This window comes from Prosopis cineraria, unplaced genomic scaffold (assembly GCF_029017545.1).
Source record: "Prosopis cineraria cultivar Desert tree isolate PC_DT_omini unplaced genomic scaffold, ASM2901754v1 PC13, whole genome shotgun sequence".
Taxonomy (NCBI): Eukaryota; Viridiplantae; Streptophyta; class Magnoliopsida; order Fabales; family Fabaceae; genus Prosopis; species Prosopis cineraria.
Window position 1 is genome coordinate 638,240 of NW_026555344.1, and position 67,635 is coordinate 705,874.

General features: G+C 31.8%; 8 protein-coding genes across 19 annotated transcripts in view; 7 read left to right on the plus strand and 1 right to left on the minus strand.

Annotated features, from left to right (window-relative positions):
- The window catches only part of LOC129291515 (cell division protein FtsY homolog, chloroplastic), a 6,894-nt gene extending 2,749 nt beyond the window's left edge, over positions 1–4,145 (plus strand). Inside the window, exons 9-12 of the mRNA XM_054928919.1 lie at positions 1,792–1,860; positions 2,839–2,901; positions 3,068–3,206; positions 3,782–4,145. Coding sequence (XP_054784894.1) covers positions 1,792–1,860; positions 2,839–2,901; positions 3,068–3,181 — 246 coding nt within the window. The 3' untranslated portion in view covers positions 3,182–3,206; positions 3,782–4,145. The remainder of the gene's footprint in view (positions 1–1,791; positions 1,861–2,838; positions 2,902–3,067; positions 3,207–3,781) is intronic.
- Positions 4,146–6,288: 2,143 nt separating this feature from the next.
- On the minus strand, positions 6,289–7,890 carry LOC129291435 (uncharacterized). Its single transcript, XM_054928779.1, has 3 exons — positions 7,627–7,890; positions 7,180–7,325; positions 6,289–6,625 (listed from the first exon to the last, which is right to left on the minus strand). The coding sequence occupies exons 1-3, from the start codon at positions 7,805–7,807 to the stop codon at positions 6,482–6,484; spliced, it is 471 nt and encodes a 156-aa protein (XP_054784754.1). The 5' UTR covers positions 7,808–7,890; the 3' UTR covers positions 6,289–6,481.
- Positions 7,891–14,978: 7,088 nt separating this feature from the next.
- LOC129289759 (probable rhamnogalacturonate lyase B) lies at positions 14,979–20,064 on the plus strand. The gene is made up of 15 exons (XM_054926515.1): positions 14,979–15,131; positions 15,300–15,417; positions 15,956–16,114; positions 16,223–16,273; positions 16,405–16,524; positions 16,625–16,744; positions 17,376–17,511; positions 17,771–17,947; positions 18,190–18,345; positions 18,438–18,638; positions 18,834–18,975; positions 19,071–19,230; positions 19,323–19,439; positions 19,532–19,658; positions 19,755–20,064. Exons 2-15 carry the CDS (start codon positions 15,320–15,322, stop codon positions 19,992–19,994), a joined length of 2,004 nt encoding a protein of 667 aa, XP_054782490.1. The 5' UTR covers positions 14,979–15,131; positions 15,300–15,319; the 3' UTR covers positions 19,995–20,064.
- Positions 20,065–21,752: 1,688 nt separating this feature from the next.
- LOC129290890 (F-box/LRR-repeat protein At3g48880-like) lies at positions 21,753–22,926 on the plus strand. Its single transcript, XM_054927956.1, has 2 exons — positions 21,753–22,084; positions 22,368–22,926. The coding sequence occupies exons 1-2, from the start codon at positions 21,753–21,755 to the stop codon at positions 22,924–22,926; spliced, it is 891 nt and encodes a 296-aa protein (XP_054783931.1).
- Positions 22,927–30,496: 7,570 nt separating this feature from the next.
- On the plus strand, positions 30,497–32,095 carry LOC129290891 (F-box/LRR-repeat protein At3g48880-like). Its single transcript, XM_054927957.1, has 2 exons — positions 30,497–30,780; positions 31,531–32,095. The coding sequence occupies exons 1-2, from the start codon at positions 30,497–30,499 to the stop codon at positions 32,093–32,095; spliced, it is 849 nt and encodes a 282-aa protein (XP_054783932.1).
- A 6,644-nt stretch (positions 32,096–38,739) lies between these two features.
- LOC129291442 (uncharacterized) lies at positions 38,740–47,267 on the plus strand. 5 transcript variants are annotated; one of them, XM_054928791.1, is made up of 8 exons: positions 38,740–38,889; positions 40,486–40,736; positions 41,453–41,773; positions 41,878–41,971; positions 42,697–42,818; positions 43,043–43,174; positions 45,597–45,689; positions 46,974–47,267. In XM_054928791.1, exons 3-8 carry the CDS (start codon positions 41,453–41,455, stop codon positions 47,022–47,024), a joined length of 813 nt encoding a protein of 270 aa, XP_054784766.1. In that variant the 5' UTR covers positions 38,740–38,889; positions 40,486–40,736; the 3' UTR covers positions 47,025–47,267. The 5 variants fall into 5 exon arrangements, with proteins under 5 accessions (XP_054784766.1, XP_054784768.1, XP_054784769.1 ...); XM_054928793.1 differs by having other exon boundaries at positions 41,463–41,773; XM_054928794.1 differs by having other exon boundaries at positions 41,484–41,773.
- Positions 47,268–48,399: 1,132 nt separating this feature from the next.
- On the plus strand, positions 48,400–52,952 carry LOC129291502 (uncharacterized). Of its 7 annotated transcripts, none has more exons than XM_054928893.1 (6): positions 48,400–48,738; positions 49,075–49,234; positions 50,179–50,366; positions 50,699–50,822; positions 51,681–51,840; positions 52,527–52,952. In XM_054928893.1, exons 1-6 carry the CDS (start codon positions 48,514–48,516, stop codon positions 52,540–52,542), a joined length of 873 nt encoding a protein of 290 aa, XP_054784868.1. In that variant the 5' UTR covers positions 48,400–48,513; the 3' UTR covers positions 52,543–52,952. The 7 variants fall into 7 exon arrangements, with proteins under 7 accessions (XP_054784868.1, XP_054784866.1, XP_054784869.1 ...); XM_054928891.1 differs by having other exon boundaries at positions 48,403–48,738; positions 51,681–51,880; XM_054928894.1 differs by having other exon boundaries at positions 48,403–48,738; positions 51,750–51,840.
- A 3,211-nt stretch (positions 52,953–56,163) lies between these two features.
- LOC129290527 (uncharacterized) lies at positions 56,164–59,982 on the plus strand. 2 transcript variants are annotated; one of them, XM_054927313.1, is made up of 3 exons: positions 56,164–56,312; positions 56,404–56,644; positions 59,650–59,982. In XM_054927313.1, the coding sequence occupies exons 2-3, from the start codon at positions 56,459–56,461 to the stop codon at positions 59,725–59,727; spliced, it is 264 nt and encodes an 87-aa protein (XP_054783288.1). In that variant the 5' UTR covers positions 56,164–56,312; positions 56,404–56,458; the 3' UTR covers positions 59,728–59,982. The 2 variants fall into 2 exon arrangements, with proteins under 2 accessions (XP_054783288.1, XP_054783289.1); XM_054927314.1 differs by having other exon boundaries at positions 56,435–56,644.
- Positions 59,983–67,635: the final 7,653 nt, after the last annotated feature.

Consider the following 67,635-nt stretch of genomic DNA (forward strand, 5'->3'; position numbering starts at 1 on the left):
TATTGGTCCTTTGGTTTCTGGTAATTGGTAATTTTTGGGCAGCTAATTAGATCATACGTCTTATGTTTGGTTAGAAGGGAGGGGAGTAGAGGGAGGGATTTTAATGGAGGGGAGGGAGGGGAAGAAGGAGGGGGAGGGGAAGGAAGAGGGTAGGGAGGGGGAGAAATCCCTCCTAATCTCCCCAATTTGGAGGAGAGGGGAGGGGAGGGTCCCTTCCCTTCCAACCAAAAGGGGGTCAGTTCTAATCCATTGCTAGTATAATATGATTTGGGAATATAGAAATACAACAACAAGCTTTATCCTATTAGTTGTGGTTGGTTACATGGATTATATGATGCCATTGAGTTTTATCATTTATCAAGCTTTTAGGAATGTTGTTAATTAATAAATCTCAGTCAATAACTTCTATAAGTGTTATCTTTGGCCTTCATTTACCCCTCTTAACAAGGCTTAAAATTATTCGTTCCACTCTCCTCATTGGTGCTTTTTGTAATTTTCTTTGTACATGTTCAAACCATCTTAAATGATTTTCTACCATTTTTTCTCAATAGATGCTGCACTTACTTTTTCTTGTATGTACTCATTTTGAATTTTATCTTAACATGTATGTCTGCACATCTATTTCAACATTCTTATTTCTGCTTCTTTAACTTTATGCTCTTGTTGTCTTGTTAAAACTCAACATTCATTACCATATAACATAACTAGTCTTATAGCAATTTGATAAAATTTCCCTTTAAGTTTATTGAGCCCCTTATGATTATAAATAACTTCTTTAACTTTTTTCCAATTAAACCACTCAACTTGTAGCCCATGTGTAATATCCCTAACAATTTTCCCATCATGTTGAATAATAGCTCACAAGTGTCTAAAACTTTTTCATTTAAGGTGTAATTTGATCTCCTAATTTCACTTCCAAATTATCATTGACTAACCTCTTATTAAAATTATAATGCAAATATTCCATCTTACTCCCACTCAAGCAGAAATCTTTTGACTCTAATATCCTTATTCATAACTCAAGTTTATAGTTAATCTTTTCTCTTATCTCTGAATTAGAATTACATCATCCGCAAAAAGCATGCATTTGTGGATTTCCTCTTGAATATGCTTAGTCAAAACATTGAAAACTAGGTCAAATAAATAAGGATTCAAAGATAATCCTATATATAATTCAATTCTTATAGGAAAGTCATTTGTTTTATCATCAGACATTCTTATACTAGTTGTTGCCCACTCATACGTATTTTGTGTAGCTCTAATATAGGCAACCTGGATTTTCTTCTTTTTCAAGGTTTTCCAAAGTACTTTTCTCGGTATACGGTCATAAGTATTTTTCAAAGTAATGAAAACTATATGAAAATCTTTATCTTTACATTGATACTTTGTGAGATGTTCTTGTACTAGTTGATGTGGGAATGTGGAAGTAATATTATCCAATGTTCATAGCAATTGGGTAGAGATGAGTATTAGGGCTTTAGGATGACCCCTTGGCCTGTGATGTTGAAGAAGATATGGATATAGCAACTTCTGGAAGTCTGGCACCCATGTCATGCGTATGACATTTTAAATTGCGTTTAAACACTAGAATATCTCGTCATGTCATGGCGTTCATATCACATTGTGTTCCATATCCATGCCTGTATAATTGCTTTTCGTGGATGGCCTTTAAATTTGAAGCTATAGCTGTAGTCAAATCAAATCTATTGATCACTTTCAAATGTTCTGAATCACTACATGATAACTTTGTTTTGTTTAATTGTCATGATTGAGTTTTGACAATATTTGCAGGAGATTCTTCAAGTTCTGGATGGTACCACTGGTTTGAATATGTTACCACAAGCACGAGAGTTCAATGATGTATATCCACTTGTGCTTTCTCAATTGAATTTTGCCTGAATATTTCTGTTTTAAAGAGATTATTTTACATATTTGAAACCCTTTTGTCACCATATGGAGATCCATGTGGTTCACTTCTTTGGGATGGGTATATGATTTTTGAAGTTAAGGATCTGGATATCAGAGAACGCTTCTTATGCAATGTTTACTGCAATGATCAAAATAATCTAATGGTGCGTCTGGATTAATGAAGATTTTAATTTGGATTTGAATTTGAACTAAATCCCTCATTTGGATATACAAAAAACTATAAATTTGGATTGATTTAAATCAAAATCCATTTTTTATTACTATTCCTTTATAATTTCAAATCCTCTCTACATCCTAGTCATTTGAAATTTCAGTCATTTCAAGCATCTCATTCTCTTCATGTTTTCACTATCGATACCTTTATGTTTCTCGTATCTATTCTCATATTTCATTCTTATTTATCATCAATTAAAAGATAGAGATAAATTCATCATTTTCAATTTTCCATTTTTGTTTCAAATCTTGACTCATTTCTCTTTTTCATTTGAAGTTTTTTAGACTATCCAAACAAAAAATTTTAAATACATAGATTTTAAATATGAGATTTGAAATACAATATTTCAAATTTAAAATCCAAATTCACCAATCCAAACACTACCTAAATGATTTGAGTATGAAATTCCGGTGCTTAAGGATTGTAGCTGGAATATCAACCAGGAAACCATGAAATTTTACAGGTCTATTTGTAGGGGAATGCATGTTTAACTTCCTTCAAACTGCAGCCAAATGAATGTTCTGCCACTTGTATATGCTTTATTTTGAGGGTATGACGATGCTGGTTGTTTATTTTTCTTTGCCTTGATTGTTTCAACTATTCCTGCCAATGTGTCAAGATCTGATACGACTTTTATCTCTGGTTTTATTTAGCTTTAACGGTGATTGTTGCTTTTGACTCTGAATTTGATACAGGTTGTTGGGGTTACTGGTTTAATTTTGACCAAGCTAGATGGTTCTGCCAGAGGTGGCTGTGTGGTAATTTCTTGATATTTTATCTAAATGACATTTCTAATATGCATGGTTGTGGTTCGCAGTAAAGATTTATTACCTTAGTTAATCCATTAAAGTATTCCTTAATGGTATTATTTCTTCTTGTTGGAGTGATCATGGCGAGAAATATGATAGCTATTTCTGATGGCAGGTCAGTGTGGTTGATGAACTTGGAATCCCTGTGAAATTTGTGGGTGTTGGGGAAGGTGTTGAAGACCTTCAACCTTTTGATGCAGAGGCCTTTGTCAATGCTATATTTACGTAATTCAAATATAGGCCTATAGGGTCTGGTGCGTGCATCATATAACTAATTTGTGCTTTACATTATTGTTATTATTATTATATAGAAAATAATAGGGAAAATCACCATGAAGTTCCCCACAACCATTCAAAATACCTGAAGGTCCAATGAAATCCTTAAACAGCTATCAGGTTCCTAGGGACTTAAGGGAGAATAAAATTAAAATAATGATAACCAAGATGTCTATATTATAAGATGCCTTATTGACAACGTAGCAATAGCCGTTCACTATAGGGCAAAAGCTATTAACAAGTAAGGCATCTGCTAGTGACAATTGTAAAAGTGAAGAAGAGTGAATGACTATTGTCAAGTTAGCAACAAGACATCTTTTAACATGAGTTGATCATTGTCATCCGAATCTTATTCATCCCTAAGTCTGTAGGGACCTGACAGCTATTTATAGATTTCATGGGATCTTTGGGTATTTTAAATGGTTGTGGGAGACTTCATGATGATTTTCCCAATTCCTTTACTCTTTGAGAAATACTATCACAAAATTAAGAATAGTACCCTGCGGCACATGATTTTAAATGGAGTTTCTATTTTGTTCTTATGTTTTTGTAGGTTTGCATACAGTCTTGTGGGGTTATTGGTTGAACAAGTTGACTTTAAGGAGGGAAGAATGCAAAGGTGGCACGGGGCAGACAACATTTTAATTGTAGGACTGACCTGCCATGATATTTAGAGCCTGTATATTGAGATTCGAGAGGTATGAGATGCTCTTCATGCCTATGGCTGCAGTTACTTACAATGGGATTTAGAGATTAAGGGAAACATCCCCTTGATTGTAGTGTATATAGACTATTGAGGGAGACTGTAAAATGTAAACAGTAAACTCATGCTTCCTTGTTCATTGTTTGAAATTAAGAGGAACACCCCCTTTTATTGTAGCATTAATATGCTATTCTAATTTAGAACTATTTAATTATCACTTTTGTTGATATCAATTGTGCATGCCTAATTGTTTGACTGAAAAAAAGGGTATTTGAAAACAAGTGTAAAATCCTACTTGTTAAAAGAGTTGAGCTATTATCCTCAATATTATGAGAATTGAACTAGTCAATGAACCAGTTGAGGTATTAGATTATGATTTAATAGTTAGATTGGGGTTAGGTCATGATTGAATCATTTGTAATTAAATGAATATATTTAAATATTATAGAGAAGTATAAATTAGTTTTCTTATTGTTTTTTAAGTTTCAAAATCATTGTGGATATTTTTTGGGAGATGGTGATCGCATTTTTTTAAAGGAAAAAAAGAACTAAATTTGTTTGAAAAGATATGCGGATAAGTATTTGGATGAATATAAATGAACGATATGCTTACATGTAAAGAAACTAGTCATAATTCCGCGCATTGCAAGATTAGGCAAATTTAATAAGATGCAAATTGAAGTAACAACAATAAAGTTTGGAAATTTAAGACCGCAATTTGTTGCACCTGGATAGAAAGGTAATGTTTGATAAGAAATCCAAGCATTCGTTAACAAAAAATTAACTAAATATGCAGTTGAAAAAACAAAGTTACCAAAAAAAAAAAAAAATCTGTGAGCGAAAGTCTATTAAGGAAGCCAACATTGGTAGTTATACTAAGAAACTAAGTTCTGCTTAAAAATCAAGAATTTGTAGCTTGGAGCTGTTGGAAGATCTTATGGAAGACCACATTGCTAATTGTTGTTTGGGCCTCTTTATTATTTTTATGTATTAGTATTCTTAAACCATCCATACTTTTGACTCTAGAACATATAGCTAGTCAAGGGTGAAAATTACTCTTGACAGATAAAGGCTAACATTAGATAGTGATTGACCTTGATTTTTATTTATTGTTGTCATTATAAAAGAAAGTGATTGTGAATTGTCTTCTTTTCATGTGAAAAGATCATCTATTTTCAAAAGAATTTATATCCATTCTATGTGTAAGACCCTTTTGATTTGTGCTTGAACTATTTAATGCCACTGCTTCAATTATGCATTTACGTGTTGTACAAAGATTGGCATGCTTTTTGGTGATTGGAGATTGCCCAATTGGACGTATGGAGATCACTTGCTATGATCCTGAATCTCCCTATCCCCAATCGCACACGAAGCCTCTAGATCATTTTCACCTTTTGGTTTAACGTTGTCTGTGTCTCCGTTTGTCCTTCATGCAATTCTGTAATCTACAAGGGCTAACGTCTTTAACCAAAGAAAGTTGAAGGAGGGGATTTAAAAATAAAAAAAACAGAGGTACCAAATTAAAAATTGAGGAAAATCATTGGCACCAACTTTCTGGTTTTCCCTGTTGTTGTTTGCAAAAGTCCCACATCGCTTGAGTGCTGATGAGAGAGGGATGCTGATATCTATATAATGGAAAGGATGGATGAACTATGACCATGCTCTTCGATGAAAACTTGAATGAATTGTGAGCCTGTGGGGGAGTTTTGAAAGTTATTATATTTTATTTTAGGTACTTTATTTTCCCTAGGTTTATTTAATATTTTACACTTTAATTCACCAGTGTTTGACCAGTTCGTCCTTTTGATGTTGGTTTTTGTTTAATCTGGTAATTTGTGTGTTTCGAGCTGGATTACGTTCTAGTTTTTTGGTTAAACTAGTTCGATCGGCTGGTTTAGTCTAGTTTTCTTAACTTGATCATCCTACATGTCTGGCTTTCGAACCAATTCCCTCTTAAAAAAATAATTCAAAATTGAATAGAAATAAAAAAGAAGAGAAAATGAAGGAGGAGAAAGCCGTCAACAACCGGAAGTGGGTGTAGGAGCCAAAAAGAGAGGAAGAGAGAACTTAAGTACTGTAAGGTTTCCTAATTGATAAAGTCAAGGCTTCTAAACCAATCCTACTTAAAGTTACACAATAGTCTAAAATACTCTTGATTAACACTAGAGTTAATGGATTTCTCTTTCTATATACATAGTTTTACACTACATACAGTTAAACATCAAATGAGATGTAGCATTAAACATAACAAACAAGAATGAGAATCTTTCTTTCTTTCTTTCTTTCTTTCTTTCTTTTCTTTTCTTTTCTTTTCTTTTGTTTTTTTTTTTTGTGTGGAATAAGATGGCAAGCAAAGCTCGAGAAAATAAAGGAGCGAATAGAATTAGACCCTACTGCTCGTGTCTATCAAAGAAACGATGAGAGTTATCTCTAACTATGCCTAAGCAATTAGCAGGTACAAACGAAATCAAAATAGTGTCAATCAAAATAGCATCAAACATAACAAACAAGACTGAGAACCCATTCTAAGTTCAACAGAAACTTCAATGCTCATAACCTGGAAACTGGCAAGTTATAGAAGGAAGCACGAGCAGTATAAGTTAACTTCCCTGTTTTCTTTTGTTTAAACTCAAGTAAAACCACAGTCACGTTTCTCCCACTTTTTACCACTAAGCCATTGACTTGCAACTCCGTCTGCAAACAAATTTAAGCACGAGTATACATCGAGTATGAGAGTCTTCCCTAAGCAATAGTTAGGAAATATGGAGACTCACAAGCATGAACATAGTGACAATACAAACTTTGAAGTGCTTGTGTAACACGTGCAATTCTTTGTTTGGAGTGACTGTGCTTCAAAAGCAATAGTGGCTTATATTTCAAACTCTTTCAAGTTTAAAGAGCCACAATATCAATACGAGACTGTAAGGGATATGACTCGTCAGGCAAAGGCAACTAACCAACATGCATATTGAATCAATAACCATTCAAATTCAAAACCTTTCCTGTAGACTTGTGTTTTATCCACACTTGAAGCAATGGCTTTTGTGTAAAGGGCTAAAGCGTATAACAGAAACCGTTTTTAGACCTTTAGTTAACGACTCAAAGCTTCACTCTTGTTTCAGATCGAGTTTAGGCCAAGTTCCCCATGATAGTATGATGAAACATTATGAAGTATTGAACTCCGTAGTATGACTGATCTACAATACATGATAGGAGCGCAGATAACAATTCAATTCAAAAGAACTCACATTCTGCATGGCGCCAGATAGGCAAGCCAAGGAAATTTCCCCAAGGAAAATTTCCTTATCCTCAACCACAACAGTTCTAGCGCAATCAACGGACACCAATTCAACTACAGCCGCAAGAGCCCCACCATGAAGGGATTTGAAAAATTCTGCAATCCCAATGGAGAAAATGAAAGATCAAATCTTGCAGCTAAGATGAAAATAGCAAGAGTTAATAAACCCATCAGTTTCTTTCCCTCCAAGAGCTGTACATTAATTCGCTAAAATTTTAGGAATACTAGTAATTTTGCAATGCATTTGTTTTTGCAAGGACCTGTTAATATTGAATTCTGAAACACGAAACTTCCTCTCCAATTTTCTCAGCTACCAGTACCACATAGAACATTGAAAGCAATAGTACCCTAAAAAACAAAAAAAGAAAATGGAACAATAGGATAGAATAGGTTACACCAAGAGGAGGTTTGACGGTGAAGGTGCAAGTGATTTGTCCCCTTTGGATATGATCGACCTTGAGACAATTGCGAAGGATGTCGGAGTAGAAGTCGTAGGTATTGCAATTTTGAGGAACAGGCTTGGTGATTCCCATGGCTTTCAGGAAAGATAGCGTCGAAGAAACATACTGGGGTTCCATTTCCTTCGGGAAAAATGTTGAATTTTTGCAGAGCACAAGGTACCCTGGCCGAAGGACGCCAAAGATAAAGAGCAAGACCAGGTCCTTTTTTTTTTTTTGGACCAGAGACCCACGTCCATCTGCTTGTTAAAAAAAAGCATAAAATGAAATTAATTAAAAAATGATTAAAGTATAAGGGAGAATAAATAAACCATATTTATAAAAAAATAATTTACTTTATAAAATTAAAAATCATAATTCATAAAATTTCTAAAAATTATAATGATTTATGTGTTAGTGATATATAATATTGAGTTTTGTCATATTTAATATGAAAGGGAGGTGATTTAATTTATTTTCATTTTAATTTTTTAAATCATTCCATTCCCATTCATTTTACTAAACTCAACCTTTGTTAGTTGTTTTTTTCTTTATTCTCTTCCTGTTGTTGTTATTTTCAAAGAAAAAAAAGCTACTTTTCTTGGCTTTTCAAAATTCAACCATTAAATTATTTTATAAGCAAGCAATTTAAATCGGTTTGTAGGTTGGCTATTTAACTACCAACCCTTTTAATTTTTCTCAATTTATATAAAAGTTAGTAATTTAATCTAACTTATTTTTCACCCAATCTATAGAAGCCAATTCATGTTAATCGGGTGGGCCTATATTTTTATCTCCATTTATTGTTGTCTATTTGTTATTTAAGAAGAAAAAAAAATTCACATCTCTTGGCCAGCCAAAACTTAGCCATTTGAGGTAAGGCATTTTATAAGCAAGCAAGTTATCAGACAAAACGCAGAAATTATAAAGGCCACCATTTACAAAGACAAGCTTGGTGTCCCCCTGTTGTGGCAGAATTAATTGGTATTATACAAGGACTTAGCTTGTGTTGGGAGTAAAATTTCGTCAAAGTGGAAGTCTTTTTAGATTGTTTTGAAGTCATTAACTTAATCACCTAGGATTGTGATATCAATTATCCTTTTAGGGATCTTGTCCTGCAGGTTAGATCCTTCCTTTATAAGGGTGATTAAATTATTTTTTTTAACCATGTTTGTAGGGATTGTAATGGCGACGTGAACTCTTTAGCTAGATTATCTCACTTTTTGGACGTCAACTTTTATGTTTTTGATTATCATCCATGCTTAAATTTAGAGGCAGAAGATAATGAAAGAGGATAGATGGTGTTTTTTTTTTTTTTGTCTTCTTTTTGTTCCTTCCTGCTTCTTTCTTCGGTTGTATGTCTTTTACCTGGTTGATTAATGTATCTCAGTAGTATTAAAAAAAAAAAAGGACAAGCTCTGTTAATTGATCCGTGACACTAACTTGTGAGTTTCAGTAGAGGCTGTAAGCAAGCAAGTCATTAGGTAATGTTATCTATCACTGTTGAATCTACACACAACGAGTAGCTGCAAAATGGGCTGCAGGTCTATCAGCCTAATTAGTAGCAAGATTTGGGCCAAAAGAATATTAAAGACTGATCTGCGTACTACAGGCAGACTTTATCAAGACCACTTGATTGTAGTAGATTCAGCGTAAATGGTGCCTGCTGCAAGAATTTCATGATCTTTCTCTCCTGTGTGTTCAAGCCTTTTCTATTCTCTATTTTTTGTTTTTGGGAATGGATCAAAAACAAATACACTCCCGTCTACACGTACAATATACCTATCCCTCCTTTCACAGAGAAGAATGGCCCTTGTCTCAAAGGAAAAAGTAATACACTCACCAACCACACACATTTATCCCTTACCCGCATGAGAATAAAACTCACAACCTTCCTCTTTCAAGAGGTTGTGGGATGCTATTGAATTAAGAGTTCCTTGACAATGCATGTTCAAGCATTTTGAATTCTCCAGCCTCATTTTTTTTCTTTTTTCTTTTTTAAAAATTATTATCTAAAGATGGTATATTCATAAAAATTACTGTGGCGTTGTTTATACTGATTTAGTTATAAGGCGTTACATTCAGGCCAAAAAGAAATAAGGCACTTCATTCATATAATGTTGGTCTCATTTATACTTTATTACCACATATAGAGACAAGGTTGTTTAAGGGCTTGTTTGGTTTTGTAACTTTTTACTTTTGGGAAGTATTTTTCCATGTGTTTTTAGGATTAGATTGGATTGGTTGGTCCGATTGGTTGAACAAAGAACGGTTATAAGCTCGATCTAGTTGCAATGAAAAATTATTCATTCTAAGAATTGGTTAAGAATTGATTAAACCAATCTCAATCTGATCAAAACTAGTAGATAAACTGATTGAACCTTTCCTACTATTTTTTTAATTTTTCATTTTCTAAAATTTTAATTCATATTTTTAACTAAAATTTATGCATATTTATACCTAATAAGCACTGATAAGTGAAGAAAAATGAACAAAAATGCAAGAAATATGTATATAATATGTATATATGTATATATTTTAAATTTGTAAACAATAAATTATGAAATAAGTATATATGTTTTGGATTAAAATGATGAAATATTAATGGAAATTATATTATATTATATTATTTTATTTTTTAAATTTAAAAATTCATTTTTATATTATATATGAATATTTCATTTTATTTCAAGCATGTATTATTTAAAATATATTAATTTATTTATGACTAATTTATATCACAATTTGACCATTAAATTATGAACTGATATCTTATTTGATTTAATGAGTGGTTTAGTTTTTATAATATTAATAAAATATCTTCAAATCACAAGTATAATTGATACACATTTGAGACGTGGCTGAAAGTCTATCGAGCCAAGGTAACTTATGCTTACTTTTAAACTTGATCAAATGGACTTTTATTTTGCTAGTTGGCAAAACTAGTTGACGTGTACTCATTTAATTCTTTGGCAAATGTTTTTGTTTCCTTGGGAGCAAATGTTTTGATCTAACTTTCTCTTAGGGGAAATTACCATTTTTTTAAAAAAATGATTTGTATTTTATCATAAAAATAATTAAATTTTTATTATTTATTATAAATGTTTTCAAAATAAATTTTTTATATCATTTATATATTTTATTTAAAATTTTATCTTATTTAAAATTTTTATTACTTTTTTAAACATTTTTAATATATTATATTTATATAAAAAAATTACAAATCATCATCAATTAATATTTTTAGTAATTTTTCATTAAAAAATAAATTCCATTATATATAATCCAAATAGTTTTTAGTTTATCAAACTAACTTTTAAATAAATATATCTAAACACAAATTTTATTATAGTTGACTTTTATTAAATTAATTTTTGTTAAATAAATTTTGATAAACTGATTTGAACAATGTAAAATCAAACACGCACTGAATCTAAGAACAAAACAAATCATCTACGTAGGTCTTTTCTTAAGTGTTGATTGTTTTCAGCAACCGGTTGTTGCTACTACCTAGAATGTGCCCATGATTAACTATTCATGCAAATGTCCAGCTAGTCAGGGTTACTACTTAATTCTCTATTGCACAAGTTAGTTGAAGAGTTTGTTTTCTCCTAAATATAAGACCTCGGTTCATTTTGTCTCCCATATTTATCATTTCTCTCTAATCTATTTTTATTAGTGCTCTTTAATCTATCCTCATCCTCATTTCTATTACACTTCGGACATCTTATGTCGTGAAAATACTTTTTTAACTGTTGTTCGAAAATTGCTTTTTGCAGTTCTAGCAATAATTTTAATGCAGTTATGTCACTTTTTTTAATTTATAAAAAAATAATTAACTAACTCTTACATTTAGGTGAGAGGGAGTATAAAGACATGCATCATACATCTCATTGCCTTTATTTATTATTGTTATAGGATGGATGGACACCTAGGAGATTACTATGATGTAGTGCTTTATATTGATTTGGCACGGATTGCAATTATAGTTCACAACTTCACATAATCTTTTTTTTTTTTTTAATACAACAACTTTACATAATGTCATAGCACTAAATTAGCCGCAGGCCTGATAAAATCTAATACCAAAAGGTAGTTGAGTTGATAAGAATTTGACTATTTTTATATTGGGAAAGTATAAACTAGTTTATCGGAATATTACATTATAAACTAGTCTATAAAGTACCTCATAATGCAATAATAGTGTAACACCTGGGGATGTCGGCTCCCGTGTTCACTTCTTGATCGTTCCCTTGTAAATAAAACAAGGGAATCTTTGGATTACCTAATCTTATAAAATAAAATACAACTTAGGGATTTCGAAATTGTCAACCTGAGGTTTATTATATATAGAGGGAGAATAAGAAATGTGGAAAAAAAATTTACGAAATTTTATTGACTGTATTACGTGTCACATTGATATACTACGATTTGAATTTTGAACAACAGGACACAGATCAGACGAAGTCGTATAATGTGTTCCCAATTTATTATTGTCAGTTGTTTACTCACTTTTTTGCTTGTGTTTTAAGAATTCTTTTGTCGTCCAGTTGTTTCGAAATATAAAAAAGGATCAAATATTAAAAATTTGTTTAAACGATATTAAAGAGGAGAACAAAAGAGATGAAATGAAAAATGAAAAAGATAATCGTATTTTAATTTTATGCCATGGGCGCGACCACGTAACAGTTGCGAATTATAGTTGCATTTGAATGTGCCGGCTTTTCAGTTTTGGTCAACGCAATTTTAGTTTAGGGACAGTTCGAAGAGACACGCCATTAATGTTTCCCTCACTAAAGTGGTGAATGGTGATTGATCTTAAAAAAAAAAATCGTTATTAACAGCCAAAATAATGAGTTACAAGTCGATGTCTATGCAAATTTAATGCATAGCCTATATTGAGATTTATTTCTTACCAGCTATTTTCTTTTATATTGCTTGAGTTTGAAAAATGAGTCACAATATTAATAACTTTGTGTGAGTAGTATGATTTTCTATATATCTATATTGATATATATATATATATATATATATATATATTGCTCAACCAAATCAATGCAAACTAACAAAGATATATGAGTTTCATTGGCGATTATCAAGGTAATTGGATAAGAGGTTTTTTCAAATATCTCTACTCTTTTTTTTTTTTGGTTGATACATATGAAGGAAAAGTTAATGTTTCTGATTTTCTTAACACTTTTACACTAATTCAATACAACCTCACCGCCTCGTCGAAACCATAGAGAAGATTATATGCCTCACCATGAGAAATTTGATTATGGCTTTCAATTATTTGTTTAAAAAAGCTTTTTAGATGTGTGGATTGACTTAGTGTATGTTTGGATAAATATTCTAACTAAGATTTGGCACCCAAAACTTCAGTTGGGATGTCAAAAGCTCATTAAAATGCTAAAAAACTTGTTTAGGTGAAAAAATATTGAGATAAGCGTTGAGGACTAAACGTCCGTTCCAACTGAAGTCAGGAAATTAAGCTTTGAGTTTAACGTGCTAGTAGAATAAGTTTTGGATGAAACTTTCTCTCTCCTTTAACCACCTACTCAACCACCCGTGACTCAACTATTTTTTCATTCTCTAGCAAGATATTGCATCCTTCTCATTTAACCATTGTCACCTGTCATTGCCTTCTTCTCTGCTAGCTGCTATCGCCATCCATGGAGGTTGTGGGTTTTGTCAAACCATCGTGCCTAATATTTCTTGTGCATGCCTGCAAGACTAGAGAAGCTCTTCAACCTCTGCTTCTTCTTCGACCTTTTTGTTACTCTCTCACTGCTCTTACCTTCTTTAACCTTTGCCAGTTGTAAGATTTGCTTGTTTTCTCATCAAATTTGTTTGTTTTTTGATGGATTGATTAGAGAGAGAAGGAAGGGGATAAGTCATGAATTCCTCAAGTCTATCTGTTTATTTTTTTTCCCTTCTTTTTGTTTTTTATTTTTTATTTTGGCCAAAAGATAGAGGCTTGATTCAACTTAATTCATCAAGGACCAAAGCCATTAAATTTATAAATTATAAACTAATAATCCAATACCCATTTCTCGGTCTTTATACAGCACACACTTACAATTAATTACTTGTAACCAATTTCTTAACAATTTTAAAATATAAAATTTTATAATTCATCAATTTATTTTAATTTTTTTAGAATTGAATATTTTATAATCTATCAACTTATTCTACCTTTCTAAAATTTAAGATTTTGAATTTGTCAATTTATTTTTTATTTTTAAGGGCTATTCTTAAAAAAACTATAATTTAAAGTTTTGTATTTTTCATTAAAAAGATTAAATTAGTCATAATATAGAGAAAATTCATATCTTTTTTTTCTCATACAAATCTAAACTAGCTTTTGAATCATATCATTTAAATAAATTTCACCTTGTCAAACTAATTTTTTTTAAAAAATTCAGCTTTCATAATTGAATATTTTAAATTTTATAATTTAATTCTACCTTTTTTAAAAATAATATTTTTGATTTATCAGTTTTTTTAATATTTGTAACAAACTTTTTAAATTTTTTTTATTTTTTAATTTAATTTTTCTAAAAATATCAAGGTAGTCACAAAAATATATACAAAAAATTAATATATGTTTTTTGTTATCATACATCCTAATCGACTTTTGAATAAAATCATCCAAACAAATTTAAATTTGCTCAATTGACTATTGAAAAAAGGATATCTAAATATAAATCATATTAAAATCACAAACTTTTCTCCTAACCTCTATTTGCTAATTGCAGTTAATTTTAACTTTATTTATGAATTTTTTTTAATCTAAACACACATTTATTCATTGGGCTCTTAATGACAATTTAGATATTAAGATTTGTTTTTAATGATCCATCACCTAGGTGTTGTTTGTGACTTTAGATATGTCTTGAACATTTTCTCTTTGATGGTTCTGCGTGACCTTTTATTTAAAAATTATAAGAGAAAAGAAAATGAAAGTGTAAGAGGGAGAAAGTGAGAAAGTTATTTCTGTCTTCTCATTACTATCCTTTCCAATATTAATCCAAAGGATTTAGATATGATGAATGTATAGAGGATTTAGATAATTAGTATAGAACATTATTGGATGCTTCTCAGCAATTATTCAGCATGTATGTGTTCAATTATTTTTTTTAAAAAAATAAGCAGTTAATTAAAAAGTTAAAAAAGTTCATAAACAAAAGGTGGCAACTGGTAACATATGAAGGGCTAGAGACTAGCCAGGTGACTGCGGTTGCATATATAAAGGCCAATCACTTGGGAATATGCAAATGAGATCGCGTTTCGTGAAGTTCGAAATAAAAAAGCAACTTATTTTAGTGTCAGAGAGAAAGAGAGAGTGAGAGGAAGAGATAAATAATTAAAGATCTCTGTAATCATTCACGAACTCTGTTCTCCATCTCCACCTGCCAGAACCGTGTCTGCATTGGTCGCCAGGTTGCTCTTTTTTTCTCAGAAGGTGATTAATTAACTGCGATTTTCTTTCTGGGTCTCGTCATGTTCAATTCGGTTCTTAGCATCTTAATTAACAGAATCACCGGGCTCCAGTATCATGGTGCCATTAAATTCTTTTCTTCGTCCCAAACGAAGGTGCTTGTTAATTGCTAGCTTTCTTTATAACTTGCAGGTTTCATAATTGTGAAAAGAATGAAGAAACAGATTTTCATACCATGGTGGTTTGGAATCAAGACTATGCAACTCTGCTTCTTGCTGGCTAGTTCTTCTGATGACAACATGTCAGATAGGTCCTCCTCCTCCTCTCTGTTTTTCTGTTTTTTTTTAATCTATTGCTTTTGTGTGTGTGTGTGTGTGGGGGGGGGGGGAGAGAGAGAGAGAGTTAAAGTTAAGATACTCTGTATAGATGTTACTGCTATGTGAGGGGCTTCCGTAAGTGTATATGTGTATATGTATATATATATATATAAGGCAAAGAATCACGGTTCCTTGTCTTATGTGTTGTGGTTTCTTTTCACATGCACGAGAAGTTTTGAAATTCAAGGTGCTTTAATTTATAATCTTTTTAATTGCGATATGTTTCAATTGGATATTATGAATCTTGATGCTTTTCACTTGTCCATCTTTACGGTTAATTACGACATTTCACAAATTAGCCAATAAGGCGTCTTTTGCATCTTCATCATCTCTCTGCAACATCTGACTCTTCCTTAGCTTCTTCACATGCCTCCTGTCCTGTCAACACGATCACATGCATAATTACTTGTAACTTGTTGGCGTGAAGAAGCATAAGCAAACTTTGAACGTATGGTTGTTCATGATCAACAGTGGTGCGGTTAAGCTAAATGCAGAAGATCCACAGCAACTGGTCATTGACAATGGCATCGTCCAACTCACTCTGTCTACACCCCAAGGCTATGTTATTGGAATCTCATACCATGGAATCGATAACGTCCTCGAATCTCGTCACGCACTACATGACAGAGGGTTCCTATTTCCACACCTTGTTCCTTTAAATAACATTTTCTACATTGTAAATAATGTGCAGACAATTAAGCCTTTAAAGGTTAAGAATTTCTGTGTTCTCGTTGGCAGGTATTTTGATGTTGTTTGGAATGAACCAGGAAAGAATAGTATTGCTCAAAGGTACGCATATGATAATAATGTTTGCTCTCTCATTAATTTACGTAACCACACGGTGCAAGCTCATTGCGCCGAACTCATTATTGAAAAGATTATGTTATCATATGACAATAATATAAAACCACGTACTGCAGAATCAATGGGACCCATTTTTCAATTGTAGCATCGGACGAGAGCCAAGTGGAGGTTTCGTTTGTAAGAACGTGGACTTCGTCCATGGAAGGCACTGATGTGCCCTTTAACATAGACCAAAGGTGGACTATTATATTGCTCTTAGTTTTTCTGCTTTCATACCACTGCAAGAACAGACAGACGTATGTATTACATATTTAATTTATACGTTCGATTTTTCAGGTATGTATTGAGACGAGGAAGCTCTGGATTTTACCATTATATGATATTCAAGCGTCCTCAAGGATTTCCTGCTGTGGAGGTTGATCAATTTAGGACTGTCTACAAACTCCAAGAGCACAGGTAAATTACAGTAAAAATGATAACAACACTCAACAAGGCGACAGACACGGGATTTTCATGTGATTTTCGCCTCTTTTGATGCCTCTTATAGAACTTGATTTAACCCAATACATGGGCTTGGAAGAAGATGATCTGGACTATGAAAGAAGGAATCTTCTAATTCACGGGATGAGTTTAAAACTTAAAGCTGTTGCTGTTGCAGCAGTATGTGACAACAGAATGAACTAATAATTAAAATTTAATGATGGGGTCTCCCAAAGAAAAAATGATGGCAAAGTCTCGAGCTAGGTTCAACCCAGAGATGGTGACGTACCTCACTAAAAGACAATAATTTTGAAATTGCTTAATAAGTCTAGGCGTAGGAAATCAGCAATAGCATGAAAAACATTACCTGTATAGGCTTGGACTGTCTTTTTAGAATGATTTTAGGAAGTGGGTCGGGGGGGGGGGGGAATCGTTGGATATCAGAGAGAAAGGCTTCAATAATAACATGAATGCCATAGAAAAAAAAGATACTAATGAGAGATGTCTCTGTATAAGTTGTACTTATCTTCTTTTATCAAGTTTATCAGGTTTATATATACACATAGGAGTCACAGGATTGAATTTAGAATGATTACATACTGTACAGGTTTCATTATATGGCTATATCAGACAACAGGCAAAGATTCATGCCTACCATGGAAGATAGAGAGAGCGGGCAAGTCCTAGCTTATCCTGAAGCTGTTCTCTTGACCCAGCCATCCAACAAAGACTTTAAAGGAGAGGTACCCGCTTCCTGTATATATATTTATAATTTTTTATTTATCTACGCCGCGTTGTTTTACAAGATATATGTAGGCGGCTTACAGTACTGTAATTAGAATTTAATTTTGGTTAAAAAAAAAAGAATTTAATTAGTTGTTTGCGCAGGCCCACTTGATTATGATATGAATTAATCCGATCATCATTAATAACATGAACATTACTGTTTGTTTGGACTTGATATAAAACTCCCGTGAACAATATTGAGCGTGGTGGGTTCAGGTGGACGACAAATATCAGTACTCTTGTGAGAACAAAGACAACAGAGTCCATGGTTGGATTAGTTTTGATCCTGATGCACCTGTAGGCTTCTGGATGATAACACCTAGCAACGAGTTTCGCAATGGTGGCCCCACTAAGCAAGACCTCACCTCTCACGTGGGCCCCATTACCCTTTCGGTAAGAGAAACAAAAGACCGGTAACTTTTGACTTTGAAAGCGGCTTTCTAATATTGATCTTCCACCTTTTATCTTCCTTTTTTGTTCTACTGTACTACATAAACTGACACTGTAACTTCACACAGAATTCCGTATCTACCGAGAATAAAGGATAAATCAAAATTAAAATAAAATGATACCACCAAACACTAGAACAAGTTTAATTTCCGCATTTGATTTTGTTACATTTGTGTGATGTTTAGATGTTTGTGAGCACTCACTATGCTGGGAAAGAGGTAAGGATGGCATTCCAAGAAGGGGAGACCTATAAGAAGGTTTTTGGCCCTGTTTTTGTGTATCTTAACTCTCTTTCAGGCAACAAGGATCCACGGACGCTTTGGCCAGATGCAGTGCAACAGGTAATCACTTAATTATCAATTGTCCTTCAGTTGTGTTAATTATTTGTCATCATAAAATCAAACAATTCTATTTCTTTGTTTGATTCAATTAGATGTATAAGGAAGCCCAAAGCTGGCCTCATGATTTCCCACAGTCACGAGACTTCATTCAATCCACTCAACGTGGAAGGGTGGTTGGAAGATTACTAGTACAAGATCGGTATATCAGAGGAGGAAAACTTCTATATGCTAAATCTGCTTATGTTGGTCTAGCTCTACCCGGTGATGAAGGATCGTGGCAAAGAGAAAGCAAGGTAAGGTCCCCCCCCCCAACCCCCAACTAGTCTTCCTATTATTGTAAAAGTTAAGACCTATGTGTCACACTGTGTCCATATTTTTCTGTAGTTGCATGAACTGCTTGGTTCTAAAAAAAAAAAAAATCGTTATCATATTTGCAGCAGGATTTATTCACTTTGAGCTCCATGTATTCATCTATATGTCATCCATAGGGCTATCAGTTTTGGACAGAAGCTGATAACAAGGGCTATTTCATGATTAAGAATGTGATACCAGGGCACTACAACTTGTTTGCATGGGTTCCTGGCTTTATTGGTGATTACAAATATAATAATATAATCACTATCACGCCAGGTACGACATTGTGTTCATTTTTCCTTCTGGGTTTATTTGATCGATCGAAACCCTAATTTCAAAACTTGCTAATTATGTTCACTACTTCTTAATAGGGTGTTTAATCAAATTGGATTCACTCGTATTTAGTCCTCCAAGAAATGGTCCTACCCTTTGGGAAATTGGAGTTCCAGATCGCTCAGCCGCAGAATTCTTTATCCCAGACCCCAACCCTAAATTCATCAACAAATTATACAATAAACAGCCTAAAGACAAGTTAGAAACCATGACCCACTTATAGTTGCTATCAATACGTACGCATGCTTTCTTTCCCTTTTATGCAGATTGTATTTGTTTCTTTGACACAGGTTTAGGCAATATGGACTATGGGAAAGTTATGCTGATTTATATCCACATAATGATCTAGTTTACACTGTTGGTGTTGATAAGTATGATCGAGACTGGTTTTTTGCTCATGTTACAAGGTAATTTAAACGATATTGATTGTTCAACTTTTTGATATTTACTTTAATATATTTTGTGCCAATTACACTTGAACTTCAAAACGTATATATAGGAGAATAGGAAATGGAGTATACCAACCAACGACATGGCAAATTATATTTGAACTTGAAAATGATGCATTCCGTGGAAGTTATACTCTACAATTAGCCCTAGCATCTGCCACGCATTCTCAATTGCAGGTATTACAGCACCAGCTAACACATGTTTCTTTGGTAATGAATAGATCAGATATATGAATGAGCATAATTTGGGGAGGTACTATGTATATATTGCAGGTTTGGCTGAATGAACAAGGCGATAATCGTGGCGTATTTGAAAGAGTAGATATAGGAGGAGATAATGCAATAGCAAGGCATGGAATCCATGGATTATATTGGCTGTTCAGCATTGATGTTCCGAGCGATCGTTTAGTGAAAGGGAAAAATATTTTCTACTTTAGACAGTCAAATGCCACTAATCCTTTTCAGGGCCTCATGTATGACTATATGCGTTTAGAAAGACCTCCAACTCTCTAAGGGTTTGATTATTGAGTTCACACACAATAAATCAATAATTACATGTACTGTGCTTTGATTCTCAGTTTCATCGATCTCTTCTTAGCAATGGCTTTAAAACCACCAAATACAACCAAAAAAAAAAAAAACCAATCAACTATATATAATAGTGGTTTTTGAAATCTGCTACCAAAATGGCCATTAATGTCGTAGAAAATTTTAAAAAATTTGAAAGTTACGTTCTCAAGCCAAATACATCACTAATTCATTAGAGCCGTCTCCTAAAACGCGCATCTTCTTTAAGAAGATCTTAGTTATTCTCCTCACACCATTTCTCACGATTTTCTACTCCTCCCTTCTTCTTCACCTCAAGTTGGTGGATAAGGTCGATAAGCCAGACGCGGAGATTATTGAAAATTGCCATTAACGGAGATTCATCTCATTAAAAAAATTGAAGACTTTTTTTCATACACCAGTGTTTTTTATCACACACATAAATATATACATGAATTAATGCATTTAATTCTTTCTAGATTTTGGAGTATATTTTTATTGAATGTATTTTTTTTTCTATATTTGAATAAAAGCCATGCATGTGTACATGGAGCATGTATCTTTATAGATATCAAGCATTTAGTCTTCTGCATATGAAGACATTAAGTTAATTAGATTCATGTATCTAACAGGAAATTTAAAATTTATAATTATTTTATCTCTTTTTGCTCGTCGACGAAATATGGGCTACATCCAATTAATAATGTCATATGAGGTATAATGATTGTTTGGTGCCAAAAAAAGAAAAGAAGTGTGAAGATTATATGAACTAATTATTAAAAAAAACAAAATTTACTAAAGATCTGCTTTTAAAGAATTATATAATTATATAAATATTCAATCCCAAAAAAATTGTATAAATATAATAAATGCAAATTTTATATGATATGACTATTTTAGATGTCATAAGCTGCATATTGCTTGCAAGGAGATTTTTAAACTTTTTACTCATCCTCTTTAAAAAATGAAACGGCTTAATTACACATGAGTCAATTTATCCCGAATATATATAATTTTATTACATTTTACATTTCTAAATTTTGTATTGATCGAGTCTCAACTAATTTGAATAAACTAAATAAACCTATTAAGAGGAGCACAACTCTCTCATTTTTTGAACTTTTTTAATTCAGAAAATTAAGATTCTAGGAATTAAATCTTTATGCATCTTACTAATTAGTGACTTATTATGTCTTTATATAACATAATTCTCGTATTATATATAGTAGGCTCAAGCGACTAATCCTTCACAAGCGTCTGTTCCATCGGTGCTACTAGCAGTCTTGCTTTGATCTGCAACTCCTTCACTACAAATCACAAAATCTTAGAAACGAGGTATGTATATAACTTCCCAACAATTTTTATCTTTCTTTTATATTCCATCTTAATATTTTTCATTAAAAAAATTGAGTCATCAATCATTTACATATACAAGTTATGTGGTAAAGTTAACCCAGAATAACTTACACCAAAACCCTAAATAAACAAGGTGTAGAAATAATTTCAAATATTAACATCTCTTAATTGCATCATCTAAGTAATTTTCAGGACAATAGTGTATCCTCTGGGTCGATTCTGCATAAAGTTTTCGAAACACACGCACGCACGCACGAGTAAATTAATGTGGTATTACTTATTGTATTCATCAACCACCCACGCTTATTGTAATGATTGATTTCTGCTGCTTCAATTGTTTTTATCATTAATTGCACCCAGCATTTGACTATGGGGAAGAACAACAAATCATCCAAGAGTGATTGGAAGGACATGAGCTATGACGTGTTGTTGAGAATCTTCATGACCCTCAATGTGGTGGATTTCGCTGCTGTTTCCTTAGTGTGCAGCTCCTGGCGAGATGTTTGCCAAGACGCTTTGTTTTGGGATGGAAAAGTGTTAGATCTTACCAAGTGGAAAGATCCACGATTGTCCAATTTAAGTTCAAGGCTAATTTCACTCCTCAAGTGCCTTCTAAATCTCAGCAGCGGCCGAGTGGACTGTCTTATATTCAAGTTTCAAATATATCTCGACGATCGGGAATTCAATAATATTGCTAAAAAGTAACATGTTTCATGTCTTTCTTCACACTGCTTCGTTAAGCCTTGGATTTCAAACTTATTATATGATTACTGATGCATGCAGTGATCCATATCATTTGAAGCCATGTTAACATAACCTTTGATGCATTATCATCATTTTGTCTCGATCTCTGCATAAATAATTAACCTTTCCGCAGTATAAACAGAAAAACCATAAATGTTGACCAAACATGTCTCTCTCACATTCTGAAAGTGCTAATCAATGCTCTGATTAACTGAGCTCTTTTGATTTCTTGACACGTAGAAGCCTTAATCTGAAACGGCTAGTTCTGCCTGCGTGGTTCCCAGATCTCTCAAAAAAGGGAATCGACCAAGCCATGCAGCAATGGGAAGGGCTAGAGTCCTTGACGATCACTAACAATTATCTAGCTCCTCATTTCCTGGAAAGCATAGGCAAATACTGCAACAACCTGCGCGAGCTAAAGCTGACTTGCCATCTGACCATTAAGATTGCGAGAATACTGACGAAGAACGTGCCCAACCTGAAAGTATTGAGCCTTCAATCCGTGAGGGTGAACAAGAATGCTTTGCTTCACGTGGTGAAGAAGTTGAAGGAGTTGAAGGTTCTGAATCTGACGCACAGTTTCGTGGTTTCGGGGAATCGTACAGAAAACATGGTGGTGTACCCAAAACATGTGGTTCAGAGTATGATGGAGAACATGCCTAGAAAGCCAAGGTTTCTGAAGTGTAAAGGCTTCTGTGTTAAGTGTCAAGAAGTGTTTATTTGGAATATGATGAACAAGTGGAAGGAACCCAAGGAGATAGTTTGGCGCAACGATAAGATACCTTCGCTTCGAGTTTGAAGTGGGAAAATCAAATCTTATACTTTGCCAACTTTTCTGTACAAGCTGCTTGTTTCATGTAATAGGCTTCTTCAAAATTAAGACTTATAAACTATGTAGTATGTACAAAAAGTAATCATCAATAATGCAGCTTGTTCCTAAAATTCTGTGCAATGTGCGACATAGTTCCCAAAAAAGTTTATGCGTTGTTATAATCAATTCTTCTAGTTAGAAGTAACAAATATTACATATATTGTTAAATCTCTAGCACATAATCACCTTCACTAACTTCTAAATGAGCTGGTTATTTCTTGCAAACAACTTTTCCTATATATATATATATATATATTATATATTATATATTATTTTTATAATATAATTTTCTTCTCCTAGCATTTTAGATAAAATGAATAGATATTTCAGCATTTAAATGAGATAGAAATTATCAAATATTTTGAGATTGACATTACTTTAGTGATATAAAATTTCAATCATGATTTGACCCAAAGCCCAAGGATTGCATTTTGGGGCGCGAAATTTTGGTTGAAGACTAAAATTTTTTCCCCAAAAAATAGAGAATAATATATATATATATATATATATATAGAGAGAGAGAGAGAGAGAGAGAGAGAGAAGCCAATAACGGTTAATAATGTCAAAATTAAGTATTCATTAAAATCCATGTATGCTTCAGTGTTAATGTGCGCGGAGCGCCCCTCATCATGCAAATTATAAAATTCTAATTCTAGTCAAAATGGCCACATACAATTAACATGAGTCACTCACGACGGTTTGCTGCGTGAAAGGTTTGGAATGGGTTCGATGGCTCCATGATGACCAAAACTTCAAATTTTGAGATTTATCACATTTTAAGAATTATGGTAATAAAATGAAGTAGTATTGCTTTCAATTAAATTAGGTGACAAAAGAAGTAACTTTCTTTATTTTTAATTAATTAAAGAAACAGCTAAATTTAATTTTACCTTCAGAGTATAGATAATAATCCCTAAATTAAGCAACACCGTGCCTGATCTTAGCTGTCATCAATTGCTTATGAATCGCTCCCAAGAAAATTTAAATTTGTTTTTCTTTAGTCACAAATTATCCTGTATCTAATAGTATTATTGAGTAATTTAAATTCATACATTATCACACCCAAAATGGGGGATGGGTGTCTCAGGGCATGATTTTCCTATTCATGGAGCTAGAATAGTCTTAAGTAAGCTTGAATTAGGATTGCCTAAAGTGTTTTTTTGTGAAGTGATGAAGAGAGATGTAAAAACCCAGCAGCGGCTTCCTTTCTATGGGACCACATTTTAACTTTTAATTGACTCGAGAATCCATGTCAGGTGTCTAAGTCATCCCATTTTTAACCCTTTTGTGGTCAGCTATGCGTCGATTTATTACGAATTTAATTATATGCATGCAATTGTTGAGTAAGATTGAAATAGACGAGTGGACCATGAGCTGTTTAAGCCACAAGTATTAACACAAGTCCCAAGTCGTCGAACGTTACAAATTAGTGGAGACAAGGTCTCAATACTGTGAGGTTTAGACACCAGGCATCTCTGTCATTGATCCATGCTTCGGCTTTTCTCTCTTGGACTTCTTCATATTTAGCTAGTAGATTTGGAAGAGACTGCCAGTCGGTTCTTATCAGAAGTGAGGTATCAACGTTTATTGCTTTTCTTTCCCATTTTTTCATGTACTAATTACTATTGCCTCTTGAAATTATCGGATAAATCTCAATAGCAAAACAAAACAGAAAAGCTAAATAAGGTGAACTCCATGACTTTTTATTGGTCCAGGAACTCTTAGCTTATCGTGGGTTGATTGATTTCTTGTTTTCCTCATGAATTCTCCGAACATAAGCGTTCTTTTTCGATCCGCAACCGCATTGTTTTTAAGAGAGCTTATTGGATTTCTAATCCCTAGCCATTTTTATCATTTTCATTAAGAAAATAAAAGTTTTCGAAATCCAAGGATATATGACGGGTTGGAATTCATCTCATCTTTTGAATATTAAATGTGCTAATTGGTAGAGTTTAATTAATTGCACCGAGTAGCTTAAAACCAAAACCCTAGATAAAATCAGTACTTCTCCATTGCTTTAATTAAGTAAGAACCTTTAAAATTATATTTGTTCATCCTCACACTGAAAATTTTGGCTGGCCAGGTCAAAAACTTCAAGCTAACCAGCAATAATTTTGGTTGTTAGAAATGTCTAAATACGTTATATAGAAAATTAGGAATTGACTCTCGAGTTATCTCCTGATTGCATTCTGTACCTGGGCGGCCGAATTATTAAAGGCCTGTTCTTTCTTTCTTTCTTTCTTTCCCCCAGCAGCTAGAATTTATGAGTGAGCTTCTTCATATACATCAGAAGATAAATTACGTTCTATATGTATTTTAAGAGGAGCTCATTTTCGTTTTATTACACTAATTAGTGTCTTGTAATCTCCACTTCAAAGTTACTGCAGCTTCATTTGTTTCCATCTTGCAGGAAATATTTGAACTAGAGCAATACATGGAGAACAGCAAATCAGTTACGAGACATTGGAGCAACATGGACTGCGACATCCGGTTGAAAATCTTCATGACACTCAATGTGGCGGATTTCACCGCTGTTTCTTTGGTCTGTCCCTCTTGGCGAAAAGCTTGCCCAGGATCCTATCTTTTGAGATGGCAAAGTGTTTGATCTTAGTGATATGATCTTATACTCAGCTAGAAATTTACCATTTGAATCTAATGATTCTTCCGGTGAACCACGACCGTCCAATTCAGACTCATTCAGTTCTTGAAGCGCGCTTTGGACCTCAGCTGTGGCACAATAAGTTGCTTTATATTCAATTTTCTTCAATCTATAAATGATGAGGACTTAATATTAGCCGCTGAAAGGCAATATATTCTCATCATAACTTAGTTTCCTCTTCATATTTTGTTATATATCTTGAAGTTTATAATGAGTGAGGAGTTTTATATGGCTCTAAGCTTGCTATTTGGATATCTAGCTATTGGATGCCTAGTACGTACCTTTATTTTTTCTGGTATATGTTCTGCGAATGCTAAGAAATGAAGGATCTTATAGAATTCCCAAAAAATCTTCCATTTCTTTCTGAAGCATATTATCGCATGCATCTTGAGAATAAACAGGACAATGAAGAATGTCCAGAAATGCATTTAGAGGATCGTTCTGACGCTACCTCTGTTCATTGCATTTTAAAAAATGAAGGATATCCCGATAAAGAATCAATCTTTCTTTTTGATTGATCAATGTGTGATATTTTGAATTTTCATTAGTAATGAATCGAAATGTTTTGGATTGATAAGAAGATTCTTTCAATTAGCTAGAACACGTACCTTACTTGAATGAAATTAAATGCAAGCTAGCTATCACATTAGCAAAAACTGGTAGAGAAACAAGATATTGAACCTACCTTTTGTTACAAAAATAGAATGCTAACTCTCTAAATGCACTACTCTCTCTTTCTTGTAGGAGTAGGGCAAAACTAAAAAGATATGTCCTTCCAAGATGGAACATTCAACTTACAAAAATGGGACTCCATCAAGAAATGAAGCTATGGAGAGGGCTAGAGTCCTTGACAATCCCAGACATTTGAATAGCTTACAACATTCTGGAAGCCATAGATGAACACTGCAGCAACTTTTCAGAACTCAAAGTAACCTGTGATTTCAGCATAAATTTCGCAAGAGCCTTGATCGAGCATGTTCCAAAGCTCGAGATACTGAGCCTTCAGTCCATACTGGTGAGTAAAGATGCTCTGGTTCTTGTGGCAGACCATTTGAAAGACTAGGAGGTCCTCAACGTCTCTGAAAGTTTTGTTGTTAGGCTCACTGATGATGGAACCAACATCACAATATACACCCAACATGACGTGCCCATGATGGTGCAGAACAATATGTCTCGAATCCCAACGTCAATAACATGTGAAGGCCTCTGTGGAGTGTGCCTCAAAGTGTTGGAGTGGAATATCAGTATTACTGAGGAATGGAAGAACCCTAAAGAAGAGGTTTGGCGTGATGATAAGGCATCCACTCTTCGATTTTGAAGTAAAAAGTATTATGTATGTATTGCTAATCATATCTCAATATATCATGTAATGACAACTTAATTAATTAACCTACTTACATCTACATTGGCGGTTATTAATTAGCAGCAAATTAATAACTGTCTAATCTATATCCTTACAATATCTTAATATATGAAGGCATTTAAAAAATTAAAGCTAATTTTAGTATCCGGCACTAATACATAAAAAGTTTTTTATACTACGATTTTACGCCAATTAAATAGGAGTATAAAAAGTGTGATGGATGATGTTTTTATAAATACGTTACTATGATAATAAACTATAACTTCTACACTAGTTTTAAAATTAACCAGGGTAGAAAGTGTTGCTATTTTTAATTTTTTTTTAACTTTATGCATATATTAAAATCATATTTTAACCCGGTTATTTACGCATCAGTTTCTAGAGTTGACGTAGAAAGTCCTTTTTAGCTTATCTAAAACATCCTTCTAGTACTATATGATGACGATAAAATTGTTAGAGAGATTGACTTAATTTTTTATGTGGAATAAAATTTCACTGTCGAGAGCAAAAATTGGTCTAGTCAAATTTAGAATGAAATGTAATTTAGTGTTCGACTTTTGTGAGATTGCTACTCAAACGCAAAAGCAAATTTATTTGGTGTTCATTTCTTGTGTTATAGAGAATGACTTCAAGTAACTTAATATGCCCTTTTTAAGTCACAAGATAGCGTCGCTGAAGCTTGACTTTAAATAATTAAACTATTTTGTTGATTATTTTATTTTATACAATAAAAGTTTAGATAAATTGAATCTTGAGGGTTCATTAGAGTCAGGGCATATTTTCAAATTTAAGAAATGCTTACAGAGATACTATTTATAAATCATCTATCAATAAAATTATCACATTGGTAATGAAATTTTTTTGTTATTGTTTTAGCCATATGTTATTAGAAACCCTACTATTTATTTAAATCAATATCTTATTTGGCGTTAATGTAAAAAAACCATGATGATGTACACTAACTAGTAATTTCTTATCAAAAAAGCCACATAAAATCATTAATGAATATATAAGGTTCAATGAATGGATAGCAAAACTTCCAAATTTTCAAATTATCAAATAAAACACCATGATTTTTAACCAAAAATGAAAATAAGTATCCAATTTTGAAGTGTATATAATAAATTCCAAATTTATATATCATGGAGAGGCGCATATTAATATATATATATATATATATATTAAATTTTATAATGTATAAATCATAAATAATACAACTCATAGTAACCTCTTTAATTTTGGTTTTATTATATTCCATATTGACTAATTACTAATTTACTACATTTTTATCCACATTTGGTCAGACCTGGATATTTCTTACCGGAGAGAATCATCTCCCAGATTTGTATATATCCCCACTGTGGCAGACCCAATAAACCTCTCTCAGAAGCAAACAAATTAAAGACAGCAGGGCATGACTTGCCGAAGTGTCCAATATCTAGGAGTGTTCACGAGACGGAACGGGACCGGGACACCCCCATCCCATGTCCTGTCCCGAAAAAATGATCGGGACTGAATTTTGGTCCCGTGTCCCGTCCCGTCCCGTTAAGAGTCGAGACGGGATCGGGACGTCCCGCCGTCCCGATAAATGAAACAATATCGAAAAAAGATTTGGATAATAATTTCATTAAAATTTTAAATTATATAATTTATTAAGTTTAAAATCAAAATAACACAAGTACATAAATAAAAATAATTTAAAATCAATTATTGAATTATATTAATCACAACTACATATTATAATAAAAAATGCAAGTGATCTTTATACTATAAAATTAGCAACAACAGGCAAGTCAAATACAACATTAAATAATTGTTCTTTTACTTTAGTGAAGATATACTAAGTTAATTACTCTTCTAAAAATAAGCAAGAAGTATGTTATAAATAAAAGTTATTAAATAGATAGATATAAGAATAAATTATATTAATATAATTAATATATTATAAAAAAGATATGGCCATGTTTACTCCATGCCATTAAAATTATCAATATAAAAACACTTTAATTTTAAATAAGAATTATAAGTATTAAAATTATAATTGATATAATTAATATAAGTATAAATTATATTAATATAATTAATATATTTAAAATAAAAAATAATATATATAATATTCGGGACGGGACGAGACGGGACGTCCCGATAGTAATCCTATGTCCCGTCCCATCCCGAACCACTTTCCTGTCCCGTCCCGTAAAGTCTCGTCCCGATTATTTTCGGGCCGGGACAAGACCCGTCCCGATATAATCAGGATGATATCAGACCAATTGGGACGGGTCCAGATTGAACACCCCTACCAATATCTACTCATTTCACATATCGATGAACGTTACAAACAGATTGGAGGTTTCATCATTAATTTTGAAGCTTGCTTAGACTCCATCTACTTCATCACTGCTTCAGATTTTCTCTCTGCAACTTCATATATATCCAAGGGGTACAAGAAAGAGACCATCAATCCGAAATTCTTAGTAGCGAGGTTAGTATAATTATTATAACCTCTGAAGAATTTTCTGTTCTGCTCTCTTTTTCATGTATCTCTTCCCTCTCTTCCACAAAAGTTTCTGAATAATTTCAAGAGCAAGAGGAATTGAAACAAAGGAAAAACTAGAAACACTAGAATGAATTCCATAACATGTGGTTAATAACCTTTGATCTCTAATTAGCTGATGATTTAATTATAATTAATGGCTAATCACACTCTTCAGCTCCCTCATGGATTCCCTAATCGAATGATCTTTCTGTAATTTTTGCGAAGAACCTGATGCGCGCCTTTTAATTTCCTGGAGCTTATCATCAATTGGTATTCTATGCCCTAACCCTTTTTACTTTTGCTTTCTTGCGATAAACCTGAGGATGACGGGATAGATCAATTCCACTCATGTTTTACATATTTAAGCGCGCGCATTTGGTAAAGGTTACTTGAAAAAATTTATAATACCTGAAAACAAGCAATTGTGAAATCAGTGGTTTAATTTACTGTCATTTCTTTTGTTTCTCCTATAGAAAATTCAAGCTGCGTCAAAAGCTTCAAGAAAACTAGACCCATCAACTTTGCTAAAAAAATAATTTTAACTAATGCCGGCAAGAATTTCAATTTTTCTAAATTGCATCTCTCAGTTGATTCTCTAGACGATTGTGTATTTACTGGATCGATTCCATTTAAAAAGTCTTCCAGATAATGGTTGATTATGTCAATAAAAATTGTAATAATTGATCAACTAGATATTGCTTCATTTGCTTTTATAATTGATGACCAACAATATGAGTAAATATTCGATCGAGTTGTCGTTTTATATCGTATTCATCAATCACATATATTGTAGAAACAATAAGGCCAGCTAGAGTTACATTGCGTGGATGAAAGTTTTTTTTTTTTTTGGTAATGATTGATTTTTTCTGCTTCATATCATTGCAGATAGCATTTGAATATGGGGAAGAGCAACAAATCATGTATCAGACAATGGAAAGACATGGACTATGAAGTGTTAATGAGAATCTTCATGACCCTCAATTTGGTGGATTTCGTTGCTGTTTCTTGGGTGTGTAGCTCCTGGCGAAAAGTTTGCCAAGATCATGTGTTTTGGAATAGAGAAGTGTTAGATCTTAGCAAGCTGACTCCGCAATTCGTCTTATCAACTTCAAGGATGATTCCGTTCTTGAAGTATGTTTTATATCTCAGTGGCGGCAAAATAGGTTCTCTCATACTCAATCGTCTACCTCTGAGAGATCGTATCTTGATTAATGTTGCCAAAAGGTAGTGTTTTTTCATAACTCTCTTTAAATTGCTTATAGTCTTGGATTTTAAAATTTTTGGCTTGTTATGATTCTAGCTATGAAGGGGTTCTAGCATGAAATTATTTTCAAGTCATGTTGACAAATCAAGTAAGGTGCCGAGCTGATGGTGTATAGATATCATTATTTTCTCATCAGATTCTTGCTTTGATCGATCATCAATGCTTCGATCGTTAACAAAATTCTAGTCAGATACTTCTATGCTGGGAACTTCAATGATGATACTTAAGTCTTCATAATGATCCATATTAATACACTGTGTGTGGAGGCGCAAGAATACTAAAAAGTATTCATTTAGATATATGCATAATCAACCTTACACAATCTGTTACACAGATCCCATCGCCATTGGATTTGGATTTGGTAAGTAATCCAACTCCATAGCATTCGCGTGGCATAACAAGTGAACAACAACCATTTGATTTAATTGAATAACTGTAAAAAAGTCATATAATATTCAAAAAGTATTAAATTTCAAATTTTTTGAAGGATAATATATGTGAAGGATACTTTATTGTGAGGATTGTTTTGAATTTTTTTTTTTAAAAAATGTATCTTAATAATTTTCAAGTGTTGATAAAATTCAATGGAATTGAAACATTTATTGAGCAAGTGGCCTTAAGCCTTTTACTGAATCTAATTCCTACCTTTGATTCTCGTGCATGCATACTTTGAAATAGCTAATCATCTAAAAACTCTCATTTTGGTGTAGGAGTCGTAATCTAAAACGGCTTGTTCTACCAGCTGGACGTTACCTGCAACTTACAGAAGCAGGAATAGATAAAGCGATGGAGATGTGGGAAGGGCTAGAGTCCTTCACCATCACTGACAGTGAAATTGCTTTTAGCATTCTGGAAGCCATGGGCAAATATTGCAGAAACATCTCTGAAATTAAGATAACTTGTCATTTTAGCGCGAAGATTGCCATGGCCTTGATGACGTATGTGCCCAGGCTCAAGAGACTGAGTGTTCAGTCAACACGGGTGAACAAAGATGCTCTAGTTAATGTGGTAGACCATTTACAACAATTGGAGATTCTTAATGTTTCTCACAGTTTCATTGTTGGGGGGAATCGTCCAGAGAACATAAGAGTATTCTCACAACAAGAAGTGCCAAACATTCTGGGTGAAGTGTCAAGAATGCCAAGCACAGTAATAAGCTGTGAAATCTTCTGTGCTATGTGCCAGGCCGTGTTGGCTTGGAATATGGCTTATGAAGGGAGGAACCATGACGAAGAAAATTGGCATGATGATGAAATACCATCTCTTCGAGTTTAAATAGCAAGTGAAAGAAAGAAAAAAATCTTATATATATCAAGCAATGAGATCTCACCTATGTCAACTGATATGATATATGAATTAGGTGGTTGTTTAATTTATTCTCGCAAACTACTTTTGTCTATATTTTTATTATATGATCTACAATTTCTTTCATAGCAATTGAATGCTAATTTTTTTAATTATTAAAAAGGATGAAGAATTAGTATTTTAGGTTTTAACATATAAATTTTATTACGTGAAAGTAAAATGTGTGTTGTAAAATTTTAACCACAACACATCTATGCATTGCAACCGAAGAACTTTATTTTTTTTTTTAGGACTAAAAACTGTCCAAAAACAAACAAAAAAAGCTAATAATATATATACATATATATAAGTTAAATTATACTTTTAGTCCTATATTTTTAGTCTCATAACCCTAATAATGTTAATTTCAAATGATTATTTTTGTATAAATCATTGTTTTGTTTACAAAATTAAACTTAATGAGTTAACAGTTAATAATGTTTTGTCAATATTTAAAAGTTTAATGTAAAAATTTTTGAGATAAAACTAATAGTATTAAAGTTAAAATATTGAAAATTCACTTTATAAAATTAAGAAATTAAAATAAAATTTTATATAAAATTAGAAAATTAAAAATATATTTTAGCCTATATAAGTACATAGAGAGGGTCAATCATCCTGCATGTAATCATATCATATGTCACAAGCGAGATGTTTTCGATCCTACATCCATAAATTGTGACTTACGTCAAAAGTCAATAATAGACTAAATATTTAATAATGTCAAAACAAAATTTCATCAACACCACGTCAAATGTACATCTCCCTTTATTTATGAATGAATATCAAAAGATATATTTCTTAGAATTTCTTCCATTCAAAGAAAATATACGTCCCTTGATTCAACGTCGTTCATTTGTTTAATGAATTCAAAGAATACATCTGGTTCATGCATGTTCATTGACATTAAAGAATGCATTCCAAGACCAATGACGGTGCATAGTGCTCTAAAATTGAGGACCGTGGAAGGATATGTGAAAGAAATTTTCGCAAAAGTGGTCTAACTAGCAAAGGTGGAGATGAGACTCGGTGAATTTAAGGGATCCAGATGCAAGATTATCTCTAAATTTGTTGCAGAACAACTGGTGATTTTACCCATTCGGGTGCCTCAATCCTCTATGCATGTTAACTTTTCTAAATCTAATTACATATTGCTATTTGTGGATATGATCTAGTATAAGATAAAGGAAGCCATGCTCTGTCTTTAGTTGTTTTCTTCCTTTGTGTTGCAATGCAATCAGCATGGCTAGAGTCAATTAGTCAATTGAATTAATATACCTCTAGCCATAGAGATTTATGTTGTTTTGAATTCTACTGAATCATGCATGGAATTGAAGTGCTTTATCATTGTAGATTTTAGTTTGAATTATGGGTAAACACTAAACCTTTGTGGCTTTAAGGATCTATTTGGTTTTGTAGCTTTTAACATTCAGGAAGTATTTTGCTACTTTCCAAAAGTCAAATGTTTTTTGGTTTTTAATCTTTTTTAAGAAGTCCATTTTATAAAAGTCCTTTCAAGATGTCATTGAATGTGCTTTTCGTCAACTTAAAATAATGAAGCTTTTGAAAAGTGTGATATTATTTTATCATACTATTCTAAGTTTAATCTCTTATATTTTTATTTAAAAAATAATTAATTCATTAAAAATATAATTATTATTCTAATAATAATAATTAGGTATCAAGTTTTTAGCATTATAAATTGAATCATTAATCATGTTAATTTTTAGCATTAATGTATAATAAAAAGTATGAAACTTTATCACATTTTTTAAAGTTACAAATTAAAAAAGTGCAAATAACTAGAGATCAAGTTTTTAGCATTATAGATCAAATTTTATGTTATGTAAAATCTTTATCACACTTTTTAAATATTTCAAATATATTACATTTGTATAATAAAAAATTATAAATTATTATAAATTAAAGTCTTTTTTAATAATTGTACATTCAAAAGCATACATATTTCACAATCATAAACTAAATAACTTTCGGTGTATCAAATTGACTTTTAAAAAAATATATTTAAATATAAATTTCGTAATAACAACGGACTTTTACCAAACTAATTTTTGCCAAATAAACTTTCATCAAATAAATTTTTGACAAACTAAAAACCAAACACACACTAAGTGATTCTTAAGAATTTTTTCGCTTGCAATAGAAAAGGGAGTGTGCTCTTTGGATTAGGCTATTCACCGTCCACCCCCATTGACTCTCCTTCTAAACCACGATTTTGTGGGCTCTTGGATGCTCTTTTTTGAATAACATGTGAACCATTTGTTTTTTTTTTGTTGGCTTATTTTCTTTGTTGTTTCCTTTTTGTTATTGTTGTTCTTTGGATGGTGTATTGTTGGATTTGTTCTGTTTTCTAATATATAGTGTTCCTCTTTGGCAAAGAAAAAAAAAAAAAGGAATGCATCCCAATTGATTCCATATCTCTAGATACTTTATCAAAAATGTTTTTGACGCGGTTTTTTTCACCACTAACTACATCGACGTTGATAACTTTTTATAGTTGATGCATTTATTGAAATTTGCCTTCATGATTAACGTTTTTCACAATAACAAACCACATCACGTTGAAAAAAAATAAAAATAAATGTGGCAATATAATTAGGCTGATGCAGTGAATATCATTATTTTCTCAATAGCTAAGCTTCAGAATGAGAATTAAGAAACCATGCACGTTGACAATAAAGCATATGAAAGTGCTACAAGGCTTTGAAAGCTCTTGTTCTTGCAGGAGCCTGAATCTGAAATGACTCGTTCTTCCCATATATGCATGGGATCTAAAGCTAACTAAATGGGAATGAATCAGAGGCCCTATGCAAAATGAAACGATATATGGATGAGCTATACATCATCTTATACAGTAGGACTTCCAAGTAATGACAATTCAAAACCGCTGATCATGGTCGATCTTGATCAGGATATTGAAGTAAAACTAGCAAATTAAATATCCTGTCACCTTCGCCAACTTAATTAAATTCTAAAATCTAAAGCTTGTTATTTCATTCATGCATTTTTTGAAATATCGACCAATCAAGTCTTGGGATGAATTTATCTATTTCTCGTATTTTTTTGGGTGACATGGCTCATATCCATAATATTATATATACTTGAATAATAATTTTCATCAATAACACTTGGAAGCTCATGTTACTGAATTTTCTGTACACACATGAAGATGCAGAGCTTAATTTGAAGACGAAATATTTTAATTAATTAGACACTTAGCAGTGCGCACTAAAGCAAAATAAAACGTTATGAAGAAACGAATGTACGGAAAGTAAAGTGAGAATGATCAAAACTTTTTTTTAGGAATAATGTCGTTTTATAATTTCAAAAAAAAAAGATGCAATTGGACTTCACCATTAACTCTAAAAAAAAAAGGCAAATTGACCAGCTAGCATACAGTAAAAAAAATCATTTATCAAAATACTGCACATTCAATAATATTTATCAAGATATTATAAATTTAAAGTTAACTTCATTGACACCAAGTCTACCCTTTGTTTTTCCGTGCCAAAATTGCACAACTTGGTTTGTGTAAGTCCAAATTTTGCATTAACAGTTTTTAAAAAAATGTGTCAGATGTAGTAGGCATTTTTTTTATTGTTTTTATGCACCTCACATTGGTAACTAGCCTAATATCTTCTCACCCTCTTTTTACAAATCACTTACCCTTCCCTTTTATAAGCATCTCCCCAACTTATAGTATTGATAATTTGACCCAACTTGATATGCTATCTTGAATGGTTTTAGTTTGAATATCTAAATTTTTTATTATTAATAAAATAAAATTAAAATTAGATAAAAATTAAAAATATTAATCTTTTAAAAATAAACATTGAAATTGATTATAAAAAATAAAATAATATAATATTTAATGATTTGAATATTTGGACCATTGTAAAATTATAAGAATTAAGTTAAAATAATCAAAATTTAAAAAGTGAATTTAATTAAAATTATAAAAATTGAGTTATAGAGTTCATTTCAACATTATAAATGCTAAATAATAAATTTTTCCTGTAGTATATGCATAAGAGGTGGTGGTGCTGCTTGTAAGAGGGGAGGAGAGTTATTGAGAAAAAGAAAAGGGAGGGAAATGGTTAACTGGGGCAGGCAAAAATAGTAAGAATGCCTGCCACATTTGACAAACAATTTTTTTAATTATTAATATAAAATTTAGTTTCACGCATACTGAATTATATAGTTCTCACACAATAAAACGAAAAAAAAATGCTGAACTTGGTGTCACGGAAGCCAATTTTTAATTTATAATATTTTGGTAAATATTTTTAAAATGGTCCAAATATTCAAATTGTTAAATATTATTTTATTTTATTTTTTATAATCAATTTCAATGTTTATTTTTTAAAAAAATTAAATGCTTTCAATTTTCATCTAATTTTAAGTTTATTTTATTAATAATAAAAATTTTAGATATTTAAACTAAAACCATTCAAGTTAGCCTATCAAGTTGGGCTAAATTATCAACACTAGAAGTGGAGGAAATACTTGTAAAAGGGCAAAGTGAGTGATTGTGAAGAGAGAGTGAGAAAATGTTAGGCCAGTCATCAGTAAGAGGCGTGTAAAGATAATAAAAAATGCCTACTACATTTGACACATTTTTTTAAAATTGTTAGTACAAAATTTGGACTTAAACCGAGTTGTGCTGTTTTGGCATGAAAAAACAAAAAGTAAATTTGGTATCAATGAAGCCAACTTTTGATTTATAATATATTGGTGAATATTATTGAATGTGTAATATTTTGATAAATAATTTTTTTAAAAAAATTATATTGAAATTTCACACGAAAATTAATCACTATAAAATTTCGTGACAATTAATTTAAGAAGATTAATAATTGATTGTGTTCTCAGTCTTTTTAATTTAATTATTAATAAATTTTATAATTATTAATTTTTTTATGTGAGATTTAAATGTAATTCTTTTTTTTTTTAACAGTATGCCATTCAATTTGCCCTAAAAAAAACGTTGACGGTTAAATATTCACTTTGACTAAATACTGACACGTGGTGAGTTTTCATTTGTCATTGCTTTTACGCTTTTCCCTTCTCAGCTACTCTCGTTTGACCCTTCTTCTTTTGTAACATGGCAAGATCCCTTCCTTCATTTTTCATTCGAATTTGAACAACCCACTACCGGATTACAAACAAATATATTTCGAATAAGTCACTAAGATCTAAATTCTCTGGAATTTCGAAACCTGAAAAAGTCACTGCAGTAGCTATCTCTCTCCTCTTCCCCGCTGCTATTATTCACAAGTGTCGGCGATGAGTTCACAGGGTTTGTACTCGATGACGGCGCCGACAAAACAGGGTCATATCCTAGAAATCCAGCTTGGTTTTGTTGCAACAGATCAAGGTTCTTAGCCACACTGGAGGGAACTTGGGAATCTGAAAATCCCATATTCGTCAAATCCCCTGAGAATATCCTTCCACATTGTTGATTTCCATCGGCATGTGAAACTGACTATCGAACTGTGCAGGTGAGGGATCGATTGGGGTTTGTGCCTGAACTTGAGAATTCCCAGGCTGGATTATTCGTTGTAGATTCTGTGAAACCAAGTCCAGGTTTTCGTTCTTCAACGATAACAGAGCGTTGGCCATCTATAACAGTTGTGGGTTCATCAATGCCTGGACTCCCAGCGGAAGAAGGAGAAGCCGAGGGGGAAGGTGAAGTCACTAGAAGATAACCCACTTGAATGTCGAATCAGACTCGAAGAAGGAGATCAGATTCAGAAGGAAGAAGCTACAAGCGTGAATCATGGATGGGCAAACTGAAATCTGCGAGCGTTGGAGTGAGTGAAGGCGATGACGGCTCACGGCGGTGACAATGTGCACTGAAATCGGAGGCAGGAGAAAAGCTCACGCTCGTTTCAGAAAAACTCCTCCACGCAGAGTTTGACCCCTCTTCTCATGATACTGAAGAAGGGTCAAAGCCATGAAAAATTAAACTTGCCACGTGTCAATATTTTAATAGAGGAAAAAAAAACTTAACTGTCGTCCTTTTGAAAATTAACAGTGAGATATAATTGCACTTTTAAGACATTCTTCCCTTTAATCTTAATTCAAATCATCTATAAATAATAACCAAAATTTTAAAAACTTTTACTTATAAATAAATGGGGTAGTACAATTACTGATTTCCCCTGATTTATTCAGGATTTTAAATTTTTTTCTAGTCTTAAAGAGTCATTAAACTCTAATTGATCATATCTCATTATGCTTTAATTATTATTTTTAATTAAAATATAAGATATTGATAATTAATTTATGTGTTTTAAAAAATGTTAGTTGTAACTTTTGAAGGACAAGTACATGCAAAATGTCGCCATGTCCGTGTTCGATAGATATCCAACATGGATACACATTTAGGATGCGAAAGCAGCATGTCCAATTTCATTTTCTATCGAACGCGTTCGGACTCAGGGTGGACTCGAGTAGACACGTGCATGTTCGAGTGGATACAGGTTGGACCCAAAACTTTGCATTTTGGGCCTTTTTCCCCCTTTTCTAGAAATCAGATACCCTCTTCTAGATTTCCAGCCAGTCCTTTCCCCCTTCACTCCTAAAGCCGTCGCATCTCGTGTGTGAGCTTCGGGCATTGTCTATCTTTTGTCACGGGCTCACAGCGCTCTGTCTCTTCAACTACTTTAGTGCTTTCGTCACTTTCTCTCTCTGAGTCCGAGGTAAGTTCTTCACCTTCTCCCTCCATGCTTTTGTTCTTCCATTCTAAACTTCTGGTAGTTCTGCGCAGGATGTTAGTGGAAGGATGAATTTTTTTTGAGAGAGAGAGGTTTATGAAAAATTCGACAATCAATAATGTGTTATGCTACGCCATTATGCTAAATCCGGGCTCTGTTCACGTGATTTAATCTTCTAAATATTCGAACAGTACCCTTATTGCTTATTATTAAAAAAAAAAAAAGAAGGAATATTAGAGCTGTAGGAACTTTTTATTGTAAATTGTAGGATATCTGAACTGTACCCCTACTATAGCCCTGCATATTGCGTTGTATTTTGTGGTGGTGTTCGACATCTTAAAATTATATTTTTTGATATTAAATATGAATTTATGAAATTAAAAATATGTGTGTATTTTAATATTTAATATTTAATTATTTATATAGTTATATCAGTATTCTAAAATTTTTAAAAATTGCCATATCTATGTATTGTACCGTATGATATTCGATACTTATAATTATATTGGTACTTCTTTGGTTGCAACCTTAATTTTTTAAAAATATTTATATCATTCAAATTATAATATCATTAAATACCCTATATAAAAACCTTAAAAATATTAATTAAAATTTCAATGATAGTTCAAAAAAAAAATAAAGTAGGGGTATAGTAAAAAAAATAATTATAAAAATTACTTAATATCCTATATTTTGAATTAAGTAAAGTTTTTAAAAAATATCTTATATTATACTTCGAAAGAAGTATGTCTTTAAAAATATTAATAAATGTTTGGATTAATTTTTTTTTAAACAAAAGAGCAATTATATTGAGAAATAAAATGGAAATACAAATTCAAAGGTTTCAAAACTTAAGAGTAAAAACAGAAATAGAAGAAAACATTATGTGGCTGGAGATGTTTGGATTAACTAAGTCGTGAAGCATGGCACACAACTTTCATAATATCATTATTTTGGACTTTTCATTTTTCAGGTATAGAAGTCTGTTAAGTTTTAGCATAACCTGATTTTGTTATATTCTTGCACATTTTATTTTAAAGTTTGTTTAAATAACTCTCAAAGACACGTTTAAATTATGTTTATGATATATTTTTATCAAATTTAATAAATAATTGAATCTTTAAATAAACTTTTATTAAATGTAACTGACAAATCCGTATTTAATGATCAATTCAAAAAAGAATCTTGTAATTAGCCCAAAAAGGAAAAGGAAAAAGGAAATTTAGTAAGTACACAGGCATAACATGACAAAATTTTATCCAATCGACGTATTAACCCTTTTTTTTTTTTTAATTTGATAGCATCGGAAAGGATTGACCTTACAAATAAAAAAGTACATCTCATAAAAAAAAATACATTATTTATAATTCATATTAAACTAATATGCTTCATTTTAAAAAAAAAAACCTGTGCTAATTGCAAAAAGGAAAGAAAAAGCCTCTTCTTGTCTCAGGGACCCCCAGTCCAATTAATATGAATATCATCTGATAAATTTATATAAACCATATATCATTTATTACTTATTTATTACAATTTATTATAATTACATTACCACTGCATTCTAAAAGGCTTGAGCTACAGAGCAACCTGGCCGAAGAAAAATCCAGTGTAAAGTGCGATGTGCCTTTGAAAGTTTGGTGCCAATCAATTCCTCTCTGGTTCTTTCGTCTTCACACTGGACGGAGCCTGGCGTTTCTCTTTAGTTGCAGTATTTCAAAACAGAAGAGTGGAACAGAACCCACTGAAACGACCTTCCTCGTTTTGCTTTCCGGAATTTCTTCCATACTCTTTGTATCATCAACCTCAGCTTCGCGTATTGCGAGAATTACAAGGTAAACGTTGCCAATTTGTTTCAGATTTTGTTCTCGTTTCCTTAAAAATTTCTATGGGATGTTCTCGAAAGTGGACTATTGATGCTGCTCGTTTTTTAGCAAGAAAAATTACATGAACTCAATTGTATTTGGGCTGCGGAGCATGCGACAAAATGTTGTTCCTTAAATATCTTTTGGCCAATGCCATTCCTTAATTAAGTGTATGATTTTGAAGTCTGTTTCATCATTCTTCCTGTTCTCTCGTGCGCCAAACATATCATTATTCAGTCATAGCATTAGCCTTCTTTTGTGGGCTCGGTTTATCTTTACTCACAAATCAGTGCACGCTCTCCGCATTGAAAGCGTGATTTTTTTTTTTTGTGGTTGATTGTCACAATTTTTTTTTTTAAGCGTCACAAGGATTCGTGATGATGTGGACATGTGGTAAGTCGAGGTTGCACAGGAAATTTTCCTGTGGCTGTTTTCTTTTGCTATTTTAATGCAAGTTATTTGTAATTCAATACCCAGAATAATTTATTGCTTTTGTTTTTGGTATTTAAAACATTTGGAAGTACTGGTGTGTGTTAGAAATCAATGTTTTTTCAGTATAAGCTTTTATACGGTTTGGTTTACTATGCTGTATGTTCATGTGCTGCGACGCATTGAAGTCCTAGGTGATTCCAATTTTCTAACCTTCTCTGGTTTTCACATGTCTCAACTGGTTAGTATTTGACAAGATGTTCATAGGTCACGCTGACGCTTTATCAGAAATGAAGTCATTGAAGGATCAGATAGTTGCGGACCCTATATCTGAACAAAGTGATGATGAAGATGAAGATTCTGTGGAACAGATAATTTATACAGCCTCCTTTCAAGAACTTGCGAGAAATAGCATTCAATATGACACTGTAATATGGCTCTCTGTTTCGCTGTTACTGATATTGGCTTGGGGAGTTGGACTTATTATGTTGCTTTACCTCCCCCTTAGGAGATATGTTCTTCAAAAGGATTTATCTTCTCGTGAATTGTATGTCACCCCTACTGAAATAGTTTACAAGGTATGTCAGAACTTCTGTATGATCATGAGGCTTTTAGCATACAATTTCTTGGAATGAAGAGCAACAGTGAAGTGATTTTCTTTTCCTTTTCTTCCTTGATCAAGGTGTCAAGGCCTTCCTTCATACCCTTTTGTGGTATTGTTACAATTGAGAAGCACGTACCTCTTGCTCTGGTGATTGATATTATTATTGAGCAAGGTACTGATACTGGCCTCACCCATTTGTTTTGCATTTTATATCAAGTGGCTGAAAGATGAATGGTTTCTTACATAAAAAGACTTGCATTTATCTTCTGGTTTTGTTGCTTGAGACATGTCCTTATGAAATTCATCATTTCTCATACTTGCCAAGAATCCTGTAGGGTTCTGTTATATGTTACTGCTTTATTTAAGGGCTTTCTTGTCTTTATGCATGATTTTATTACTGCCTCTTTATCTGTTGCTGAATGTTAGAAAAGTATTGACAGTGTAGGACCTTACACGTGTTTAGGTTTAGGGTATATGTGCTGTGCCCTGCCTCTTTGATCATTTATAAATGGAATAGTCTCTTTCTTCCTCCTTTCTTCTCTCCTCTCTTTCTCTCTTATCAGGTTCATTATGCACAAGCTTTTTGCCTTTCTGGTCTGACTGGGAGGACAATTATGAATGCTTTTCTCAATTATAAATTTGAAATCTAGCTCAGGTTAACAATGACATAAGGTTTATCCTTTTTATTGCTTCAAAAGTTAAGGTAATGGTTTGCCTTAAAAAAATTTGTTTTGAAATCCTTCATAGCAGGAGGAGGTTTTATTGGCAAAAGAATACAAAAGTTGAGCGAATAGACATAGTGAAATATGCAATTCTAACCTCATCTAATTGATATTTTGTGGTGTGGTATCTCCCAATAGACTCCCTTTGATTAGAACACATCACTGCTTATACCAGGTTGCCTGCAGTCTAAATATGGAGTTCATACTTTTCGAGTTGAAAGCATAGCCCATGGAAAAGCCGCACCTGTTGATGAGCTTCAAGTTCAAGGGGTTTCTGACCCTGATATATTGAAAAAGGTTAATCAAGATATGTTTCTCAATATAATTTTCTCTTTTATTATATATATATATATATATATGTATGTTTGCGGCTGACTTATTTATAATGAATGTCTTTGCTAAATAGGGCTCATCATATTACGTTGTATTGATTCTTATTACATTATTTCACATTATACTACTAAATTACTAACAGAGGATGAAAAAGATCACCTTCTCAAAATATTTCAGTTGATTTACAGGTGATCATGACAGCAGCTTCAAATATCTCACAAGATGGAAGGACAAGTTCAAAACCAATTGCTCAGAGTGTAGATGTGGAAACATTGACTGAGGGATCAGTTGTTTTCAGATCACCATCTAAATCTCTGAAGGTAATGGCAGACCTACTGGCATGCCTAATTTACCTATTGTTTATCAAACTAATTCTATCAATATATCACCCAGGACACACCCCCAAAACACAGGAAAAATAAAACTCCAGTAATGGTAACTAAAGGCATGGAAGGATATAATTGGGAAAGTGATCACTAAAACTTTAAAAATCTTGTAAAAAAGCAAAGTTTCAGTATATTTTAAGTTCTCGTAAAAATCTTGTAAAACATTAAAAATCCCCCCTTTTGGATGACAAGTTTGTGGCTTGTCCTTTAAGGAAGCACACTTGAAGTCTTTCGCAAATTGTTTGAGTTAAAGAGGTCTAATCAGAAGAAGGTGCACGAGCAGTTTTGTGAGTTCGGTATAGACAAGGCAAATTGGGGATTTTTGCTCTAGAGGATCGAATGTATGGATATATTGTACCCTTTTATGAATTTCTTGAATGTTGTTTGTTTCGGTCAGCATCATTATAACCTTAAAGCTAATGAGCATGAATAGAACTAACTGTGGTTTATTTTATTTTGGCAACAAGAACTTGTATTAGTACGTAAAAAAAAAAAAAAAACACTGCCTTTGTGTATGTTTAACTAATACAACAACAATAAGAAGCCTTATTTCACTAGTTGGGGTTGGCTACATGGTTTATATGACACTATTGTGCTCTATCATTTATTAAGTTTTTGGGAATATTATTAATTAAAAGGTCTCGTTCAATAATTTCCAAAAGTGTTCTTTTCGGTCTTCTTCTACCTTTCTTGACAGGACTCAAAGTTATTTATTCCACTCTCCTCACAGGTGCCTCCCGTGGTCTTCTTTCTACATGTTTGAACCACCTTAAATGATTTTTTTAACATTTTTTCTTCAATAGGTGCCACACCTTTTTTTTTTCTGTATTTGCTCATTTTGAATTTTGTCTTTATGTGTATATCCGCACATCCATCTCAACATTCTCATCTCTACTATTTCAACTTTATGCTCTTGCTATCCTGTCAAAATGCAACATTCACTACCATATAAAATTGCTGATTTTATAGCAGTTCGATAAAACTTTCCTTTAAGCTTTTCAGGTACCTTACGATCGCAAATAACTCCTTTAGTCTTTCTCCAATTAAACTACCCCGCTTGTATCCTATATATAATATCTCCATCAATGTCTCCATTTTGTTGAATAATCACTGTCAAATATCTAAACTTTTTCACTTGAGGTATGGTCTAATCACTCAATTTTACTTTCAAATTACTATTCATTGACCCCTTATCAAAATTACAATGTAAATATTCTGTTTTATTCTTACTCAGACGGAAACCTTTTGACTCCAATGTCTTCATCTATAACTCAAGTTTACAATTTATCTCTTTTCTTGTGCCTGCAATAAGAACCATATCATCTACAAAAAGCATGCATTTAGGAATTTTGTCTTTAATATGCTCAGTCAAAACATCTAATACTGGATTAAACAAATAAGGACTCAAAGATGATCCTTAATGCAATCCAATCTTTATAGGAAAATCTTTTGTTTCACCACCAAGCGGTGGTATACTAGTTGTTTCCTCCTCATACATATCTTGTATAGCTCGAATATAGGCAACCTAGACACCTTTCTTTTCCAAAGCCTTCCAAAGTACTTTTCTCAGTACACGATTATAAGCTTTTTCCAAGTTAATAAAAACCATACGTAAAACTTTGTTGAATCACACATGGATATAGACAATAGACGTTTTTGTATGTTTAACTAATATTTCGGTGAATTTGTTTGGCTTTGCTGGGAGCTTATTATTATTATTATTATTATTATTATTATTCTGCTTTGGTTCTTGTGGCGCACAAAAGTAATCACTTATCCTTTAAAGAGGTCCAGACAGAAAGTAATCCAACCATACCCACCAACAGGGAAAAGAAAAATGCCATTTTCTTCTCTGATCGAATTATCATCTCTTCCATCCCAAAAAATATGATTGATTTATCAAAAAATTGGATTCTTGAATTATTAACGTGTTAAAACTTAAAGTTTACTTAGATCTGTTTCTTGGGAGGAATCCAGATTATTTGAAGAACAAGAAACCTTCGACCCTGCAGATCTTCAAGCACTATCAATGTGTCAAACAACTCAAAACTTGAGAGCAAAGTATTAGAAGACAATAATATATTATTTTCCTTATTATTTAGTTAATTTATCGAAGTAGCTTATAAAATTTGTGACTTAATGATTAGATGATAGCTCAGAATTTGTTGACTGGCATTGATAGAGTTGGAAACTGTTACCAAATTATATTTTTGTTAGAAGAATGATGACTTCTTTTCTTTTCTTTTTTTAAATTCTGATATATTGTTATTGGTCATCAGATTGAACTAGAATTATATGCATTGCTTAAATTTCTTAAAAAAAAAAACAATTTTTCATTCTCTTCCATATAATGCAGATGATGAGCCCACCTCAATCTGCTTCGCGAGAACCAAGGGCACCTAGTAGAATGGTGCTCAATAGACTTGAAGAAATCAATAGATCAGTAAAGGTTTGTATGTTATCTTTCTTGGGTATGGTGATTTATATTGAACTCTTTATATGTTTATTTCTCTCCCTGATAAATGGTGCTTAATAGACTTGAAGAAATCAATAGATCAGTAAAGGTTTGTATGTTATCTTTCTTGGGTATGGTGATTTATATTGAACTCTTTATATGTTTATTTCTCTCCCTGATACCTTTAAATGCAGATAACATATTTCAACATAAGGCAAACAAATTTTGGTAGTTTCATCTTGTTCCCTGCCCTAGATAATTGTTTTATTTCCTTGGAATTTTTTTTTTTTTAATGCTTTGATCAATCATTGACTCTAATTTCATGGTACGATCACTCTCAATGGGTGGATTAATCTCTCTCTTTTTGATTAATTATGTTTTTGTTTGAGCATATTTATAAGAATAATTTTCTATTTTGTTTCTACATTTAAATGCTGTTAAGTTGATCCTCCCCTTCTAGTCCTAGTCAATGCGCTGCTACCAAAATCAACCAAATGTGTGACTAGTACCATTAACGATAATATCATTTGACCATTGACCACACTTTGCAACATTTCATTTGTCTCCCTTGCTGGTCAAAGCCCTCCATATGGTCAAAATTAGTATCCCTTTGCAACATTGACTACACTAGGCATCTCATGACACACTTGATATCACTACTTTTGATGACCCACTTTTAGGATGTAAAATCTTGTTAAGTTCTGGCATGGCTTAATTTTGCTTGCACGATTTTTTGTGGCCATCAATTAAAGAACCTCCATATGGAGACTTTTCCGAGGCTTCTAATCACTAGCTATGATACAAATTGATGGGTACCAAAAGGAGATGGGAACTTTTTCCCAAGAGCTAATTATTGAGACGAGAGAAGCAATCCACCTAAATATCTTGTAGACTAGCCCCTACTACTCAATGTGAGATTTGGCATCTCATATTATATTGATCTCCATCAGTATTTGGTAGAAGCACATGGAATGAAAGAGGCGGTAACTTTATCACGGTTGGAAGACTGATTTGTTTTTATCTTAGCTTTTTCAAGAAACAACTTGAGAATGACCCCTCTAGTGAGGGGGGAAAAAATAGGATTGACTCATTCATATTTTGGCGGACAAGATAATCAGTTGGTCAGTAATCAAGGTGTTAGTGACATGCACGAGATACTTTTGATAATGCCACAGCAACGTTTGCATATCTAGCGACATTTATGTCCAATGCTTAGGTATTATCATTCATACTTTAACTGCCTTTTCTTCCTTCTAATTTAGCTATCTTCATGAACAGAGGCTTGAGCTGTATTTTGAGAAGTCATATGCTCCCCCTGAAAGCAGCTGAATTAAGAATCCCTTGGTTAATGACTTCATGCGGCTGGAATTTCAAATTATATGTACTTCATCTGTTGCTACTCTTGACTTTTCTGTATAGAATCCTGCATGATATCTGTAGCCATGGATATGATTGGGTTTTTCTCTGGTGGAAAGTTCTTTCTTCAAATGATGATGCACTTTACATTGTCTTAGCTGAACTGTATTTTGGATGATTGATGAGATTTATTAACCAAATATGAAATTACATTCAGACTTTGTATATTCTGAAACGGTCAGTATTCAGAAGTCATAGCATAGTCCAACTCAAGTTGGGAAGGATTATAAGGGTAGTCAAACTCTTCCACAAGTGAATTTTAGGATTCAATTTATTGGCCTATCACTGTGGCACCTTTTTATTATTATTATTATTATTATTAACAATAAGCAAAAGCAAGCGTACTTATGTGCATAAAAAGCATAAATGTTTAAGAAGCTTTTCTATTGATGTATGCATAATAAGTGGTGTGAAGCCGACACCAACTCGTTGAATTGGTTGGCTCAAAATTCAAAATCAAATTGCCTTGAATTTGAATATGAGTAGCGGAATTGCAAATGGGATAAGGAGATACGTACGTTTGGCTGATAATTTTTTTTTTCCCCGGATAAAGTTTGGCTAATAATTTTCCCATCCTTAAAGATCAATATGCCATGGTTTATTTGATTCTTTTTCCACTTATTTGGTTCATTTTCCACTTAATATCATGAGGTACTTTTACGTAAATTATATTTTCAATGAATTAGTTAATTATTTTTAAAATTATACATTTTTTTCATGATTATCTCATTTTATAAAATGCATCAATTATAAAAATTTATTAATTATACTATCTAATTAAGGATATTTTTTTAAAAAAATTACTAATTGCATCTTGAAATATCTAAAATGTTTTATATTTTTAATATCTTATCATAAAAAAATGCCTTTTATTTTTTATAGGAGAGATATTTCGCATATAAGTATATTTTAAAAATAAAAATAGATCTTTTTTATTAATTTATAATATTCATGAATTTGTTAATCAAAATAAAATTACATTAATCAAGTCTCTTTTTTTGGAGCGAATTGTTTTGCAAGTCTTTAGGAAAATAGAACATATATCTCTATGATTTTTAGATTAGATACTTATTTAATAGGCATTACTCTTGACTTACTATTTAAGTTATCTATAGAAAAGTTTCATTATAATGTACTATAGCGATTATTTATTATTTATTATTTCTATAGCAATTATTTATTATTTATTTATCTAATTTTATATTTGTTAATATTTCGTATTCATTTTTCTGTTATTTCAGGACAGATATTCGAAATTGGATTCCTTTTGGGGTCATTTTTGACGGCAATCCCCGTGACTCGTGGGAAACACTGGACAAGCTTCTGATAGTGATGGAAAGCTCTCGTTATGTAGAGACATTTCCCCCGACAAAATTTCACAGACTGAAATTCGAGGAAGGAGATGAGGAAGGAGAAGGTTCTCATAGTGGGAGGCACTGGATATTTAGGTCAGCATCTGTTACAAGGCTATGCAGAAATCAACGAAAGACCTTACGATCTGGCATTCACCCAGCACTCCTCTCTCCCACCTCAAGTTTTGTTGGACGCCATTTCTGGTTCACTTGCTTTCCCCGTAGATTTGAAATCGGGAAGCGGATTTGAAGCCATTTCAAATACATTTGGTCAGGTTTAGTTGTCAACGCCCCACCCAACAGCTTAAACTCCTTTCTTTTTCGGTTGTGTTTGGTCTCATGTCTTCTGTCTAACTTGGAATAAAGAAATAGTTTTTTTTTTTTTTTACGATGAAGTTTTTGGCTTTTTGACATTGCTAGCCAGTGAGGAGCTCTTGATTCATTTTGTTAATGTTGAATGCTTCACTGGATTTGAGTGCAGGAGAACAATAATAGATTGTAGCTAAAATACTTCATCATCTCATAGTATAAAGCGTGTGAAAATTGCACATTGACTTGTTTCTTTCTACTACTGACAATTCTGTTTATCTAATTTTTCCCCCTAATGGCAGCCTGATGTTGTTGTCAATTGTGCTGCCATCTCAGTGCCTCGTGCTTGTGAAATTGATCCTGATGCTGCTCTTGCTATCAATGTTCCATCATCTCTTGTTAAATGGTTGAAAAGCTTTAACGAGAAAAGCACCCTTCTAATTCATCTGTCCTCTGATCAAGGTATGCGAAGGGTGACATCAGATGTGTACATATGTTAAATGCAAAAGATATGGAAGTTTTAGCCCAATCGAAACTCACTAAACAAGAATAGACCTTCCTAGAATTTGCTAAAGCACTATCTTTGTTTGGATTTATATTTTACATATCTCAAAACGAATGGAATGACTGCTACCCTAACAGAATAAATGCCACATGGACAGTGCTTGAGTTCCTTGCAGAAGCATTTCTTTGAATTCTACTAGGTTGACCTAAATGCTTTTTCCATTACCCTGATAATCTCTCCTTTTTTGTACTGTATTACCTAAATCTGTTGAGAACCTATTCTGTGCGCTTGAGGACTCATCTAACTTGTAGAAGCCAGTGCGATCTCTACCACCAGTGTTGGTAATGCTCCTTGCAATAATAATTCCTGCCAAAATGACTTTTGAAGAGTGGGCTTCCATTTTTGCAAATGAGTCTTATTTCATCAGCTGCATATGATACATGCTATATTACTGTCAAGGGCTTTATTGTAATTAACTTTAGCTAAAGGCTGAGTGTTACCTTTAGAGTTAGTTAGAAGAGAGAGAATAACCTTAGTGACTTGTTATGGGCTAGGGTATATGGTTGTACCTAGTGCCATTTTTCCCTTTTTGTGAATGAATCAGCTTTCTTTCTCTCTTCGCTCATATCAGCATATGCTAGGAAATGGGAGTGAATAAATTTAATAGATACAATATTGATGCCCCTGCCTCTGTTCTGTCTTCTCTTTTCTTCTCTTGTTCCAAGGTTTATTGTTCTTAACTTTAATATGTGCTTATGATTTACTTTCTTTTATCCGTTTGCAATATTAAGAGATAAGATCTTTTTTGCTACTTGTTCATGCATACTTCACATGTTATCCCTGTAATCCATTTACACGTTGCTTTTTTGACTATATTGTGGTTGATGTTTCTCCTTGTCAGTTTATGAAGGGGAGAAGTCCTTTTACAAGGAGGATGACATTGCTGTTCCAGTAAATGTTTATGGAAAAACTAAAGTGGCAGCAGAAGAACTCATTTCAAAACAGTGTTCGAACTTCACAATTTTAAGAAGCAGTATCATCTATGGGCCACAGACAATCTCTCCAGTTCCAAAATCTCTTCCTATTCAGGTGCATGCATTGTGTGTGGACTTTGTAGTGTATTCTATTTTGACTAAGTAATGGTTCCAGCCTCTGGCTAATGGATGAAACAAATGAAAAACAAATTGCATATAAATGTTTTTGCTGATTTTGTGTTTTCCTAGTGGCTTTTTTTCTCTATAGAAGATTACAAGACTTATGATTTCCATGTCTAGGTTAAAATAATAATGCATACTATATAGTCTTATATGGGTGTTCGAAAATGCTGGAGATATGGGTGCATGTTCTTATGAAAGACCTGCCTAAAAGGAAACCCATGATGCCTTGATGTGTTATTTATACATTATATTTAACTGATGTAGTGGCTGGATGGTGTCCTGGCCAAAGGTGAAAAGGTGAATTTCTTTCATGATGAGTTCCGTTGCCCCATTTATGTTAAGGATCTCGTAACTATCATTCTAGCTTTGACAAGCCAATGGATATCAGGTAGAACTTTAGAATTCATGCCTTATTGGTGTTATATATTGCAAATTTATTTTTGTAATTTGTGTGTCCTTTGGCATACGAGAACCCAATTTGCTATGTAGTATTTTTGTTATTGCCAAATGCAATTTAGAATGCTATTCTGGATATGTTATAGCAGGAAACTGATAGACTCTACTTTGCTGAAAAAACCTACAAGAGGAAACATAGGACAATACAAGAAAAGGGAAAGCATCTTTCTAAGGGGCAGAATGTTGACCTTGCTCACCTTACTCTCAAGGAGAAAGCTAGGCAGACTTAGTGTTGACTCAGGGTGGTTTTAGGTCTGCCTTAGTAGAAAGTCGTGTGGGAAGCTCTGCATGTTGCTTTTTGAGTTATAGTAGTTGCTAGTGTCATTTTGGAGAGTCAAGTGATATTTTGTATTTTTGCTAGGAGAAGAGACTGGCTTTTGAAAATCAGGGCATGCTTAGACAGCATTGCATGTGTTCTTGTTCCTCAGTTGCTGTTTGAGTATTTTGGTTGTAACAGGGAATAGGGTTTGTTCTGAATCAGTGAAGTACCTTTGTAACACTGATTTAATCTTTTGGAATCATTAATATCAAACCTCAGGATTTCCCTTGATTTGTTGGCTGTTTATTGTCAGTATTTCTGCATTCTTATTTGTTGAACAGCAAAGTTGCATCAGAAACATACCTGCTTATGTGTTTTTTTGGCCCTTATGGCTGAAACTCAGATTTGAGATTTTATAATATTTTGTAAAGCTCATTACCTGACATCTGTTCCTTTTTTTCCTTTCCTGAAGCACTTTCAGATTTTGTCACGTTTCTGTTTCCTACTCTTTCACTTTCTTGTTTTGTTTAGTCCAGTTTAAGAAGCTGAGGCATCTCTCATCTATGTTCATGAAGATGGCATTTCTGATTCTTTCTGCAGAGAACAAGCAAATGCAATTGGTACTTAATGCTGGTGGACCTGATAGGATATCGCGTGTGCAAATGGCTGAGGCTGTTGCACAATATCGAGGGTATGACACCTCATTAATCCAACCATTGTCTGCATCTTCAGTAAGTATTGTATTTACTTGATGAAACAGTTATGTGGTTCGTGTGATGCAGAATTGTTAAATATCTTTATTTATCTGCATTAACGATGTCCTATGCAACTATTAACCTCCCTTTTTCTCATGCCATGTTCATAACTGAATCCTCATTTCATGTCTTCATATCAAGGTGTCTTCTTCCTTAGTTAGGCATCTGAGAACATTTTAGCTCGTCATGATTTTACTTCTCTCTTTTGATTTTCCTTTGATGGTTAGAATCTGAGAGAGAAAAATTCTCACTCCTTATCCAACCAACTAGAACAAGGAGTCAAGGAAGGCTTTTTTCATTGGCTTGTGTGAACACCATCATCACTGCCTAAAATACCCAGCTGGATGAGTTTGCATTGATTCGTTACATTAGTATGCAAGAAATTCTAATGTGGATGAAGGGGCTGTGTCAAACAGATTTATTTGAAGTTTTATAGGTTTTCACCGTTAGTTTGTTAAAATGCCAAAACAATAATTTTTTTAATAAAATCTAGTCATTTTTACTGAATGGCTAATAGCAAGCAGTCAACTTATAGCTGAGTTCTATTCGTTATTCTGTGAGACTTGTTGGAATGCGCTTTCGTCAGGTTTATTGTTTATAAGTTTTCTCCCCTTATTTTCAGGTTGATCGTGGAGTGAGGTGCCCAGCTGACATATCCATGGATATAACTAGATTGGTCGAGATCCTGAAAATTCATCCAGTTTCATTTAAAGAAGGGGTTAGATTAACACTTGCGGCTGAGGCTAAATAGTGAGGAAACAAAGACGTCAAATATTGCTACATTGTTAGCATGATTGGCGTCACCCTTCTGTGGAAATGAACAAAGGTTAATCAATTAAAAGAGATTGGTATGCTAAATAGTTCATATAGTTGTTTGTAAAGTTAAAATGAACGGTCAAATTACAATAATGCATAATGCAAATGATTTCTAGACGGATTGTGTGGGGGAAGTAGCTGAGCAATGGTTGATTGCAATAAATTCTTTAATTGGTCAGTGTTGTACGTATGGATTCAGAATGAAATGGTGTGATGTGAAGTTCGAATATTATATGGTCTCTTAGCTCACACACAGATTTCCCCTATTCTAAATATAGGTTGTGAGAAATTTTTAAATAAAATGAGCGTGTCACTTGTAATTTATTCAATAAAAATATGATATTTAAATGGTATTAAATATAAATTAATTTGGATATTAATAATAATAGAAAGATAAAAGTTAAGAAATTAAATGTGTATTTTATTATAAGAATAAAATTAATTAAAAAAAATATCACACAAGATTTTATTTAGTTTACTTAAAATATTTTAATTTGATAGAATATAAATAATGTGATGCATCTAATTTATTTAAATATTTCTTTATAGGTTACCTTCTAAAAGAAATTTGTGATTTTAAGTATCAAGCAATCAATTACGTAATGAAAACATATGCTCTAAAAATTGTAAACTTTGCGTGACCACATAATATGAATTCACATGTTATAGATAAGGTAAATCATGAAGTGGCATTGATGTAATTCGTATCAAAATTGTTTCATCTGACATTATTATTCCGTTTGTTCATCTATAATTATTTAGAATGACAAAAACGTACATGAAATGTGTCATCAATGCCGTGGCATGTATATACATACCTGAAGGATTTCAAAATTTGGAATCGAAACATCTTTTATAATATTTGTATACTTGTGAATTTGAATGGTTTGGGATTCAATGCCCTTGGTCAAAAAAAGAAAAAAGGAATAAACACTAAACATATTTAATAAAATCAATACCCCTTGACTATGTAATCTTACTCCATTTCCAAAATTGGCTTATCATCAAAACGGAACGCTATTAGAACCGATCAAAAACTAGTAAATCAGAAAAATAAATCTAATTTACCAACCTGTTTGTTAAAGAATTTAATATATTTGGGCTTTCATTGCAAAATCGAATCGTGATACCAGCACAATCATTATATACATCTACTATGAAGTTGTAAATGACAAATAATAATTTGCAAATTTCTAAAGTTGGATAAATATTCTTATAAAATTTAATGTTAATTATTTTTAGGGCAAATGGGCAAAAATATTAATTAAGTAATTGGTCAGGATCCCATAGTGTAAAATGAAAAAAATGACAAAAATACTCGTAACATTACTTAAATTAGTGTAAGAGTAACTAAATCATTAATTTGCTCAAACACTGTTAATTGTCAATGTTAAATATTGAGTATGATTGCCATGTGTCAATGTTGACTTCTCTAACTTGTTGATACTTGATATAGACTAAAAAATGGGCAAAAATATTCACAAAAGTCATCAGTCAAGAATATCCAGCCTAAAGTGAAAAAAAGGGGCACGAATACCCATAATATTATTTTAATATGTGCAACAGTGACAAATCCATCAAATTGCTTAAAAGTTGACCTTTTAAATGACACCTAAGTAAAAGTTAATTATTTTGTTTGTTGACGTGGACAAAAAATATTTTCAAATAAAATTTTACGAAAATTCATCAATCATTGTATGATGATAAATCACCACCCGAGGCCCTAGTTTTGATGGCAGAGGTGGCAAAGGAGGCTGATCTAGCTTTTTTCTTCGAGGTGGAACTTTGTTGAGGGCAATCTGCCTTTCTTCTTCAATCATCTCCTTAATTTTGTAAATAAAGGTATAGTGGAAGTAGTAGTGGGCACGACAGAAGTGTGACTAAGGTGATGAAAGAAGAAGAAAGGTAGATTGCCCTCCCATATTGCCTTAGCTGTCAAAACTAAATCTTTAAGTGGAGACTCATTATCATACGATGATCAATTAGCCTTTGCAAAATTTCACTTGATAATATGTTTTGTCCATGTCAGCAAAAAAAGAAAATCAACTTCTACTTAGATGTTAACGAAAAGGTCAACGATTAATAAATTAGATGGATTAATTACTATTACATCTACTAAATCAATATTATGAATATTTATATTCTTTTTCTCATTTTAGGATACTAGATGCTCCGGATCGTGACTTCATGGGTACTTTTTCCCCCATTTAATCTACGTTAGCAAGTTAGAGAAGTCAACATTGACCCATAGCAATCACACTCAACATTTAACATTGGCAATTAATAGAGTTTGAGCGAGTTAATAGTTTAATCACTTTTGTACTAACTTAAGTAATATTATAGGTATTTTTATCTTTTTCTCTTTTTTTAAGTTACTCGATACTCTTGGCCAATCACTTAATGTGTATTTTTGCCTCTCTGCCTTTTATATATATATAATTTTGTTTAAATTGGGAAACTGATATGTAAATTAAGGTAGAAGGAGTTGCAAATTTATAAATTTAAAATTTTATCAAAAATCAATTAAAGACACAAGAGATTTCCTCTATGTTTTAAAATTTTTGGGATTTTACCAAAAGATAAAATAGTCTATTTGGAACTTAAGTATCATTCTCCCTTTGTTTTTTCTCTCTAGTTTCATAGAATCAAAAACTTAATTCCTAAAGTTTGAACTAATTCAATTCAATCTATATAGTTTTAACTTAATTAAAAGTCAATCTTCAAGTTTTAACTCTTGCAACCTAATCCTATAGTTTTATCTATCTAAAATGTTATTCCCCATATTTTTTTTTACTACCTACATGTATCATTCTATTAGAGACAATTTTGTTTGAGGCATTGTCATGCACTAAATATAAAATATAGGCATCTCTCTCAATAAAAAATTCGAACATTAATTTATTACATTATAAGGGAATAGTTTCTTCTATTAACTTGAATAGTTGTTAATTTAGTTTCAATATTTCAGAAAATAAAATTATAAAAAATAGTTATTATTAAAGCTTGGAGATTAATATTTTAAATGACTAAAATTATTAAAATTGAGTTGCACTAAATTAAAGTTGAAAATTTAAGTTACAACTAAGTAAAATTATAAAGATTGAATTATGCTAAATTAAAGTTTAATGATCAAGTTAGAATTGAGTCAGAAGCTTTGATTGTTATGTAAGAGTTAAATCATAAATACATACCCCTTTTTTTTTTTGCCAACGAACCTGTTTTTGATTTTAATCTTGTTCTACCATTATCTTTTTAAATTACATTTTACAAAAAAACAGAAGTAAAACAGACAATGGGAGAGTAAGATGAAAAAACCAAAAAAATGAGAATAATAAATAGCATTTATATTATACCCACCAAGGATTTAAATTTTGCATGACAGATTAACACGTTGATGATTATTTATTTATTTATTTAGTCCCCCCTGGGAGTGGGAGCGGGAAAAAGGGAAAGAAAAAGACAAAAGAAAAAATAAAAAAAGTCTGCCTCGCGGATTCGTATACTCGTTACTCACTGAGCCCCCCAATCTTCCATCTACCCATCCTCGCTGAGTGCGAAGCCTCGTCCTCTACGAGTTGTGGATCCACCGCAGGTACGAGTCTAAATGAATCTAACTCCTTATCCACTTTTTAATTGAATTACATTGTGGGTGCATTTGATGAATGCGCTTGTTATCTAATTAGGGTTTCATTTCCCTGATCCTTACGACGGAAGAAAGAGAAAAGATAATCAGAAACGATGGGAGGTGGAGCTGATCACGGGCACGGGCACGGAGAACCACATGGGGATTTCAGGAACAAGGTTTGGAGTATGTCTGGTGGCCCTTATTGTCGCCCCAAGCACTGGAAGCGCAACACTGCCATCGCAATGTTTGGTGTCTTCCTCATCTGTATTCCCATCGCCATGAAATCTGCCGAGCTTGAGGTCTGCCGTTTTTATTTGTCTTTCATTTAGTGTTAGTCGTTCTGGTGATTGTTTGACCTATGTGCCTCCTTGTCGAGATCTTGTGTTACGAACCACATATATTAAAATATAACCAGCAGAAGAAATTTTACGCATTTCAGGGGACGGTCAGAGTTTCGGATGAATAATTCTTTTACTAATTGAGGGGACTAAGGAGGTTCATACTAATCAAAACAGTAATGATGTATGGAGTAACTTTTGTTCATACAAACTATAATTTAATTAGCGCAATGGAAACTTCAAATAAAAAGTGAGAACCTAAAATAAATGGTGATAATAAATCCTCTAAAAGAATAAATTCTGTGTCACGAATGCTTAAAATGCCGGAAATTCAGTGCAGCTGTATCTTTTTCGGGTTATGGACTTGAATTACTTACGGATTATTGCAATATTGAAAGTTTACTATTTTGATAAAATTTGCTTACACAAGTTAGCATTTTTAATTGAATCATACACCCAATGAGTTAGTTAATTGTTTTTAAAATTACATTCTCTTTCCATGCTTACCAATAGGGTGTTTCAATTAGAAGACTTTATTAATTACACTCCTAATTAAGGGTATTTTTGAAAAAAATTCATTAATTATACTTTAAAAGACTCAAAATGCCTTAAGCCTTATATTTTTGAACGGAAGGAGTGCATAGTTATGTAATACAACATTTAAAATTTACATATCCTTTATTTATATATCATTTTTCTTCTTTCCTAATTTTAGTGCTCCGTGCCTTATTGGCAAAGACATTGGGGGAAAGGATTTCTAGTTGCTTTTGTCTTTGAGTATCTTGAAGTGGCAATGACTTTTTATTGCCTTGCCTCAATAATTTACTTTGCATCTTTGACTTCAGTGGCTATAATTACAGTGATAATTCATGTAGGAATGGATGATGACCATGATATCATGCAGGCAGTAGGCTAATTTTTGTGTTTTATTTATTATCATATTGGTAAGGGATGAAAAAAGTAGAATGGTTGTGGTAACAATGGAAGTTATAAAGGTGTAGGTAACTCAGTGGACCTAAGATTGTGTTCAAGGTGATGGTGATGGACTGACTGACTTTGCTCGGCAAGGTTGGTGGCCAAATTGTGGCAACAAGGTCGTAATATTGCTGTTTCTTGGCCACAGTGTGCTGGAGATTGTAAAGATGATCATGGAGATCAAAATGTTTGAAAATTATAATGAAAACAAGATGATTATATTTAACATCAACGTGAAAGTGCTGGTTATGACAGTGGAAAACAAGTTGGGCTCAGTCTCTGAATTGATGGGGTGTAACTAGCTGGGTCGTTAGAATTATTTCCATTTCATAGTTTTTATCCCCCTGCTTAACTGAAGGAAATAAAAAATTAACAATAATGCTGCATCAATGATCAATCTATCCTTGCTAACTACTATGCCAATTTTGTCTTGATTAGCAAATATTCTCACTCTGAACTCCTTTCTCCCCTTCCAAAAGTCTAGCAATATCACCAAGATGGATTGGGTTGTAACTTGTGAGAGTCTTGGTGCAAAAATTTTGTGCGAGTGAGTTGTTTTATCAGTTCTTGATGACTCTCCTATACGAGGGGAAGAAAGAGGGGAAAAAAGTTTCTCTTTTTCAAAAACAAGAACATTTCATTTTGTCAACCGAAGGTTTCTGCTGTTCTGCTTGCTGTGATATGATCCTAAATTTGTTGTGCTGTGAGATATCTTTGGATAGGAGTACCTATACCGTTTTAACCCTAACTTACTTTGATGTGATTAGCTAACTTATTACTAATAGTTTTGTAAAGTTAATTGTTATTATTGTGATAATATACTTTTTTCTTATGAATAATCAAATTTTCTTATTTGTTTTTAAAATGGAATAGGAGAAGGGATTGAATTGACTACTTTTCATTCTTCTCCTATGGTTTAAATTTTAAAACAGTTCAAGAGGAGTAACTGAGGCATGCAATTTATGTGTTTTCACTACAGATAATAGTTTTCCTCAAGTTTACACCAAACATTATTACCGTAGCTCCTCTGCAGCAGCCTGTTTAGAAACAGAAGTGACAGCTTCTGATAAGTTGTGAAATTCCTCTACTGACCCTGGGATGGAGCAAATTTTGCTTGATCATCAATTCTCGCTTCAATTATTTGTTTCATTTTTATTTCTTTTATTTTTTCTCTTAGCGGCCACACTCTTAGCAGTAGTTCACATCGCATGTCTTAGCTTATGCTTGAGTTGCAAGCTACAGTGAGTCCGTGTAATTGGCAATTGGCTGTGTGCATATGCTTTCCTTTATGTAATAAAATATTATTAGTGCTTTTTTTATTTGTTTGATACCTTTCGGACTTCTGATATTTCTTTTCCTTATTGGAGAGAATTAGCTTCTTCACAGAACGCTTTACCGCCCTACAATTACTGGGGATTAAGATAATGCATAATAGCTGTTGGCATGGTGCATATTCCCGTTTCAGCCTCATTCTAATTTTATGGGCGCTACATTTTAGAATCCAATGCATGCAAAGCGAAATGGTGGTTTAGCTTTGCTGCACGTCAGATAAATGCCCCTCGGTTTGCTTTGCTTTGATAGATGGATGACATGCTTTTGTTGGATTATTGAAACATGTGGAAAAAGCTCGTTTAAATTTTCATGTTGTCCTTTATTCTTTGGGTAAATTACATCCAACGACCAAAATGTTAAAATATTAAAGTTAAAGGACTTTTAAAAGTTACAATTACGTTTCAGGAAGGTTATAATTTTAAACAATCTATATACACTTGTAATAAATCCCTGAACCAAAAAAAAAAAAAAACAAATTGTTCTCGAGCCATGAATACTATAGTTTGATTTGCCTTTCATTTTATCATCTCGGCCTTTAGATTTAATTTTTCCTTAATTCTTTTGTGACAATGTTTATGATCAAACTACTACATGGTAGTATTGCGCATGCTGTGACTTGGGCTATGTTGGCTAATTATGATTTATTTGTTTTCTTTCAGCAACGGCCACATCATCCTGTTCGCCCAATCCCATCCCAGCTCTGGTGTAAGAACTTTGGAACCAAAGATTACAAATAATCTTCTAGATTACTGCCGCGGGTTTTTCAACTCGTCAAACAACTTCGCATTTGCTTGTCGATTTCAGAAAAGTATAAGCTACTTTGAACAGTCGCTGTTTTGTTGTCAATATCATATAAGACTTGCTTCTCGGATCTTCTCGTAATAGGCTTTGAGCATCTATGTTATTAAATTTGATAGAATAATAAGTTGGCTGTTGACCTGAAAGCGTGTTCAAACAGTTATAATTGATGTTGTTCAACATTTTTTCCCCAACGGGTTGTTTAGTTTCCTAGTTCTGACACGTTACAGCTCATATGTTGCATATTACTACATAGGAAGTTTATAAAATGGGGAGGAAGAACAAAGAGCGATAAATATTGACAATAATTTTTAGCTGTTAATAGCTGTAAGATTCTTTAATGAGAATATGACGAGTTAATTTTGTGTTTAAATATGTTTGCGTTTGACTTAATTTTACAATTCTCATTTGGTCTCGTCACTAGAAAAATGAGTAATGTATTATCCATTTTAAATAATTCAATTTTTAAGGTCTGTCTATATGTGCGTGCGTGTGTGTATTATATAAATTCTGAACGAATTGATTGACGGACAAATGCAGTTCATAAACTTTATTCCAAATTGTAAGATGACATTATTTGCCTGTACACTCGGAATCAAACTAAGCCGAGAGGCATTAAAGGAATGAAACTGAAACTTCCACTCAAGAAATAGTATTGAAACTGTGAGCCAGAGTCTGCTGATTGTTTTGGTCAGCTAGGCGGTCAAGATTCTTCAGAGGAGAGTCTAAACTTCTAATTAAAGGAGGCATAAAGGTGTGAGTGGGAAAGAGATTGAAAGAAAAAGAAATACAACTTAATACACATACACAGAATATTCAGTATAACAAATAAAAATAAAAATTAGAAATATCGTAGTATTATAAATAAAAATATAATAAATATGATTATTATTAATATGATTCCAGAAAAGTTACCAGACCAAATATATATATATATATATATATATTTGTTGGGGAGGGGGGATGGGTTTGGTAGCTTCAATTGCAATTATGGAATTCAATTCTTTCGATTCTGAGGAAGCAAATTGTGACCCAAGACCCATCCCATATCCTTCTCCTCTTTACAACGAATAAGGAAAATTCTCTCATTCTATTCTGTGGATGTTGGCTCAATCTTGAAACAGACTGTGTCCAATACTTGAATGTATTCTATTACAATTTAAATGCACTCGAAAAGAATAATTTTGAAGCATTTATTATATATTAAGTGGCTGAACAAAACTATAAGTATCCATGCGCGCGAATATTAAATTGAAAAACATTTGGTCTTGTAATCAATAATAACTTGAAATAAGTATCAACTGAAATATGACACAATCTGATATCAAATACTAAAACTCGAGGGTGGGAAAGGCAAAGGGAAGAATATTAGTGTTGTGCGGACATTTCAGGGCCCTGTTTGGACAAAAAGTTGAGTTTGCAGGCCATCAAATGTGGACACCGTATAATATTCTTTTGCCTTCATCGCCTCAACGTCACTCAATTCCTACAAATAAAATAAATAAATAAAATGGTAGCACTCGAAGGGGAAAGATGGACAAGTGAAAACCAGATAACACCTGTTGATCAAGAATAAATCGGATTCTATTCATTTGTTATTCCAAAAGAATGATTTGTGTTATTCTTACCCATGCATGCAATGAATTTGAATAATCTATAATTTTTTTTTACTAGGAATAAGTATTTCGAAAAATAAAACCGGAGGGTTTGAATTGATGTTATTTAAAACGATGAATGGTAAGTTTCTTCTTCTACTCTCAATCAGTGATCGTGTCGCTAGTTTATGTCTTGTGTTCTTTGTATTGCTATTAGCCCGTTGCGCAGGTGATGTTGTTTTCCAGGGTTAAATGTATAATAAAATTTAGTGTTTAAAACTGAATTAATCCGACCAATTGAACCAATATCAAATGTTTTGTGTATGATCAATCTGATCACAGATTGATGACAGTTTTAAACATTAATTTTTGAACCAATACCTTAAATAGTTTAATAATATCAATCTAGTCTTGAGTAGCTTGATAAAATTTCAATGACCAAAAAGAGTATAGAAAGCGACCATCCATGTTGCTGAATTCAAAAGTTGCTAAATCAAATGTTGATCGATCAGTCTAAAAATCTGGTGGCATCTTTAGAATATTTTAAAGACAACTAGGATAGAGTTGGATCATATCAGCATCGGAGCATCAGATTTCAATATATTTTTCAGTTATGCTTGTTCAGGTCACAAAATGAATGAATGAACTCCTTGAAAAGTTTTTCGTGTTTCATCCGTGTTTTTAATTAAATAATTGAATGAGAAATTATTCAATATTCTGGGAATCACAGGACACAGGTTTTGACTCTCGGACCAGTCACATGTTTGGTTGTTATCTTTTTTGTTGAAGATTTTGTGATTTTTCTCAATTTTGAAATGTTTGATTTTATGTTCATGCTACATCATATATTCATATATTTATAAGATTTTTTTTAAAAGAAAACATAATTTTAGATCTCTACATTTTATTTAAATTTTACCATAGGTCTTTGTATTTGTTTCATGTTCCCAATCCCTATGCCTTTATTTTTTAATGTTTTAAGTCCCTATAACACTACTTATGGAAACATCTAGAACACTGAAAAATAAAAGTGTAAGGATATAGAATACGAAAAAAAAGTGCAAAAACCTATAGCGAAACTCGAACAAAGCATAGAAATCCAAAATTATGTTTTTTTTTTTTTAATGTCATTGTGAAAGTTAATTTTATGATTCAAATTAACAAAGATTGATGATCCTGTTATATATGGATTAAAATGAGACAACTAATTATTTAAGGGAGTGCATGATTAATGGTTGGGAGTTACATGCATGAACTAAAAAGTTTACATAGGCTTATTATTAAGTTTTAAAGGTTAATGAGATTGTTTGTATATGGTCAAAGTTTTAGAGGAGTTTTGTTTAATTTAAACTAACTTTTTTTATGTAGTTTAACTAAACTGTGATCCCATTTTTCGCACATGCACAAATGAGTTGCATTACCGACAAGCATGGGAGAATAGTATATTTTTTAAAAACGTAACTTTAAATTGTTATACTTTGCTTGTATTTTATTATATATCCTTGTACTTTTTTCAGTATTTTAAATTTTTATACTTTTATTTTTTTTTAATATTTTGAGTCTTTAAATGAGTAAAGTATAGGAACATTATAAGAATGTAAAGTGCATATTGAGAAAACTGTAAGCAATTAGAACATCAAAAATAAAGTGTAGGAACTAAAAACAAATCACGTTCAAAGTGTAAGGATTAAAAATTATGTTTTCTTATAAAATTTTTAAGTTTTAAAAGATCATATAGGATCCATAATGAAAATTAAATGTGAATATAAGATTTTTAATAAAATAATAGATATTAGATATGTAATAAAATTTACATGGAATAACATGATTTAGATAAAAAGAACTTTCCATATATTTATTATCAAAACAGGGTAACAAATTAAAATAGCTTGTGTGAGTATATATGTAACAGGTTTTTGTTTATATTCCTCTAATGCATAAAGTATAAATATCTATTATTTTATTATTTATATGTAAAAGTTAATTATGGTTTGAATACTCATAAACATTATTAATGTAGTTATGTGCCTTAAGTATGAGCCAAAAAAAAAAGAGCTACAAGTTAATTATATAATATTAATGAATTCATTTTTCACTACAGACCTAATCTTTTTTTAATAATCACTGTGTTCCTTATAATATTTGTACATATAATTGATAAATGGTATTAAGACATGAATTATATTATTTGCTTGGTTTAGAACTATTATAATTATAATTTGTAAATAATATTATCGTATAAATTATAGTACGGTTCACTATAGTACATGTTTTATTTTTTTTAAGGTGATAAATGAGGCAACACATTTTGAAAAAGAATAAGGTAGATTATTTTCAAATTGTAGGAGGTGGGAAATTATAAAAAACAATGATATCTTTTACTATGTATAAGAATAGCACATTACAAAATAAAAATAATTCTTTATAAGTATCATCCTATTAAAATTTTAATTTTATACTTACAAATTATAGGGATACCTTAACAGATAAAAAAATAAGTTATTATTTTTTAATTTACATGGGAGAATACATTCTAAAATAAAATAAGTTATTATTTATTATTTATATTTTTAATATGTATGAACATAACAAATTTTAAAATAAAATATTCTTTAGATTTTAATTTACAGAAATTAATAAATTATAGGGTAAAATACATAGACATCCCTTTTGTTTTGATAGAATTATAAAAATGACTTCATTTTTTTAGATAAATATAAAGACTTCTTCTTTACTTTTAAAACTTACACTTTAGTTTTATTTTTAAAACGGTTAGGAATATTATGTTAAATATTTTAAAATATTTAATTTATTATTTGTATTTATGTTGAAAAAGTTTAAATTATTAATTTACCCTATAATCTATTTGTCTATCTTCTCACTTTCTAATTTAAGGAACTTCAAACAACTTTTAGCACCAAAAAAAAAATTAAGTATAAAATAATTTACAAATGTTTTATTAAAAATTATAAAATTTAAATAAAGATAAACACACGTGTTTGAAATATTATTTTAGTAAATGTATCCCTTTTGTTGAAAAACATAATGTATTTTTTAGAAGGTATTTCTTTAGGGTTGGATGATTAAAAAAATATAAGATGTTTTTAGTATTTGAAGGTGTAATTACTATTTTTTTTAAGTTCCTTTAATGAATAAATTATTTTATAGTATTTTACAGTGAAATGCCTAATTAAATAGTAAATATAAAAATACAGTGTTGTTTTGAAAATAATTAGCTACTTTGTTGGGGATTGAGATTAGGTTAAAAATATTTTATATTTTTTAAAAGATGGAGCATGAATTTAATTTTTAAAAAAATACTACTAAATAAATTAGTTTGTATGACTAATAAGTTTAAAATATAAAGGAAGATTTTAAAAAATATATCAATAATGATATTTTAGTAAAATATATGTAACTTAACTATTAACTAATGATTGGATGGATAAAATAAAAATTTAAAAGTAGGAGACATATTTATATTTTGTAACTCTTAACTATTAATTTTAAGAGTGATTTATTTAAAATACTTGCATACATTGCATGAGATATAAATCTAGTTATATAAATAAATATTTACAGATTTTAAATGTAAATGAAAAGGACAAGCCCAGGTAGCTCCAAATCTATCTAATGCAGTCCCTTTGGAGTCTAGATTATAATACAAGGCATTGATGATAATCAATTTAAGGTTTTCAAAAAAACTAATTGGAATCTTAATTTTAATTAAAAATAAATATCATTTTAATTATACCTTTATTAAATATCCTACATAAATGTGTCTTGATAATGACAATTGAGAGTCCATTTAAATTTCAGTTGGATATAATTAATTATAAAAATAATTAATTAATATGATTGATTTTAATTATAATTGATTATGTTATAACATAATCTGTTTTGATACTATTTTTTTAAAATTAATTTTAATAGAATTCAAGATATTTGGATAATTTAATTAGAATCAATTTTAACTGTGTAAATTATCATAAAGGATATTACTTTTTAAAATTAAATTATTAATAATTTTTTATCTAATATTATTAAATTTGTTAAGTTTTATTTAATAAGTAAAATATATTATTTAAATTATATATCTGATTAATTATAAAAATTTTAAATTATTTTAATATTAAAATTTTAATTTACATAAATAAATAACTTAATATATCTTAATTCAAGTGAATTTAATAAAAGAGAAACATATAGTTTTTAAATACCAAACATGAATTATATGATAATCAATGAAGGTAATAATATATAAGTTAATCTTTAATAAAATATTTATATTTTTTACTATAATTAATGATCACCCTTGTATAAAAAATACCTTAATCAAGCAACACCTAGCATTAAATAAATAAATAAAATCTGGCAATTTTGGCATGTCTATATAAGACGTGAGAGCAGAAAATTTTTATTTTCACACCAAAAAGAAAACCAAAGAGCGTGGCATTACTGAATAATAATAATGTTTAAGGGTATGTTTGGTAAGTGAGTATTTCTGACAAATAATAAATACACATAACAGTAAAATTGAAATTCCAAAGCTGCTCCACCCAACTTGAGCCAAAAATCCTTTTTGGGGTCAAATAACTGATTATGAGCAAATTTGGTTGTTTGGGTAATTTGTCGAGAAATTAATTTTTTGGCTTTAACCTGAAAAATTAATTATTTGGCTAATCCAAACACCCAGTGAGTTGGCTAAAAAGACCAATGCATCATTTTTGAAAAACAATGATAAACAAAGCTTGGGGTGTAGTTGAAAAAGAATTATTTAATATCTTATATTTTAAATTAAGTAAGACTTTTAAAAAAATATTTTATATTTTAGTTTGAAGGCAATATAATCTAAGTTAATCCAAAGCAAATAATAAAAAAAGAAAACTATACCAAAATGATTGTATGAGAAATTTTTATATGGAGCCGATACACAATGTCATTTATATACTATCAAATGAAAATATGTCATTTCATATAATTGTTTATATAAACTAATTTTGTTATTGATAATGATAAGAGAAAAATTTAAAAAATTAAAGAGGTATTTTATTATAAAATTAAAGTTGTTAAAAATAACATTACAAAATTTTATCTAATTAAACTGACAGTTTTATTGAACAGCGTATGGATGGGGTGGATTCCTGTTCCATGCAAGAATCTCCCATGATTATGCATATTGGGGATCTTGCATTTTTAATAAAATTTAAAGTGAGTCGTGCTGCACTATGACTGAGATTGTTTTGCTTTAATATTGATATATTGACATTCAACTTTCCAATCATCTCAAGCTCTGAAAATCTATATATATATATATATATATATATTTCAAATGCACAGATAGCCATTAATCAATTACTCTAAGCTAAATCAACGCCAGAAAACTAATGCAACATAGCTTTACTTTCTAAATGGTCACGTCTTTACCTCATTCTTTATCAACCACTCAATGTCACCACTACATTATAAATTTAAATTCAATGAATATCTCACTCAGTCTATGTTTAAATGATGATGATTGAGTTTTTTCAATACTTAGAAATTACACGCGCGCGTGCGCACATATACATATTTCTTTTTAACAAATTAAAAACAATTAACATAACTAGAACACTGCTTATTTAAAATATGTCCTCTGAAAATATAAAATTTGATAAGTTTTTAATATTAGATGATAATAAGTGACTATCATACAAATAAATCAAATTATTATTATCATATTACATGAGACATTCACTCAATAAGTGTACTTAAAATGCTCACAGGATCCAAATCCATATATTGTAGAATAAAAATAAAAAGAAAATCCAAACAAGATAAAAACAAAAAAACACGAATTCTTTATCCATCATAGTAAAATGGATAAACATTTGTAATCAATTTTCGATGCAAACATAAAAAGTAAAATATCATTGACTATTTCTTTTAAAAGATAATATTCTGTTCGTTTAAAAATATAAAATATTTTTAACTAAATCTTACCTTTTAATAAAAAAATTACTTACTTTCAAACTAACTTTATTTTTTTTATATTTTCTCTAATTAAATATCCTATAATAAATATAAAGTCACTATCAATAGAGGTATTTTTGAAAGAAAAAGAATAATTACACCTCGAAAGACTAAACATATCTTATATTTTTGAACATCTAACTTTTAAAAAATATTTTATATTTTTGAATGCAAGTAGTATATACTGTTGGCATGGTAAGAAATTCATGCATATATCCCTTGCATAATTTCATTGGTATA

Bases quoted from the DNA above. Each gene is read 5' to 3' on its own strand.
- LOC129289759 (XM_054926515.1), top strand. From the start codon at position 15,320: ATGAAGAAACAGATTTTCATACCATGGTGGTTTGGAATCAAGACTATG. The intron at 17,948-18,189 runs GTAAGAGAAACA...TGTGATGTTTAG, and splicing joins TGGGCCCCATTACCCTTTCG to ATGTTTGTGAGCACTCACTA. The intron at 18,976-19,070 runs GTACGACATTGT...ACTTCTTAATAG, and splicing joins TATAATCACTATCACGCCAG to GGTGTTTAATCAAATTGGAT.
- LOC129291502 (XM_054928891.1), top strand. From the start codon at position 48,514: ATGAGGAAGGAGAAGGTTCTCATAGTGGGAGGCACTGGATATTTAGGT. The intron at 48,739-49,074 runs GTTTAGTTGTCA...CCCTAATGGCAG, and splicing joins TTTCAAATACATTTGGTCAG to CCTGATGTTGTTGTCAATTG. The intron at 51,881-52,526 runs GTAAGTATTGTA...CCTTATTTTCAG, and splicing joins AACCATTGTCTGCATCTTCA to GTTGATCGTGGAGTGAGGTG.
- LOC129291442 (XM_054928791.1), top strand. From the start codon at position 41,453: ATGTTCATAGGTCACGCTGACGCTTTATCAGAAATGAAGTCATTGAAG. The intron at 41,972-42,696 runs GTACTGATACTG...TGCTTATACCAG, and splicing joins TGATATTATTATTGAGCAAG to GTTGCCTGCAGTCTAAATAT. The intron at 45,690-46,973 runs GTTTGTATGTTA...CTTCATGAACAG, and splicing joins AAATCAATAGATCAGTAAAG to AGGCTTGAGCTGTATTTTGA.
- LOC129290527 (XM_054927313.1), top strand. From the start codon at position 56,459: ATGGGAGGTGGAGCTGATCACGGGCACGGGCACGGAGAACCACATGGG. The intron at 56,645-59,649 runs GTCTGCCGTTTT...GTTTTCTTTCAG, and splicing joins TGAAATCTGCCGAGCTTGAG to CAACGGCCACATCATCCTGT.
- LOC129291435 (XM_054928779.1), bottom strand. From the start codon at position 7,807: ATGGAACCCCAGTATGTTTCTTCGACGCTATCTTTCCTGAAAGCCATG. The intron at 7,326-7,626 runs GTGTAACCTATT...TTGGGATTGCAG, and splicing joins CACCGTCAAACCTCCTCTTG to AATTTTTCAAATCCCTTCAT. The intron at 6,626-7,179 runs GTGAGTTCTTTT...ATTTGTTTGCAG, and splicing joins TATCTGGCGCCATGCAGAAT to ACGGAGTTGCAAGTCAATGG.
- LOC129290890 (XM_054927956.1), top strand. From the start codon at position 21,753: ATGGGGAAGAACAACAAATCATCCAAGAGTGATTGGAAGGACATGAGC. The intron at 22,085-22,367 runs GTAACATGTTTC...CTTGACACGTAG, and splicing joins TTCAATAATATTGCTAAAAA to AAGCCTTAATCTGAAACGGC.
- LOC129290891 (XM_054927957.1), top strand. From the start codon at position 30,497: ATGGACTATGAAGTGTTAATGAGAATCTTCATGACCCTCAATTTGGTG. The intron at 30,781-31,530 runs GTAGTGTTTTTT...ATTTTGGTGTAG, and splicing joins TTGATTAATGTTGCCAAAAG to GAGTCGTAATCTAAAACGGC.